This window comes from Triticum aestivum, chromosome 1D, assembly GCF_018294505.1.
Source record: "Triticum aestivum cultivar Chinese Spring chromosome 1D, IWGSC CS RefSeq v2.1, whole genome shotgun sequence".
NCBI classification, from domain to species: Eukaryota; Viridiplantae; Streptophyta; class Magnoliopsida; order Poales; family Poaceae; genus Triticum; species Triticum aestivum.
The window spans coordinates 260663844-260735932 of NC_057796.1; positions in this window are offsets into that span (position 1 = coordinate 260663844).

Genomic DNA, 72089 nt, shown 5'->3' on the forward strand with positions numbered 1-72089 from the left:
GCACAATCTTCAAAAGTAAGAAGCGTCGGATCCACGCAGGATCAATCTCTTCAGTGATGCTCAATCACTTTGGGTTTGTAGGTGTTTGGGTTTGGGTTTTCCTCACTTGATGATTTCGCAGAAAGTCCTCGAAGGATGGGATGCTCTCAAATGACAAGTGTCAGTTTCTCTCGGAGCAGCCAACCAGCTAGTGGTTGTAGGGGGCGGCTATTTATAGCCTAGGGAGCAGCCCGACATGATAAGACATAAATGCCCTTCAATGATATGACCGTTAGGTGGAAGGATATTTGGGACAGCTGGCACGTAGCACATCAACGGTCGGAAATGTGAGGCTCAAATTCCTCAGGGCTATCATGTTCCTCACTTGTGGGCAATCCGCACTGGCGAATTCCTAACTCCTCAATCAGAACAAATTCCTCAGAGACCTGAAGAACTTCGTCTCTGTCACTGAAGAAATTGACTGAGCTGTATGAGATTTCCAATGGCTTCACTCGAAGGGATTGGTAGGTGTAGGATTTTGAGATGAGCATCACATGAAAATTTTTCCTTCGTATTTCCTCGACCCCCTTTAACAGTACGATGTTTCCTATGACTCAAGAAAGAGAAAATGAAACTACGAAAACAAAAGTCTTCACGCTTCATGTTCCTCGTATGAATATCAAGTCTTCATGGTCACACCAATTTCTTCACTTTCAAAGTCTTCAGAAAGTCTTCAGTCGAAGACATTCATTTTTAGGGGTCGACTTTCTCTGTAAATATCAAACTCCTCATAGACTTATAGACATGTGTACACTCACAAATGCATCAGTCCCTTAACCTATAAGTCTTCAATACACCAAAATCACTAAGGGGCACTAGATGCACTTACAATCTCCCCCTTTTTGGTGATTGATGACAATATAGGTTAAGTTTTCAACGGGGATAAAACATATGAAGTGTAAATACTGATATTGAGGAATTTGATTGCAAGATATAGAAGAACTCCCCCTGAAGATGTGCATAGTGAGTAATTTGCTTTTGAAGCAATGCACACTTGAAGAGTAGAATCATGGAGATCTCCCCCTATATCTTGTAATTCATACACGCATTTAACATATAATATGAAGAATTTGAAATGCATGATGAAATATGGTGACTGATGTAATTCAGCATGCTTGCATTAACATATATGAGGAATAAGCATGCAGAAGAACACAACAAAAGTATCAGACCACCATCGGGTTTAAGTTTACAACTCGATCCAACAAAGTCTTCAATAGAATGAGAGTTGTAACTTAGCAAAAAACGCCCATATATAGAGACCCGCTTGAATACTAACTCAAATTTCTCCCCCTTTATCATCGAATGACCAAAAGGGTCGAAAAGTGAGGACTAACGCTCCTGAAGAATGTCATGTTGATGGAGGAGCGCCAACGTTGTTGGGGTCGGTTGTTGTAGTAGGGCCTGCCGCAGTGTCGTCCAAATCTTCATGTTCATTAGTGTCGGGTGATGAAGAATATGAACTGGCCACCAAGGAGGGAACTTTGACTTTCTTCAATTTCTTCACTGGTGGATGAGACCAGTCAAAGTCCTCCTTGAAACCCATTTGCTTCAGATCTTCTTCGCCATAAAGATGAGATAGAACAGCCCAGGTGCGATTGAAAACTTCATGGAGGTAGTAGTGGTTCTTCTTCACTGCATTGTGTGTAGCAGTCATGTTGTGAAGAATTGAACCAAACTGGCGCTTAACCCATTTGTGGTTGTGATCGACCTTCTGGTGAAGACTGAGGAGAAGCTCACGATCAGCCATCACCCTTGGAGCTGTGCCTTGAGGATTTTGCTTTGAGGCATTGGCGGCAGAGTCATCATTGGTGGAATAAGATGCAGCTTTGCGGAACTGACCATCCAATGGACGAATGCCTTCATCAATAACAGCAGTGGCCTTGCCCTTTTCATCAGCTGAGGAAAATTTCCGTTTGAGGACTTCAATGGGGGGCAAGTAGCTGCCATGGTTGAGTGTGTCAGCCTTGTAGTTGAGTGAAGACCTTGATCTGAGGAATCTCATAATCCAGGGAGCGTAAGGCTTCAACTCAAATGGAGATAATGCAACATTGGCCAGAGTCCTCATGAAGAAATCATGGTAGTTGACAGGAACACCATGAATGATGTTGAAAAGCAGATTCTTCATGACGCCAACGACCTCTTCTTCATTAGAGTCGTGGCCTTTGATTGGACTCAATGTCTTCGTCAGAATGCAATAGACAGTCCGTGGCACATACAACAATTCCTTCACGAGGAATTTGGTCCTTGGGGCTTGACCGGGCTTCAGTGGCTTCATCAACACTTGCATGTAGTGATCTGTAAGCTTAGGTTCATGGTATATACATCGAGCACCTTCAAGGGTAGGATTGACAGGCAGGGCATGAAGCAATTCAGAGGCCGGTGCTTTGAAGTGAGTATTTTCTGTCATCCAATCCAATACCCAAGAGTTCACATCTTCAGCATTTCCTGTGATGTGCAGCATTACTGAAGAATTAGCTCTTCATTCCAATCACAAATGTCAGTGCATAAGTTGAGCAGTCCAGCATCGTGAAGAACGCTGAGGACTGGCATGAAGCAAGGCAGTGATTCCATGTCCACATGAGGAATATGCTCATGATCGAAGACTTTGTCCTTATTGAAGAGCAGCGAAGAATAGAAGTTGGCTTGGCTGGCAGTCCAGAAACGCTTCCTTCTAAGACGAGCAGAGTCATATGGGTTGTAATCCGTGAAGAACACATGCTCGTGGAAGAAGTCATCAGCCTTGAAGTTTTGCTTCTTGGAGAAAGGATCCTTCGGCTTGGGCCGAGGAGTGTCAGTCAATTGCATCACAACCTCAGGAATCGCAATCTCAGGAACCACAAGCTGAGGAATTTCAGTTTCTTCTTCAGTTGCAGCCTCGGTCTTCAATTCTTCAGCAGTAATTTCATCAGCACTAGTGGCTGGCATCTCTTTTGGAATGGAAGGAGTGGAGTGAGGTTCGTCAGAGCCCATTTGAACTTCAGTATGCACTGGGGACCGAGGAATTTATTGTAGAGGAGTGAACATGGGAGAGTTGGGGTGCTGACTTTCCCAAAAGTCATCATTCAGCACTGGTGTTGTGCTCCCAATGTCCACATCCTCATCTTCTTCACTTAATTCTTCAACGCCTGCCTCTTCAGCTGTGAACTAAGGCATGGGCAATGAGACAACTTGGGTTGAAGGGATTGTATCCACTTCAATTTCTTCGTCCAACTGCTCCGAAGAAGCAGTAGAAGGAACATCTTCATCGCATCCGCTTGGGATCTCATAGTCTTCACCAAAAGGAACGAGTTCCTTTGATGGCATGCTTGAGACTGGAACAACATCAATAGGATTCTCAAAAGAGCTTGTCAATTTCTTCATCTTCTTCGGAGCTGAAGATTCTGATGAAGTTGATGCTTTCCTTTTCTTCACTACTGCACACTCTGCAGCCTTGATCTTCTTAGCTTCTGATGCAGAAGGAAGAATTGGACTTGGTGTAGGTGCAGGAGGAGCAGAGGAAATTGGTTCATTTTCTTCAGGCACAACTGATGCAGTTGCCCTGGCAGTTTCATCAGCGGCTGGAATGCAGTCATCAGCCCTGGTACTAGCAGTTTCATCAGCAGCCTGATTTTCATCAGCGGTGCTGGCATGTTCTTCAGTAGGCTGAGCAGATGCCTCAGGCTGAGGAGATTCATGTTGCATTGGGGCAGCAACATTGGAGGTGAATCCCTTCGTCATATTGACGAATCTGACTTTGGCTCCAAGCCAGTCAGCATAGTAGCGATCAAAATCATCACTCAGATTATTGATTTCAGACTGAACAGCCTATTGGGGAACATAGTAATTTCAAAAAAATTCCTACGCACACGCAAGATCATGGTGATGCATAGCAACGAGATGGGAGAGTGTTGTCCACGTACCCTCGTAGACCGAAAGCGGAAGCGTTAGCACAACGCGGTTGATGTAGTCGTATGTCTTCACGATCCGACCGATCAAGTACCGAACGCACGGCACCTCCAAGTTCAGCACAAGTTCAGCCCGATGACGTCCCTCGAACTCCGATCCAGCCGAGTGTTGAGGGAGAGTTTCGTCAGCACGGCGGTGTGGTGACGATGATGATGTTCTACCGACGCAGGGCTTCGCCTAAGCACCGCTACAGTATTATCGAGGTGGACTATGGTGGACGGGGGCACCGCACACGGCTAAAAGATCAAATCAATTGTTGTGTCTCTAGGGTACCCTCCTGCCCCCGTATATGAAGAGCAAGGGAGGAGGTGCGGCCGGCCAGGAGGAGGCGCGCCAGGAGGAGTCCTACTCCCGGTCCCTCCCTTCCTTGTTGGAATAGGAGAAGGGGGGGGGAAAGAAGTGGAGGAGAAGAAGGAAAGGGGGGGGGGGGGCGCCGCCCCCCTCTCCTTGTCCTATTCGGACTAGGGGGGAGGGGCGCGCGGCCCTTGCCCTGGCCGCCTCTCCTCTTCTCCACTAAGGCCCACTATGGCCCATTAACCCCCCGGGGGGTTCCGGTAAAATTCCGATTTCACCCAGAACACTTCCGATATCCAAATATAGGCTTCCAATATATCAATCTTCATGTCTCGACCATTTCGAGACTCCTCGTCATGTACGTGATCACATCCGGGACTCCGAACAACCTTCGGTACATCAAAACTCATAAACTCATAATATAACTGTCATCGAAACTTTAAGCGTGCGGACCCTACGGGTTTGAGAACTATGTATACATGACCGAGACACGTCTCCGGTCAATAACCAATAGCGGAACCTGGATGCTCATATTGGCTCCCACATATTCTACGAAGATCTTTATCGGTCAGACCGCATAACAACATACGTTGTTCCCTTTGTCATCGGTATGTTACTTGCCCGAGATTCGATCGTCGGTATCCCAATACCTAGTTCAATCTCGTTACCGGCAAGTCTCTTTACTCGTTCTGTAATACATCATCCCGCAACTAACTCATTAGTTGCAATGCTTGCAAGGCTTAAGTGATGTGCATTACCGAGTGGGCCCAGAGATACCTCTCCGACAATCGGAGTGACAAATCCTAATCTCGAAATACGCCAACCCAACAAGTACATTCGGAGACACCTGTAGAGCACCTTTATAATCACCCAGTTACGTTGTGACGTTTGATAGCACACAAAGTGTTCCTCCGGTAAACGGGAGTTGCATAATCTCATAGTCATAGGAACATGTATAAGTCCTGAAGAAAGCAATAGCAACATACTAAACGATCGAGTGCTAAGCTAACGGAATCGGTCAAGTCAATCACATCATTCTCCTAATGATGTGATCCCATTAATCAAATGACAACTCATGTCAATGGCTAGGAAACATAACCATCTTTGATCAACGAGCTAGTCAAGTAGAGGCATACTAGTGACACTCTATTTGTCTATGTATTCACACAAGTATTATGTTTCCAGTTAATACAATTCTAGCATGAATAATAAACATTTATCATGATATAAGGAAATAAATAATAACTTTATTATTGCCTCTAGGGCATATTTCCTTCAGTCTCCCACTTGTACTAGAGTCAATAATCTAGATTACACAGTAATGATTCTAACACCCATGGAGCCTTGGTGCGGATCATGTTTTGCTCGTGGAAGAGGCTTAGTCAACGGGTCTGCAACATTCAGATCCGTATGTATCTTGCAAATTTCTATGTCTCCCACCTAGACTAGATCCCGGATGGAATTGAAGCGTCTCTTGATGTGCTTGGTTCTCTTGTGAAATCTGGATTCCTTCGCCAAGGCAATTGCACCAGTATTGTCACAAAAGATTTTCATTGGACCCGATGCACTAGGTATGACACCTAGATCGGATATGAACTCCTTCATCCAGACTCCTTCATTGCTGCTTCCGAAGCAGCTATGTACTCCGCTTCACACGTAGATCCCGCCACGACACTTTGTTTAGAACTGCACCAACTGACAGCTCCACCGTTCAATGTAAACACGTATCCGATTTGCGATTTAGAATCGTCTGGATCAGTGTCAAAGCTTGCATCGACGTAACCATTTACGACTAGCTCTTTGTCACCTCCATAAACGAGAAACATATCCTTAGTCCTTTTCAGGTATTTCAGGATGTTCTTGACCGCTGTCCAGTGATCCACTCCTGGATTACTTTGGTACCTCCCTGCTAGACTTATAGCAAGGCACACATCAGGTCTGGTACACAGCATTGCATACATGATAGAGCCTATGGCTGAAGCATAGGGAACATCTTTCATCTTCTCTCTATCTTCTGCAGTGGTCGGGCATTGAGTCTTACTCAACTTCACACCTTGTAACACAGGCAAGAACCCTTTCTTTGCTTGATCCATTTTGAACTTCTTCAAAACTTTGTCAAGGTATGTGCTTTGTGAAAGTCCAATTAAGCGTCTTGATCTATCTCTATAGATCTTGATGCCCAATATATAAGCAGCTTCACCGAGGTCTTTCATTGAAAAACTCTTATTCAAGTATCCCTTTATGCTATCCAGAAATTCTATATCATTTCCAATCAACAATATGTCATCCACATATAATATCAGAAATGCTACAGAGCTCCCACTCACTTTCTTGTAAATACAGGCTTCTCCAAAAGTCTGTACAAAACCAAATGCTTTGATCACACTATCAAAGCGTTTATTCCAACTCCGAGAGGCTTGCACCAGTCCATAAATGGATCGCTGGAGCTTGCACACTTTGTTAGCTCCCTTTGGATCGACAAAACCTTCTGGTTGCATCATATACAACTCTTCTTCCAGAAATCCATTCAGGAATGCAGTTTTGACATCCATTTGCCAAATTTCATAATCATAAAATGCGGCAATTGCTAACATGATTCGGACAGACTTAAGCATCGCTACGGGTGAGAAAGTCTCATCGTAGTCAATCCCTTGAACTTGTCGAAAACCTTTTGCAACAAGTCGAGCTTTATAGACAGTAACATTACCGTCAGCGTCAGTCTTCTTCTTGAAGATCCATTTATTCTCAATGGCTTGCCGATCATCGGGCAAGTCAACCAAAGTCCACACTTTGTTCTCATACATGGATCCCATCTCAGATTTCATGGCCTCAAGCCATTTTGCGGAATCTGGGCTCACCATCGCTTCTTCATAGTTCGTAGGTTCGTCATGGTCTAGTAACATAACCTCCAGAACAGGATTACCGTACCACTCTGGTGCGGATCTTACTCTGGTTGACCTACGAGGTTCAGTAACAACTTGATCTGAAGTTCCATGATCATCATCATTAACTTCCTCACTAATTGGTGTAGGCGTCACAGGAACCGGTTTCTGTGATGAACTACTTTCCAATAAGGGAGCAGGTACAGTTACCTCATCAAGTTCTACTTTCCTCCCACTCACTTCTTTCGAGAGAAACTCCTTCTCTAGAAAGGATCCATTCTTAGCAACGAATGTCTTGCCTTCGGATCTGTGATAGAAGGTGTACCCAACAGTCTCCTTTGGGTATCCTATGAAGACACATTTCTCCGATTTGGGTTCGAGCTTATCAGGTTGAAGCTTTTTCACATAAGCATCGCAGCCCCAAACTTTAAGAAACGACAACTTTGGTTTCTTGCCAAACCACAGTTCATAAGGCGTCGTCTCAACGGATTTCGATGGTGCCCTATTTAACGTGAATGCAGCCGTCTCTAAAGCATAACCCCAAAATGATAGCGGTAAATCAGTAAGAGACATCATAGATCGCACCATATCTAGTAAAGTACGATTACGACGTTCGGACACACCATTACGCTGTGGTGTTCCGGGTGGCATGAGTTGCGAAACTATTCCGCATTGTTTCAAATGTAGACCAAACTCGTAACTCAAATATTCTCCTCCATGATCAGATCGTAGAAACTTTATTTTCTTGTTACGATGATTTTCAACTTCACTCTGAAATTCTTTGAACTTTTCAAATGTTTCAGACTTATGTTTCATTAAGTAGATATACCCATATATGCTTAAATCATCTGTGAAGGTGAGAAAATAACGATACCCGCCGCGAGCCTCAACATTCATCGGACCACATACATCTATGTGTATGATTTCCAACAAATCTGTTGCTCTCTCCATAGTACCGGAGAACGGCGTTTCAGTCATCTTGCCCATGAGGCACGGTTCGCAAGTACAAGTGATTCATAATCAAGTGGTTCCAAAAGTCCATCAGTATGGAGTTTCTTCATGCGTTTTACACCGATATGACCTAAACGGCAGTGCCACAAATAAGTTGCACTACCATTATCAACTCTGCATCTTTTGGCTTCAACATTATGAATATGTGTATCACTACTATCGAGATTCATCAAAAATAGACCACTCTTTAAGGGTGCATGACCATAAAAGATATTACTCATATAAATAGAACAACCATTATTCTCTGATTTAAATGAATAACCGTCTCGCATCAAACAAGATCCAGATATAATGTTCATGCTCAACGCTGGCACCAAATAACAATTATTTAGGTCTAATACTAATCCCGAAGGTAGATGTAGAGGTAGCGTGCCGACGGCGATCACATCGACTTTGGAACCGTTTCCCACGCGCATCGTCACCTCGTCCTTGGCCAGTGTTCGCTTAATCCGTAGTCCCTGTTTCGAGTTGCAAATATTAGCAACAGAACCAGTATCAAATACCCAGGTGCTACTGCGAGCTCTAGTAAGGTACACATCAATAACATGTATATCACATATACCTTTGTTCACCTTGCCATCCTTCTTATCCGCCAAATACTTGGGGCAGTTCCGCTTCCAGTGACCAGTCTGTTTGCAGTAGAAGCACTCAGTCTCAGGCTTAGGTCCAGACTTGGGTTTCTTCTCTTGAGCAGCAACTTGCTTGCTGTTCTTCTTGAAGTTCCCTTTCTTCTTCCCTTTGCCCTTTTTCTTAAAACTGGTGGTCTTATTGACCATCAACACTTGATGCTCCTTCTTGATTTCTATCTCCGCAGCCTTTAGCATTGCGAAGAGCTCGGGAATAGTCTTATCCATCCCTTGCATGTTATAGTTCATCACGAAGCTCTTGTAGCTTGGTGGCAGTGATTGAAGAATTCTGTCAATGACGCTATCATCCGGAAGATTAACTTCCAGTTGAATCAAGTGATTATTATACCCAGACATTTTGAGTATATGCTCACTGACAGAACTATTCTCCTCCATCTTGCAGCTGTAGAACTTATTGGTGACTTCATATCTCTCAATCCGGGCATTTGCTTGAAATATTAACTTCAACTCCTGGAACATCTCATATGCTCCATGACGTTCAAAACATCGTTGAAGTCCCGGTTCTAAGCCGTAAAGCATGGAACACTGAACTATCAAGTAGTCATCTGCCAGACGTTCATAACATCTGGTGTTGCTCCTGCAGCAGGTTTGGCACCTAGCAGTGCTTCCAGGTCGTAATTCTTCTGTGCAGCAATGAGGATAATCCTCAAGTTACGGACCCAGTCCGTGTAATTGCTACCATCATCTTTCAACTTTGCTTTCTCAAGGAACGCATTAAAATTCAACGGAACAACAGCACGGGCCATCTATCTACAATCAACATAGACAAGCAAGATACTATCAGGTACTAAGTTCATGATAAATTTAAGTTCAATTAATCATATTACTTAAGAACTCCCACTTAGATAGACATCCCTCTAATCCTCTAAGTGATCATGTGATCCAAATCAACTAAACCATAACCGATCATCACGTGAAATGGAGTAGCTTTCAATGGTGAACATCACTATGTTGATCATATCTACTATATGATTCACGCTCGACCTTTCGGTCTCAGTGTTCCGAGGCCATATCTGCATATGCTAGGCTCGTCAAGTTTAACCTGAGTATTCTGCGTGTGCAAAACTGGCTTGCACCCGTTGTAGATGGACGTAGAGCTTATCACACCCGATCATCACGTGGTGTCTGGGCACGACGAACTTTGGCAACGGTGCATACTCAGGGAGAACACTTTTATCTTGAAATTTAGTGAGAGATCATCTTATAATGCTACCGTCAATCAAAGCAAGATAAGATGCATAAAAGATAAACATCACATGCAATCAATATAAGTGATATGATATGGCCATCATCATCTTGTGCTTGTGATCTCCATCTCCGAAGCACCGTCATGATCACCATCGTCACCGGCGCGACACCTTGATCTCCATCATAGCATCGTTGTCGTCTCGCCAATCTTATGCTTCTACGACTATCGCTACCGCTTAGTGATAAAGTAAAGCATTACAGGGCGATTGCATTGCATACAATAAAGCGACAACCATATGGCTCCTGCCAGTTGCCGATAACTCGGTTACAAAACATGATCATCTCATACAATAAAATTTAGCATCATGTCTTGACCATATCACATCACAACATGCCCTGCAAAAACAAGTTAGACGTCCTCTACTTTGTTGTTGCAAGTTTTACGTGGCTGCTACTGGGCTTAGCAAGAACCGTTCTTACCTATGCATCAAAACCACAATGATAGTTTGTCAAGTTGGTGTTGTTTTAACCTTCGCAAGGACCGGGCGTAGCCACACTCGGTTCAACTAAAGTTGGAGAAACTGACACCCGCCAGCCACCTGTGTGCAAAGCACGTCGGTAGAACCAGTCTGGCGTAAGCGTACGCGTAATGTCGGTCTGGGCCACTTCATCCAACAATACCGCCGAACCAAAGTATGACATGCTGGCAAGCAGTATGACTTATATCGCCCACAACTCACTTGTGTTCTACTCGTGCATATGACATCTACGCATAAAACCAGACTCGGATGCCACTTTTGGGGAACGTAGTAATTTCAAAAAAAATCCTATGCACACGCAAGATCATGGTGATGCATAGTAATGAGAGGGGAGAGTGTTGTCCACGTACCCTCATAGACCGAAAGCGGAAGCGTTAGCACAACACGGTTGATGTAGTCGTACGTCTTCATGATCCGATCGATCAAGTACCGAACGCACGACACCTCCGAGTTCAGCACACGTTCAGCCGGATGACGTCCCTCGAACTCCGATCCAGCCGAGTGTTGAGGGAGAGTTTCGTCAGCACGACGGCGTGGTGATGATGATGATGTTCTACCGACGCAGGGCTTCGCCTATGCACCGCTACAGTATTATCGAGGTGGACTATGGTGGAGGGGGGCACCACACACAGCTAAAAGATCAAATCAATTGTTGTGTCTCTAGGGTGCCCCCCTGCCCCCGTATATAAAGGAGCAAGGGGGGAGGTGCGGCCGGCCAGGAGGATGCGCGCCAGGAGTCCTACTCCCACCAGGAGTAGGACTCCCTCCCTTCCTTGTTGGAATAGGAGAAGGGGGGAAAGAAGTGGAGGAGAAGAAGGAAAGGGGGGTGCCGCCCCCTCTCCTTGTCCTATTCGGACTAGGGGGAGGGGCGCGCGGCCCTTGCCCTGGCCGCCTCTCCTCTTCTCCACTAAGGCCCACTATGGCCCATTAACCCCCCGGGGGGTTCCGGTAAAATTCCGATTTCACCCGGAACACTTCCGATATCCAAATATAGGCTTCCAATATATCAATCTTCATGTCTCGACCATTTCGAGACTCCTCGTCATGTCCGTGATCACATCCGGGACTCCGAACAACCTTCGGTACATCAAAACTCATACACTCATAATATAACTGTCATCGAACCTTTAAGCGTGCGGACCCTACGGGTTCGAGAACTATGTAGACATGACCGAGACACGTCTCCGGTCAATAACCAATAGCGGAACCTGGATGCTCATATTGGCTCCCACATATTCTACGAAGATCTTTATCGGTCAGACCGCATAACAACATACGTTGTTCCCTTTGTCATCGGTATGTTACTTGCCCGAGATTCGATCGTCGGTATCCCAATACCTAGTTCAATCTCGTTACCGGCAAGTCTCTTTACTCGTTCTGTAATACATCATCCCGCAACTAACTCATTAGTTGCAATGCTTGCAAGGCTTAAGTGATGTGCATTACCGAGTGGGCCCAGAGATACCTCTGCGACAATCGGAGTGACAAATACTAATCTCGAAATACGCCAACCCAACAAGTACCTTCGGAGACACCTGTAGAGCACCTTTATAATCACCCAGTTACGTTGTGACGTTTGGTAGCACACAAAGTGTTCCTCCGGTAAATGGGAGTTGCATAATCTCATAGTCATAGGAACATGTATAAGTCATGAAGAAAGCAATAGCAACATACTAAATGATCGAGTGCTAAGCTAACGGAATGGGTCAAGTCAATCACATCATTCTCCTAATGATGTGATCCCGTTAATCAAATGACAACTCATGTCAATGGCTAGGAAACATAACCATCTTTGATCAATGAGCTAGTCAAGTAGAGGCATACTAGTGACACTCTGTTTGTCTATGTATTCACACAAGTATTATGTTTCCGGTTAATACAATTTTAGCATGAATAATAAACATTTATCATGATATAAGGAAATAAATAATAACTTTATTATTGCCTCTAGGGCATATTTCCTTCACATCCACAAGTTCATCAGTGGTCATCTTGACAACATTCTTCTTCAGAAAGCGCTCCTTGTTGTACTGCGCTTTCTTCAACTGCGTGGCCTTCTTGAATTTCCATTTTTCTTCGCCTATGAAGGCGGCCAGCATGTGACTTTGGCCTGGAGTGAGTTTGAAGTCAGACATGGGAGTGTTGGGATCCTTGTGCCAGAGATCAGTGTACTCAAGGATCAACTTTGGATCCAGAAGGAGAGGAACTTCACTTCCTTTGGCTCTAGCAGCCCTGTGCTGCCTGTCTTTGATGATTTCGGCGAGTTCCTCATCATCAGCTTTGTCCTCACTAGACAGAACTTGGAAGGCAACCTGCTTCTTGTGAGGACTTGGTCGTGAACCTCGTCCAGCAGTGGCCTTAGTCTTTAACAGAGTGGGGCCAGTTGAGGAATGCGGAGGTGCTGAAGAACTTGTAGAGGCTCCTGAGGCAATAGAGATGCCTGTTGTCCTTTGGCACGAGATGCACAGGTGTTGAGGATTTGGAAGGAGGAGCTGAGGGTTTTGCAACTTGAGGAGCTGGAGCAGCTTGAGGAATTGGTCATGAGGGCTTTGATGAGCTGGGCCGTGAGGGCATTGCTGAGGAGCTTGGCCGTGAGGGCATTGAAGCAGAAGCACTGGGCTTGTGTGCAGGCTTCTTAGGCATGGCCTTCTTAGGCTTTCTTGCAGAGGCCTCAGCAGTGGCAGCAGCAGCAGCAGAGTCTTCATTGAATTTCCTCACTGCTTCTTAGCCACTTTGGCTAGCTTGGCTTGCTGTTTAGCCCATTCATCAGGATAGTCCTCACCACGCTTGAGGCTGCTAGGATCAGCTTCTTGGCCTTGTGCCAATGGAGGTCTTGGGCATGGAGGGTGAAGAGCGAATTTCTTCATGTACTTACGAGTGACATATCTGTACTCCCTCCATTCTCTGGCCCATCTCCTCTCTATCCTCTGTATGCACACTTTGCGCTCATTCTTGGTCTCCTTGCCATGTTTGGCCTCATCAGGAGTGCAATACCCTGCATAGATTTCATCAGAATCTCAAACGCTGTGTTGACTTCCAGTTTCTTGCCTCCCTTCTGAGGTTTCTTTTCGTCAGCCATTTTCTTCAGCTGAGGAATCTGAATAATAGAATTCTCTAAAGAGGTATGCAACTTTTCTTCAAGGAACGCTGCAAATGAGTTAAGTTGATGAGAACCTAGTGATTCAGCAGCGGACATGTGTACCTGTGAACAGAATATATGTGCGAAGAATTTGGAGAGGTCATATGCGTTCTCAGAAGTTTTTGCAAAAAGAACACGTTTGAGGAATTTGACCAGATGAGTCTTGAGGAATTTCACTAAGCGTTCTTTGACTTAGGTTCTAGAGTTGTATAGATTGAAAATCCACACAATTGAGGGATCTTGAAGAAAAATGTTGCTTAGGGAAACAGATCAAGAACATATGTTATGTGAGGTGTTTAGTGTGTGAAGATTTGAAGAATAAACACCTTTTGAAGATTTTGTAGAAATCATCAGAATCAACGAGGGCAGTAAAAGTAACTTTTAATTACCCTTGATGAAGAACACGACGAACTGTGAAGTGTAGATTCAGAAGTTCGTCAGTTCAGATCTTCCACGCCCTAACTTGGCAGAGGAAGACAGCTAGGGCGGCGGTGGAGTGAAGAAATCCGCGGCCGGCGCGAGTACGACGGCGATGAGGTCGAGGCAGCGAAGCTCTTCCTCACCAGTGATGATGGAAGTAGCGGCGCCGCGAGGTTTTGAGAGCTCGAGCGAGGGAGTGAGATCGAGCGGAATAAAAACGAAGTGAGGAGGGAAGGGGTATTTATAGCCGAGGTGAAAAACTGCTTGCCCGAGGAAACTGGACGAACGTGCCCCTGACCCTTCTCATTCGCGTGACATGTGTCACCCACGTACTGAGAGGTGGCGATCGTGCGAGATCGTGGGTGAATAGATAAATCCATCGTGGAATGTTGAACGATTTGAGCGGCAAAAGCCACAAATTTAGATTAGAATATTTTAAGGTTTTCGTTCGCAAATTCTTCAGCTAACAAGGACACAGTGAAGATTTTGAATGGGTTTCAAATAGAACGCACATGAAGAATTTGTGAACATACTGGGTTGAGTTTAGCATAGAGGGGGAAGGGTCCGATCATATTCACTTAGCAGAAAAAGCAACTTGAAGAAATAGCAATAAGTGAATGCTGTAGAGGACATAAACTCACACACACACACACACACACACACACACACACACACACACACACACACACACACACACACACACACACACATATATATATAGCCAATGAAGAAAATGACAGAAACAGTGAAGACAATGCAAAGTTGAAGAAATTGAACAACCGAGGAATTTCAAAAATGAAGAAAAACTCAAATTGAAGATTTTCAACTTTTGTTGGTGGCGTAACCCACCGTATAAGAATGCTGATTTCAGACACCGCGTACAATTGTCGTAGGGCTCTGAGAATCAAATTCTTTGTTAATTTCTTCACACTTAAGGTGTTAGTATTCATTAATTGAAGAAAAACGTTTCTTAGTGTGTTGCACATCTAAGTCATCAATTTTGCATAAGTGTTAGGATGTGTGTCCTTTTCAAAGGACATTCGAAGATTTTAGGATATTTAGCTCACACCGCAACTTGCTAAATCTCTTTTCATCTAAGGGCTTTGTGAAGATATCGGCTAGCTGTTCTTCAGTCTTCACATGCTCAATAGAGATGTCGCCCTTCAACACATGATCATGAAGAAAATGATGACGAATTTGAATGTGCTTTGTCTTCGAGTGTTGAACTGGGTTATGAGCAATCTTGATGCACTCTCATTGTCACAGTAGAGAGGCACATTCTTCATGTTGACGTCGTAGTCCTTGAGGGTTTGCTTCATCCATAGCAGTTGAGCACAGCAAGAACCAGCAGCAATGTACTCGCTTCAGCAGTAGATAGTGATACGCAGTTCTGTTTCTTCGAGGACCAACAAACCAAGGATCGTCCGAGAAAATGGCATGTGCCTGATGTTGACTTGCGGTCTACGCGATCACCAGCATAGTCAGAGTCTGAATATCCAATGAGATCAAAAGCCGAGCCCTTGGGATACCATAATCCAAGTGTTGGTGTGTGAGCTAGATATCAAAGAATATGCTTCACAGCCTTATGGTGTGATTCCTTCGGTGTAGCTTGAAATCGGGCACACATGCAAACACTAAGCATAATATCTGGCCTAGATGCACATAAATACAATAAAGTACCAATCATGGAGCGGTATACCTTTTAATCAAAGTCAATACCATTTTCATCAGTGCATAGATGGCCATTTGTGGGCATAGGGATTTTGACGCCTTTGCAGTCTTGCATGCCGAATTTCCTCAATACATCCTTGAGGTATTTCTCCTGAGATTTGAAGATGCCATTTCGCCGTTGACGAATTTTAAGACCTAAGAAGAATTTCAGTTCTCCCATCATAGACATTTGATATTGTTCACTCATCATATAGGCAAATTCACCACTGTAACGTTGGTGAGTACAGCCAAAGATAATATCATCAACATATATTTGGCACACGAATAATTCATCATCATAGGTTTTGGTGAAAAGAGTTGGGTCAAGTGAACCAGGTTTGAAGCCTTTCTTCATGAGGAATTCCTTCAAAGTATCATACCACGCCCGAGGGGCCTGCTTGAGGCCATAGAGGGCCTTATTGAGTCTGAAGACTTTGTCAGGATGCTTTGGATCTTCAAAACTTGGGGGTTGAGCAACATATACTTCTTCCTCAAGCTTACCATTGAGGAATGCACTTTTCACATCCATTTGATATAAGATGATATTATGATGGTTAGCATAAGCAAGTAATATGCGAATAGCCTCAAGTCTAGCAACAGGTGCAAAAGTTTCATCGAAATCAATTCCTTCAACCTGTGTATAGCCTTGAGCTACAAGCCGTGCCTTATTCCTCACAACAAGGCCATTTTCATCTTGCTTGTTGCGGTAGATCCACTTTGTGCCGATGATATTGTGCTTGCGAGGATCTGGATGTTTGACTAGTTTCCAGACGTTGTTGAGCTCGAATTGTTGTAATTCCTCTTGCATAGTGTGACGCCCCTGATTCAATCGTACACTAATCATCCACGCAAATGTGTACGATCAAGATCAAGGACTCATGGGAAGATATCACAACACAACTCTAAACACAAACTAAAAAAATACAAGCTTTATATTACAAGCCAGGGGCCTCGAGGGCTCGAATACATAAGCTCGAATACACAAAAGTCAGCGGAAGCAACAATATCTGAGTACAGACATGAGTTAAACAAGTTTGCCTTAAGAAGGCTAGCACAAAAGCAACATCAATTGAAAAGGAAAGGCCTCCTGCCTGGGAGCCTCCTAACTACTCCTGGTCATCGGCAGTCTCCACGTAGTAGTAGGCACCCTCGGGGTAGTAGTAGTCGTCGGTGGTGTCGTCTGGATCCTGGGCTCCACCATCTGGTTGCGACATCTGAGAAGAATGGAAAAAGGGGGAAAAGAGGAAGCAAAGCAACCGTGAGTACTCATCCGAAGTACTCAGCAAGCAAGGATCTACACTACATATGTAACATTATCAAAAGAAGGCTGTATATGTGGACTGGGCTGCAGAAATGCCAGAATAGGAGGGGGAGAAGCTAGTCCTATCGAAGACTAGCATCTTCTGGAAACCACCATCCTGCAGCAATAGGAGGGAGTAGAGTAGTATAACATAAGTCATATTTATGTTGTTGTATGAACGCTTCGGGATCCTTTTTCGACTCCCGAAACATCATATCCAAAACATGCCTCAGCATCTAGTTCTAGTTGCATCGATCGGGATACAGCTCCGAGTGTCTGTTACCATAGGACAGACTATCGATAGATGTTTTCTTTCCTGCAGGGATGCACCAACTTACCCACCACGCTTGATTAACTCCGGCCGGACACACTTTCCTGGGTCATGCCCGGCCTCGGCCAAACAATACGCCGCAACCCGACCTAGGCTTAATAGAGAGCTCAGCACGCCAGACTAAACCTATGCCCCCAGGGGTCATGGGCCATCGCCCCGGGAACTCCTGCATGTTGCGAACGCGGCCGGTGAGCAGACCTAGCTACCTCCTTCAAAAAGGCAGGTGCTTACTAGTCCAACCCGGCGCGCGCTACTCAGTCGCTGACGTCTATTAAGCTTCGGCTGATGCATACGACGCAGAACGCCCATACTATGCCCACGTGATGGTTAGTGCTATCAGGCCAGAGGCCCCTTGGATCAAATATCCAAATAGTAGTGGATTAGGAACGCGCGGTAACAAGCAGAGACTCATGAAAGATGTGACCCCGTCGCCCCGTCTCGAGGACTTGCGGCAAGGGCTAAGAATGCCCGGCCACGCCTCGTAATTATCTCGCGAGCACCCTCGAGGTCAACCCGACTCATCATCACTCGCAAATATGCTCGCGCGGGTACCCCTCAGGGCCGACCTGTCTTTAGTAACAGGGTTCAGTGTAAAGTCATAGTAACCATAGTAACCGTGTGTCTAACACCAAGGGGAAAACCTGAGGAACCACCCTTGACGGATTCCACTCGATGTAATCATCAAGGTGAACGTAAGAGGATCCACCCTCGAGGTTCACACTTGAGGGGTTGCACGACAGAGTCGTATCGGAAGTGGTTAAGGCGGAATCACCCTCGATGACCACGACCGAATAGCTACACTACAGGGTTAACATCAGAAGTGCTGATGAGGTCTCACCCTCGACACTCGATAGTAACCCGGTAGTGTCGAGCAACTAAGGGGAAAGTGACGTGCGGTGCCGGGGCCTGGTCTTCGATCCCGTTGATCGAGTCTTCAATGATGAAGCAGGGGCAACAAGGACAAGGTGGAGGTCACTGATGGATCACTAACCAACCTATACTAAGCAGTTTAGGATAAGCAGGTAGGTAACAATAAGAAGGTTACAAAAGCAGGCTATGCATCAGAATAGGAGCAAACAATTACAGTAGCAAAATCTAATGCAAGCATGAGAGAAAGGAATGGGCGATATCGGGATGATCAAAGGGGGGGCTTGCCTGGAAGCTCTGCTGAAAAGGAAGAAGTGTCGTCGTCAACGTAGTCGATCACAGGGGCAACATCGGTCTCGGGGTCTACCACAGAGAAGAGGGGGAAGAAACAATAAATATAAAGCAAACAAAGCATCATAAAGCATAACATGGTAATGCGCAGTGTTAGGGGTGAACTAACGCAGTGCTAGACATTGCAAACGGAGAGGGAAAACATCCGGAGGGGTTTTTCCGGCGTCTGACGTTTTCCGGACAGATGAAAAGAGAGGGGACGGTTCCATGTTCAGCATGCTAGGGGCATGTGACATATGAACGGACCGCGTATTCGGATTCGTCTCGTTTTTCTGAGCAACTTTCATATAGAAAACATTTTCATCCGAGCTACGGTTTATTTCCTATTAATTTTCAAAGATTTAAAGTTTTACTGAAATTCCTAGATTTATTACTAATTCGAATTTAAAAGGAAAAAGGCTATGGGTACCCAAAAGTGTACCCAGCCAGAAGTACAGAGAAGCTGACATGTGGGGCCAGGGCCCAGTTGACTTAGTCAACAGCCTAGTCAGCAGTCAATCTAGTTGACTGTTGACTGGTCAAATGACAGGTGGGGCCCCACTGTCATAGACACAGGGGCAATTAAATTATCTATTCATTTCACTAATTTAATCAGCTTATTTAGATGATGGGGCCAGTCAGTCAGTGGGCTTGAGGGGTTAAGTCATTAACGCCAATTAACATGGCCCGGCCACACACTGGCAGTCAGCCACAGACACACGGCCACGGCCATAGAGCATTAGCAGCGGCAACTAGCAAGGCCACGTAGCAGCAGAGTATATGAGCAGCAGCGGGCAGCTAGCAAGCAGCGCAATAGTTGCAGCAAGCAACCGCAGCGATGAAGCAGAGCAGCGCAATAGCAGGCACGCAGAGCAGCGGCTAGCGGCAGCAGCAAGCAGCGCCGGAAGTAGCAGCAAAACAACAATGGTGCAAGGAGCAGCACAGCAGTGAAGCAGCACGGGAGCTCGGGCGACGACGCGGTCAGGGGCGGCCGAGCGCACACGGGTGCCGGCGACAGCGGGCGAGCCGAGCGCGGCCAGCGCGGGCGTGGTGCAGGGGAGCACCCGGGGCAAAGGGGAGTGCAGCCAGAGGAGGTGCCGGGGGAGCACGGCTACGGCGCGCGGCGAGCATGCGTGGGAGCGCGGCCGGGCGCAGGGGAGGGCGCGGGTGGAGTGGCCAAGGGCGGCAGGAGCTACGGGAGCAGAGTTCCAGACGCGGCAACGGCGAGCGCACGATTGTCGCCCTTGTGGCCATTTGGTCCTACAGGACGAGCGTGACGCGCCGCGTCCGAATGTGCAAGAAGCATAAGCACCTACGGCCAGTGACGATGGCGGCAGCGAAGCCGAGCAGCGGTCGAAGCATGGCTACGGTGGCTATTCGCTACGAGGCACAAGCAGTAGGAGCGAGATGGGGGAAATACGGTGGTGCTCACATCGAAGCTCGGGAAGACTCGGGGAAGCCGAAGGAACTCGGGGTAGCGCGGATCGAACGGCGGACGGTGGCGGCACCGAGGTTGAAGACGACCTCGATCTCGTCGTTGTAGGGCTGCCAGCATCGACTCGGTGTTGCGGACGGCGTAGGCGACGACGGCAGTCTCCCGGGACACGGTGGTGCGGTGCGGGGTAGCTGGAGGCCGTGGTGACGACGACGACAAGGCGGCGACGGCATCGGGCGACGTGGGGGGAGAGGGAATGGCGTGGGGGGAAGGAAGAGAGGGAGGACTAGGGTTCGTCCAGGGGGTCAAGGGGGTCTTGTAGGCGGGCAAGGCGGCTCGAATGCCGACGCGTAGCCGGCGGCCATGGAGATGGTGCCACGATCCCCTGCCTGCCTCCTGTAGCAGGAGGAAGGGGAAAAGGGGATTGTTGGGCTGGGTTGTGCACTGTAGCAATGGGCTACAAGTGCACAGTAGTAGTTAGGCCCCTTTTTTTGTTATAAATAATTTTTTATTTTTCTTTCGTGGAATCTGTTTGTAATATTTTGAGCTGCCAATTGGTCTTTGTAAAAATGTGGAACTTGGCCAAATAATTACATTACAATATTTGGCACTGCCACAAAAAAGTTTGGGAGGAGTTTGAATTGATTTGGATTTTTCACAAATGGAAAAGCATTTAAAAATGCTGATATGGAACTACTTTAATTTCCAGGGGAAATTAGGTATCTCAAATGATGTTGAATCATTCATGACATTTAGTTAGTGAATATTTGCAACCCAGCGAACATTTTTGTTTTACTGTTTGGAGAAATAATTTATTTGACTATATTTTAAATTTGAATTTGAATCGGTTTTGAATCAAAGTGAGATTGGCAACAGTAACAGTGATGACTTGGCATCGTTAGCAGGGAATTTCTGTAGCTTGATTTTCTGGGCGTTACAAATCTCCTTCATTACAAGAAATTTCGTCCCGAGATTTAAGAGGTGGAGTAAGGGGAAGCTATAAGGACGGATGTCTGAAAAGATCAGCATCCGGTAGTTATCTCAAGGAAGGAGATTTTAGAAGCACCAGGAAAAAATCGAGAGTGCTATAAGGAGCTTCAACAAGTTTCAACCAGGTAGGCATCAAGCTGATGCCTATAACAGGCGATGTAGGGGTTCAGAGCAATGAGGAATAATGTTGCCTCTGATACCAGAATGAATCATGGTGAGGAATTAGCTCGTGATTTATATACAAAGCCAAGTGTAAAGAATATTTCGGAATCAAGGTTGTACAGGAGAGTCAGGTTTCGATATTGTGGAACTGTGGGTTATGGGCCCACCTTGTGTGTTCAGAGTAGGAAGAGCGGTGGCATCTTGCACGGATATGATAGCAAGGCATGTCATAGGATAGCCTGTCAGTTATGCTGGCAATAACGTTGGTACCAAGAGCGAGGGACGAAGAGAACTATTTTCCTGCTCGTTGAAACGGGGCGGACCAATAGGCAAAGTTCTTGTCCATCGGTGGTTACCGGAATGTCATCAACAATAGTAACAGGGTTTTACTAACAAAGTTGTACCTCGAGGTGGTTACCTAAGCAGGAAATTATCTCTGTTGAGATAAGTTAGTTTACCGGAAAGGTTAAACAAAAGAATGGAAAGGAAAATATGATTAGTATATTATAATCAGACCAATAGAAAAGAAAAAGTGTTTAAACCCGAGTATCAAGAGTATATCTTTCCCAAGAACAAGTAGAGGATGATATCCATGACAAGATAGTAAGTAGATTACCATTTGGGTAAGGGGGAAGGAAATTCACGGCGTTACCCCATACAATAGTGTTTGGATAAGGGATCATGAAACATCTAGCATTTTGCCTCAATGTTCTTAATGATGTTCGGAGAACCAAGGTCATGCTTAGGGATAGTATTGACATGGTCATCAGGTAAAGCTCAGTCTTTGGATACACAAAGGATCCATCGGAAACAACTTATAAAATAAGTCATACAATTTCAGCAAGGAAAAGATGAGGATGTGGTCGATGGGTTCAACTGCAATCCATCGACATGTCAAAAAAGGATGTATTTCCAAAATTATATGAACAAGTTTGTGTTGGGGGGAAGGCAAGAATGTGGTCGATGATAACACTAATCATCGAGGGGCGAGGCTGGTATTTCTCATCATGACTTCAATTGATATCCTGGAAGAGCTCAAAATGTTGATGATGATCATGACACATTTGTCGAGAGATTTCATGAAGATGTAATCGATCGGCGATGACATCAAGTCAAGGAATGATGAAGCGAAAGGTTATTGGAACCACGGTTACGGCACAAACTCGAAAACCAAGCTTGCTGCTCAAGGCGAGATGATATGACGAGGAAGAGCGACGTAAGGTTAGCTCATCATCGAATATTGTGCTCCGGGAAGAAGGTCCGGGTAGCACAGTTAAAAATTTAGCACGATAATGTTATAGATGAACGGGCTAGGAATGACTTGAAGGATTATTAAACTCATAAGCAACAAAAATTACTTAGAGTTATTGAATCGGAGTGCGGAATCGATTCACTTATCGGTGTTCTCGGTTGACAAACAACCCAGAACCCATGAAGTGACAATGACAGGGAAAGGTAGTGTTCATCAAAAGTTCATAAGATTTGGTGCAATGGCATGATATCCTTGAGATACTAGGGGTAATACTCGAAGGTAGATCATATTAGAGGTTAGACTAGTGTATTAATCTGTGAAAGACAAGCACTTTAACTTGTCTGAGAAATATGATCAAAGAAGAACAATATGGTCGGAACCACAATTGCAAAAGACCAAATCCCAGATATAAGATGAACTTATACCAAGGGGATAAATAATTTTAAGAGAAGCTTCCATGATAAGATCTACATCGTGTCCATGGGCATGAACACAAAGTTCAAGGTCGACTCCCACTCCTTCAATGCATAACCTCTCATTAGCTTCTCGCTTTTGATGAAGTTGTAGTGTTGAAATTATATCTGGCAAAACACCAGAAGAGTATGACTCGTGAAAACTCTCGGGTTCGCACAGATTAGGGAAAGCATAGGTTCAACCCATAGGGGCATATTAGGAACATATACCACAAACTTAAAGAGTAAGTAACACAAGCTCGAAGGTAGAGCATGGTTGACAAAATGAGAGGATTCAGTTTACCAAAGGCATTGTGTATCAGGGGAAGACTCACTAGGATTTTGAATATGCAGAGCCGCTGGATAATAATCCACCAAAGGATCTAGCGGACCATAAAGAATCTGACGTGAGTATCAATGTTCAACCATAAGAAGTAATTCAAGGGCATCGGGATATAGAAGTACATGGATAATTTCAAAGCTTAAATACAAAGGAATTAAGATTTCCAAATCGAGTGATTAGAAGCAGAGGCTCTGATCAAAAGACAAGTAAGTTGAATAGACATAGATCGACAATCAATCAATGTTTGATTGACCGAGAACCAGCTCATGTCCGGGGTGATGTCTGAGCCGAAGGTAATTTATAAGGATCAACTAATGATTGCGTGCATTCGCGCACCAGTTCAATCAACGGACTCAAAATGATAGTGACAAAGGATGCCAATAAGATTACTAGACTTATGGGATTAACCATAATGCAAGCAAGCAAGAATTTCAAGAGCAATAGGCTGCTGAAGATTTCGGAAGATCGAATAGTATTTTGAAGACTTTTGTGAAACACATGAACAACTCGGGATGAACGAATCCCCGGTAAGGGTGAGTAATTATCTGCAGGGTATTCATAATTGTAACCAGGCGACAAGGAACTGTAAGGCAGTAGGCACAAAGTATTCTCGGAACAACGAAGAGTATTTCGGGGCATCTGGTAATAACAAGAGCAACTGGGGACGAAGGTATGAACAACAAGGATATGTAGTTATCCATAGAGTTGACGGTGGAAGGCAGTTGCGAAAGTGATGAGCACCAGTTCTCGGGAGAACATTGCAAAGTATCTTCGGAATCTTCTGGTGAAGCAGGCGATAATCTGGAATGAGGGGCTCTCCGATAGGGAGTAGTAACGAGAACCTAGAGTTAGGGTTAGCAAAATCATTTAACCCAAATAGAAGAGAGATCAAAATCCCAGAGTATAGACGAGGAATAAAAGATCCTAATACCACCCAATGGCAACATGGGCCCGTAAGCCACACAACATGTTAGTAAAAGTTTTTCAATGACTAGACTCAACTTCGGCCAAGGAGTTGGAAAGGGGGCTACCTACAGGCAGTCAGCTCTGATACCAACTTGTGACGCCCCCGATTCAATCGTACACTAATCATACACACAAATGTGTACGATCAAGATCAAGAACTCACGGGAAGATATCACAACACAACTCTAGACACAAATTAAAAAAATACAAGCTTTATATTACAAGCCAGGGGCCTCGAGGGCTCGAATACACAAAAGTCAGCGGAAGCAACAATATCTGAGTATAGACATGAGTTAAACAAGTTTGCCTTAAGAAGTCTAGCAAAAAAACAACATCGATCGAAAAGGCAAGGCCTCCTGCCTGGGAGCCTCCTAACTACTCCTGGTCGTCGGCGGTCTCTACGTAGTAGTAGGCACCCTCGGGGTAGTAGTAGTCGTTGGTGGTGTCGTCTGGATCCTGGGCTCCACCATCTGGTTGTGACATCCGAGAAGAATGAAAAAGGGGGGAAAGAGGAAGCAAAGCAACCGTGCGTACTCATTCGAAGTACTCAGCAAGCAAGGATCTACACTACATATGCAACATTATAAAAGGAAGGCTGTATATGTGGACTGGGCTGCAGAAATGCCAGAATAGGAGGGGGAGAAGCTAGTCCTATCAAAGACTAGCATCTTCTGGAAACCACCATCGTGCAGCAACAGGAGGGAGTAGATTAGTATAACATAAGTCATATTTATGTTGTTGTATCAACGCTCCGGGATCCTTTCTCGACTCCCGAAGCATCATATCCAAAACATACCTCATCATCCAGTTCTAGATGTATCGACCGGGATACAACTCCGAGTGTCCGTTACCGTAGGACTGGCTATCGATAGATGTTTTGTTCCCTGCAGGGGTGCACCAACTTACCCACCATGCTCGATTAACTCCGGCCGGACACACTTTCCTGGGTCATGTCCGGCCTCGGCCAAACAATACGCCGCAACCCGACCTAGGCTTAATAGAGAGGCCAGCACGCCGGACTAAACCTATGCCCCCAGGGGTCATGGGCCATCGCCCCGGGAACTCCTGCACGTTGCGAACGCGGCCGGTGAGCAGACCTAGCTACCTCCTCCAAAAAGGCAGGTGCTTACCAGTCCAACCAGGCGCGCGCCGCTCAGTTGCTGACTTCTATTAAGCTTCAGCTGATGCATACGACACAGAACGCCCATACTATGCCCACGTGATGGTTAGTGCTATCAGGCCAGAGGCCCCTTAGATCAAATATCCAAATCATAGTGGATTAGGAACGCGCGGTAACAAGCAGAGACTCACGAAAGATGTGACCCCGTCGCCCCGTCTCGAGGACTTGCGGCAAGGGCTAAGAATGCCTGGCCACGCCTCATAATTATCTCGCGGGCACCCTCCAGGTCAACCCGACTCATCATCACTCGCAGATATGCTCACGCGGGTACCCCTCAGGGCCGGGTTCAGTGTAAAGTCATAGTAACCATAGTAACCGTGTGTCTAACACCGAGGGGAAAACCTGAGGAATCACCCTTGACGAATTCCACTCGATGTAATCATCAAGGTGAACGTAAGAGGATCCACCCTCGAGGTTCACACTTGAGGGGTTGCACGACAGAGTCGTATCAGAAGTGGTTAAGGCGGAATCACCCTCGATGACCATGATCGAATAGCTACACTACAGGGTTAACATCAGAAGTGCTGATGAGGTCTCACCCTCGGCACTCGATAGTAACCCAGTAGTGTCGAGCAACTAAGGGGAAAGTGATATGCGGTGCCGGGGCCTGGTCTTTGATCCTGTTGATCGGGTCTTTGATGATGAAGCAGGGGTAACAAGGACAAGGTGGGGTCACTGTTGGATCACTAACCAACCTATACTAAGCAGTTTAGGATAAGCAGGTAGGTAACAATAAGCAGGTTACAAAAGCAAGCTATGCATCAGAATAGGAGCAAACAATTACAGTAGCAAAATCTAATGCAAGCATGAGATAAAGGAATGGGCGGTATCGGGATGATCAAAGGGGGGGCTTGCCTGGAAGCTCTGCTGAAAAGGAAGAAGTGTCATCGTCAACGTAGTCGATCACAGGGGCAGCATCGGTCTCGGGGTCTACTAGAGAGAAGAGGGGGAAGAAACAATAAATATAAAGCAAACAAAGCATCATAAAGCATAACATGGTAATACGTGGTGTTAGGGGTGAACTAACGCAGTGCTAGACATTGCAAACGGAGAGGGAAAACATTCGGAGGGGTTTTTCCGGCGTCTGACTTTTTCGGACAGATGAAAAGGGAGGGGACGGTTCCATGTTGAGCATGCTAGGGGCATGTGACAGATGAACGGACCGCGTATTCGGATTCGTCTTGTTTTTCTGAGCAACTTTCATGTAGAAAACATTTTCATCCGAGCTACGGTTTATTTCCTATTAATTTTCAAAGATTTAAAGTTTTACTAAAATTCCTAGATTTATTACTAATTCGAATTTAAAAGGAAAAAGGGTATGTGTACCCAAAAATCTACCCAGCCAGAAGTACAGAGAAGCTGACATGTGGGGCTAGGGCCCAGTTGACTTAGTCAACAGCCTAGTCAGCAGTCAATCTAGTTGACTGTTGACTGGTCAAATGACACGTGGGGCCCCACTGTCATAGACACAGGGGCAATTAAATTATCTATTTCATTTCACTAATTTAATTAGCTTATTTAGACGATGGGGCCAGTCTGTCAGTGGGCTTGAGGGGTTAAGTCATTAATGCCAATTAACAGGGGCCGGGCACACACTGGCAGTCAGCCACACACACACGGCCACGGCCATAGAGCATTAGCAGCGGCAGCTAGCAAGGCCGCGTAGCAGCAGAGTATATGAGCAGCAGCGGGCAGCTAGCAAGCAGCGCAATAGTTGCAGCAAGCAACTGCAGCGACGAAGCAGAGCAGCGCAGTAGCAGGCACGCAGAGCAGCGGCTAGCGGCAGCAGCAAGCAGCGCTGGAAGTAGCAGCGAAACAGCAAAGGCGCAAGGAGCAGCACAGTAGTGAAGTAGCACGGGAGCTCGGGCGACGGCGCGGTCAGGGGCGGCTGAGCGCACGCGGGCGCCGGTGGCAGCGGGCGAGCCGAGCATGGCCAGCACGGGCGTGGTGCAGGGGAGCACCCGGGGCAAAGGGGAGTGCGGCCAGAGGAGGTGCCGGGGGAGCACGGCTACGGCACGCGCACTACAAAAAAAAGACACATCCGTGACATTTTGGGCCGAACGAATTTTTTTCCTGTCATACTTATGACACTTCTATGACGATAATTGTGACAAAACCCGGTATCATCATAGATGTGGTGGGGTCCTACTTCTATGACAAAAAATATGACAGAAAATGGGCTTTTCGTCCTGGGCGGGCCGGAGACGCAGCTGCATGACATTCTTTGGGCCGTCCATGACGGAAAAAACCGTGGTAGAAGTGAGGGCGAGGAAAATATCGGGGTGTTCCTAGTTACGGTGGGTGGTCGGGGCCGAGCGATGCGTGTTTCTCTCATATACGCACGCGCGTGGGTGCGAGGTGTTGGGCTCTAACTGAACCCGAGCGACTGCACTACAGGCTACGCGTTACTGAACCCGAGCGATCGATCAATGGCTGTTAACTGAACCCGATCGAGCGATTCCTTCACTACTGCTGCTAACTGAAGTAGATAGATGCTGCCTCTGGATGAACAGTGAGCGTTGCTGGGGGTTTGGACGAGCAGTTCCCGGTGGGGGTGGATGAACAGGACCCCGTGGTGTTGCCTCTGGATGAACAGGACCCCGATCGATCGAGCCGGTTGGGGCTGGATGAACAGGACCCCGCGGAGGGCAGGATGAATAGGACCACCCCGTGGAGGGCAGGATGAACAGTAGATGGTGGAGGGCTGGATGAACAGGAGCCCGTGGAGAGGGCTGGTTGAACAGTAGCCGGTGGAGTAGCGCGCGGTGGAGGCTGGATGAACAGGAGCCCGTGGATGAACAGTCGCAGGTGGAGGCTGGAGGAGGTCGACGGTGGATGAACAGTAGCCCGTGGAGGCTGCATGGGGTCGACGGTGGAGATGAACAGTATCCCGTGGAGTCCCGTTTTGCAGTATGCACACCCCTCCCGATGAACAAGACCCCCGTTTCGACCGTAGCGCTCCAACACAAGTCTGTTTCCACCATTTTGCGGTACGCCAGACCCCTCCCGATCAACAGGACCCCCATTTCGACTGTAGGAGGTCCGTTTCCTCTGTTTTGCGGTACGCCAGACCCCTCACGATGAACAGGATCCCGTTTCGAATGTGGCCGGTCGAACACAAGGCCGTTTCCTCCGTTCTGCGGTATGCCAGGCCTCGTTTCCATCGGCTGTTCCGTCCAAGCCGGTTGGCTCCCACGCGTTCCGTTGCCTCCCGATGAACGCGACGCATTCCGTTGCCTCCCCATGAACACGATGACGACGTTGTTTCTCCGTTCTGACCCAGCCATGTACACGAGCCCTGACCGTACGTACGCGCGATTAGGCGTTCGAGACCCCGCCCGTATGTACGTACGTGGCCGTATTTACTTTCTTGCACCCTGGCCGCTGTACGTACGTGTACATGCTACGTGCGCGCCTCTACTACGACACGTGTGCGCCTCTACATCGACCAGTATGTACGTACATGTTCGCGACCAGAATGACAACGCTACGTACGCTTCGACCAGGTGGGTCCCGACTGTCAGGCACTTCCTTGCCTGCGAAGATGTAGCTGGTGGGTCCCAGCAGTCAGGGGGCGAATTGTTTTTTTTGCCTGGACGCACTTCCTTGCATGCGAAGATGTAGCTGGTGGGTCCTAGCAGTCAGGGGGAAACGTTTTTTTTTCACGAAATACGGTGGCCCGTCCGGTGGGTCTCCGCTGTCAGGTGGAGGAATAATTATTTTGCGCGTAATAAGGAGGCACTTCCTTGCTGCGGCCGTGGACCCAGCTGTCAGCCTCTCCACGTATAGTCCACGTCCGATGGAAGCCGTTCCTTGACCACGTTGACCACGCCGCGTCGAGAGCACCAGGGCAGTGGACGACGGTGAGGCCTAGGAAGGGGACAACGCGGAGCCGGGGAAGACGCGGCAGTGGATGCCCACGCGTAGAGGAGTATGAGGGTTCACTGGTTCGCTGCGGTGTGAGGCTGTCGTCGCCGCAGAATAACAGGGGGTGTGGGTGAGTAGAGGGATGGCCTGGCCAGCGGTGGGAGTAGTAGGGGGCGATGAGGCCTCCGCCGCATCGCAGCCGGCCACGAGAGGCAGGAGCACGAGGCACGACCGGCGCTGGTTTGGGCGGTTGGAGCAAGAAGACCAGAGGTTGAAGAAGCACTACGGCCGTTGGATGGACATCGTACGATCACTAGAGCTAGAATCATGCATATTGACTAAGTTGACAAAGCCCTCCGTCCCCATCAACTTAGTAGGCCCACAAGTCAGCCTGCCACTATACTGGGTCCCAGGTAACAGGGGGAGTATTCATTTTTTTGTGCGTAATAAGGAGGCACTTCCTTGCGTGCGAAGATATAGCTGGTGGGTCCGAGCTGTCAGCGACGGTAACGTTTTTTTCACGAAATACAGAGGCCCTTTCGGTGGGTCCCTGATGTCAAATGGAGGAATCATTATTTTGCGCGTAATAAGGAGGCATTTCCTTCCGTGCGGCCGCGGACCCAGCTGTCAGCCTTTCCACGTACAGTCCACTTCAGATGCATGTCGGTCGTTGACCACGTTGACCAGGCCACGCCGAGAGCACCAGGGCGGTGGACGACGGCGAGGCCTAGGAAGGGAATGACACGGAGGCAGGAAAGACTCGGCAGTTGTTTCCCACGCGGAGGGGAGTACGACTGTACGAGGGTTTACTGGTTCGTCTACCGTCGCCAGAGAATAACAGCAGGAGTGGGTGAGTAGAGGGATGGCTAGGCCAGCGATGGGAGTACGGCGGGGCGGTGAGGCATGCGCGACAGCACAGCCGTCCGCGGGGAGGAGGGAGCAGGCAGTCCCGCCGGCTCTTGTTTGAGCGGCTGGAGCAGGAAGAGCAGAGATTGAAGAAGCACGACGGCCGTTGGATGGACATCCAACAGTCACTGCTTGTGCGTCAACCTTTTTTTAGGAAAGCCTCAAATCTATGGAAAACAGCATACAGCCCATCTGCCATTATTTCTAATAATTTACAGCCCATTTGCTAATTCTTAAGGTTTTTTTGAAGTCCATATTCTTTTTGTTAGCATTACAGCCCATATTGTGGCCACGGTTAAAAAATTATACGAAATTTTGCATATTTCGGTGCGGTCCGGACTATTTTTAATCCCGAAATTTCGAGTCACATTCAAACTGATTTTAAAAATAAATGTATATCAATATAAAATCCAACAAATTGTCCACGCATAAAAATTAATGTAATTTAAAATCTCGAAATGAAAAAAAGAAATTTGAAACTAATTGCCGGTTTGATGTGTTTTAAAAATGTACATCCCATTCGTCATTACTGATATGCCATTTTCTCGGCCAGCCGAATGAAAGCTCTCGTCGTCTTGAAAGATTTGCAGCCCAACAGGCCTGACAAAGTGACTTACTTGGCAAATCACAAAAAAACTGGGCTGTGGCCGTGGACCCAGCTGTCAGCCTCTCCACGTACAGTACTCTTCTGATGGAAGTCGGTCGTTGACCACATCGACCACGCCGCGCCGAGAGCACCAAGGCGGTGGACGACAGCAAGGCCTAGGAAGGGGACGACGCGGAACCGGGGAAGACGCGGCAGTGGATGCCAACGCGGAGAGGAGTACAAGGGTTCACTGGTTCGGCTGTGGTGTGAGGCTGCCGTCGCCGCAGGGCCTGGCTAGCGGTGGGAGTAGTAGGGGGCGATGAGGCCTCAACGCCAGCACAGTCGGCCACTGGAGGCAGGAGCAGGCGGTCTCACCGGCGCTGGTTTGGGCGGCTGGTGCAAGAAGAGCAGCGATTGAAGAAGCAGCAGGACCGTTCGATTCAAATCCAACGGTTACTGCTGCTAGAATCGTTTGTTGACTAAGTTGACAAGCCCTGCGTACGCGTCAACTTAGTAGGCCCACAGGTCAGCCTCCCAACCGGTGCACCCCAGATGTCAGTGGGAGGAATCATTTTTTTCGCGCAATAAGGAGGCAGTTGATTGCGTGCGGCCGGGCCAGCGGAGGGAGTAGGGTGGGCCGGGGAAGCCTGCACGGCATCACAGCGGGCCACAAGAGGAGGGAGCAGGCAGTCCCGCCGGCGCTAGTTTAGGCGGCTGGAGCAGGAAGATCAGAGATTGAAGAAGCACTACGGCCGTTGGATGGACATCCAATAGTCACTGCTGCTAGAATCGTGTGTTGACTGACAAAACCTTGCGTAAACAAGTCAGCCTTGAAATCTGTGGCGTGTACAGCCCATTTGCTATTATTTTTATAATTTTTACTCATTTTCCAATTCATATGGAATTTATTGCAGCCCGTTTTCCATTTTTAGAATTGCTGCCCATTTTCTGGTCAGTACCAGGGTTAGAAAATTAACTAAATATGTGGGAAATTTTGAAAATTCACAAATTTTTGCTGGGGAACAAAATATTCTTAATCCAAAAATTAGTAGCCATACTAAAACAAATTTAAAAATAAATTAGTACTATGTCATGTTAAATCCAATGAAATACGTATAAGATATCACTAAAGAACAAAAAAAACTAATATCCCATTTGCTATAATTTTTTTGGAATTTTCAACCCCTTTTGATATTACAGACACTCACCATACTCTTTGGCCAGGCCGAAATGCATCCCTCCCCATCTTGAAAGATTTGTAGCCCAGTAAGTCGGAGAAAACAAATAGGCCTAGCTTGGGTATTCTTCAAAAAGAAATATTGGGCTACCTATTTTCCCATAGAAAAAACTGATGGGCTCGTCATGTTGTTAGACGGGCCACAGAGACCGCACAACCCAGTTTATAGCCTGCTCCTCCGAATTACTACTAAAAAAAGTTGTGCAATTCTGTCGTTAATTGACTATACGTTGAAAATGATGTGGGTCCTAGATATCAGCAGGGTGGATTAGAGTAAAAACGAGGGGTTCATCTGAGTAGTAAAAGGGGCGCTTGCTTGTGTTCGGGAGTGGACCTGGTGGGTCCGTACTGTCATACTCACAACTACAGTCCTCTCCCGACTCACTATGTTGACAGGGACCGTTTAAAAAAAACTATGTTGACAGGGCCGGACGGCGGCGCCGCGGCGAGCGCACCAAGGCGGAGGATAAAGTGCTGTCGCCAATGTGCTGGGCTAGGTTGGACATTCTTATTGAAAATAAAAATGGACCGGATCTATTTACGACGTTGACTACGATTTGCATGGGTCCGCTGGTTGCAGGAAGAAAATGCTGGGAGAAAGAAGACTGGTCGCTATCTTTGCCGAAGAATAATATCGACTGAATGTAACGACACTATCATAGGAAATAATATCCTTGTTAAATCGTGAATTTAAAGAACTGGTGCATGAGCATTTAGCTTTATTTATTTATTTACTTATTTATCTTTAGGGGACCATAAGCATGTACCTGGGCCGGATTCATGTGAGAGCCTCCCTTCCAGTTAATTATGGGCTTCTCTATTGGGCCTTCATCAGTGGGCTGCATGTTATCAACAAGTGGAAAATGTGTTCCGTATGAAAAATAGTATGCGCTACGTACGGTACGAGGCACTAAAGGATCGAACTGTGCAACGACTTCCAAAACATTGTGTTTGTCGTTCTAACAACACATTTATTCAACCAACAGACAAAATATACTACTGATTGTACATTGAAAACAGCAGCAGCAGCAACCAGGGCCGGCGTTCAACAGAAGCAGTAAGCAGGCCAAAAGAGTGAAGACGCAACTCTCTCTTCCAAACCAAACATCAGCCATCATTACAAAAGGGCTACCAAAAAAGAACAAGTGTATGCATCAAACTAAATAAAGATCCTACGACACCAAGTGTACGCATCTAACTAACTGGCTCAGTTAGACGTTACTATTTATTAAGCTGTGGAGATTGGCTGACGGCTTGAACCAGATGGGTGCCTGACGGGGGAAACTCCAGCCAGCAGGTCGAAGTCTGATACTTGCGACCCTCTCTCCTACTTTGGGCTGCAGAGCGTGGCGGCATATATCAAGGTATGGTGCATGCAGAGACGCATGGTACGTTGTGTACACACAGTTTTGCCTGATGAACGAAACCGCGCTGCCATCATGATCCTTGCCGTCGGTTATCTCCTGGTTAATCGGATAATTCAGTCCGACAAACAGATAGCGTGTACCAAGGCTACTTACCAACCTCCAGTCAAAAATTCCTGAAGGCCCAGAGAAGCTGGGATCCTGCTCAAAGACCTTGCAGTGACTGTGATTGTATTCCGCGAAACAACACGTCCAATACGTGCGAACGATCAACAATCGTTCGCCGTTGTCTGATCGAGCCAGGAACCACCTGCAACTGCCATGCCGCTTTTCTTTGAAAGGCTCTGGGATTAGGAAGGGTAGGGACACCAGGCGGCCTACAACATCATATCAAGTTGGAGTCAAATAACCCTAAAAAAAGTTGGAGTCAAATAAAAAAGGGCTCTTGATGTAGTCAATCATAAGAACAACATGTTATGAGCATGAATATTTTTTCAGTAAATGTTGACAGTAATATAAGCAAGCCATCATGATATCATAGGAAAGTAACATACTGCTGTAACAGCCGTTTGTAGCGATGACTGGAGTAGGCCAGCAATACGTCCAGCCATAGGAGTCGACAACGTAAATGAAGCCCTTGTGTTCAATGGCATCAGAGAACCATGGAGGATGTATGATCCTGTGATGGACATGCAGATTTATCCACTTACCGCAGTGACTTGTCAGATAGGCGAGACCACGGTTGAAGAATGCAATTAGCCTGAAGTCTTTATAATTTGTAGATCTTGTGGGCACTTGGCAGATTACAACCTTGAGCAAATCAAACTTGGTATCATGTTGGCTACTGTAAGATTCCGAGTATTCTGGGCCGCGGTGCCAAAGCAGTGCAGTGTTAATCGAAGGAAGGGGGATCAATCGCCGGTTGTAGACCTCCACGAGCATCCAGCTGCCGCGACCGTCGACGAGCACCATCCAAGACGTGTTCATGCCGACCCAGTACATACCGTTAATGTAGTTGAGGGTGACGGGGATCGGATCGCAGTCAAGGGGGTTGATGCTCGCCACCCTACGATCGTTATGCTGCGTGACACGCCGTTTCTGAAGATCAGGCGGCATCAGCAAGCAAGGAGCTGGCTTGAAAAGCTCCGGCCTGAGGGCTTTGAGTAAACGGTACAGCCCTGACGAGCACGCGGCGAGCGGCATGGTACTGAGATTGTCCACACGTGAAACAATGAGCTTGATTACCTATGTGGGGAGCGAATTCCAGCCACTCTTTCGGCGGACGCTGCTCAGTTCTGCCATTGTTAGTGCTTGGGTTTCGGACGAGGGGGGAGGCGCCTTAGCGGGGATGGAAGAGCGGACGAAGATGGATAAGCGAATATGTGCTACGGGAAGTGGACAGGTGATGATGACTACAACACGCCGCTTGACTTACGAGACACATACCAGCAGCGTAGGGTCATATCAAAGTCAGACAACTTGCTTGAGTGATCACAGTACTGGTACTCCCTACAGTACCTGATACAATGCCCTAACTTGCTTGAGTAGAGTAGTAGTGGAGTAGGACTCTGCTCTACTACTAGCACCGGAGGAGTAGTATGTTCTAATCTAAAATAGTTACTAACTTCAATGCCCGAGCGTGGAACGACTACGAACCGCCATCGGTGCTAACTCCAATCCTGCAAGTCATGGATTTGTTTCTTTTTAACTTTCTGTACGAATCTGTAGCCAGCCTGCAAGTCATGTACACTGTACTGACAGTGGAACCCACAGAGTACTTAGAATACAAGATTAAGGATGCAATTAACTTTTTATAGAGGGAGAATCATACACGCAATTAACTCAAATGGATTGGATGTGACTCTATTATTCTCCAACGACAACCGGCAAATTTCCTCCCGCGGGCTGGAGTAGGTTTCTCGGTTTGCATGCGGGTTTCACGGAGGGGTTTGATGGAGGCGAGGAGGCGTGTTCAGCCGGGCGTGCAGTGGACGGCACAGTACTATTGGATTTGACAACTACAACTAGTATATTATAAAAAACAAAGAAGAGTAGTAGAGATAGAGATAAGAATAGAGACTAGGGAGGAGCACCATCTACTGCTTCGCGGGCTACTCCTGCGCTCCATTCGGCGGCCGCAACGTCTCCTACAGCCACTCCCTCCTGCGCTCCATTCGGCGGGCGCTGTTGAAATTTGGGGAGCGCACTCTCGCGACTGTTAGCAGCGACGACTTCATCGACGACGACTTCTTCCCCGACCTCGGCAACTTCTTCCTCAACGACATGGGCGACAACCTCAACGCCAGTGCTGCTGCTCCCGTTGCACCGTATGTGTTTTTGTCCTTCCTGTTTGAAATCGTGGTAGAATTCATGTTTCTAGTCTGTGTCCTAGATTCGATCTGTTCATCTACTATGCTAGTCCTCATGATTAGTTTAATCTCTGTTATAGCCATCATGATTCATTTTGTGCTTATTCGGACTAAATCTCGTAGTCACTTGCTCATATATTCAACTGGCGGAACGTCCCCTACAGCCACTCCCGCTTCATGGACGGCCTGGTCAATGCCTCCAAGGAGCCCTTCGTCTACTGCTATGAGTGCCCAGTGTCGTTTTGGGGCTCGCCGGCGGACATTGTGCATCACCTGACACAGGCGTGCGGCAATCACTACTGGCCCTTGGCGAAGAACATCAAGTACGAGACGTGCTACCCGTTCACCGTGCCGGAGTCGCTGGAGGATAAGCGCCGCCTGCTAGTCTCGGAGGATGGAAGACGTTCGCTCGCATCCACAGCCTGACGGCGGGGCTTGTCCTCTACTTCAAATTAATGGAGGACGGCCTGCTCTCTGTCAAGGTCTTCGGAGATCTTGGAACTCACCTGAAGTGTTGCATGGAGAGCTCCTCCGACGGAGATTCCGACGATGGAAGCTCTTCCTCGAGCGAACGAGGAGGACAGCGGGGCAGATAACGGGGACGAGTCCTACTAGGCGTTGGACACCCCGCGCCTGGGCGGGCGCGACAGCAGCAGCATCTGCACCTGGCCGCTCCTCCGGCGGAGTTTTGCCGGGGGAGGGGCCAGCTCCTTGAACTTCTCGGGGCCGTCTCCTTGGGCGGCTGGCATCGGGGGGCCGCGGAAGAGGAAGAGGGCGGGCGGCAAGGCTGTCAACTCGGAGTACGCGGACACCGACGCCTTCGTCGCGTGTTTGGCGACCTGCCGCCTCGTCTTCCAGCTCCTTTCCCGGCACCGTCATCACCGGCCCACCCGTGGGCAGCCACCGAGGTGTTCTCTTGGTGCTTTCTGCTGCTCGTAGTTCGCCTAGGCGCCCCTTTTGCCCTTTCGCCACCTTGACCTACCTCCTGAGGAGAGGGACAAGAAAGGGATTACGGGCATCTCATCTCTTTTTTAGTCTGTAAGCCTTCGGGCCTTGTTAGATTTAAAGCTTGTAATCCCCCTTGTTCATGTTTTTCTTTCCGTACGAACTGTACCTGTATGGGACGTTTTTAATGAAAAAGGGTGCTTGCTGGGTTCTTCGTGCGTGAGCGAGGCCCATGCCAAGGATGAATCCTTGTTATTTTTATAATAAACGTTATTGCCCGGCAACAGGCCTTGCTGTTTCTCTTCTTCAGCCGACCGTTCTCGCGCTTTCGGCAGAGGCAGGGGTGAAGTAGAGTTAGGCTCCTCGTTCATCTCTTCGCCACCGCAACTACTACCAAATTCCGACCCAGGAAGTAACTCTCGGGTACAGGAAAAAGGGAGCACGGTGGTTTTAAGACATAAATGAGGCTTCACATTTCCCAGTTCCATACGAAAACGCATAGCAGGGGGATGAAAGACTTATCTGAATCCACAGCCCCCAGCAACCTTGCCTCGCCGTGGTTGGACCCTTACATCTTCAGCCCCCGGCAGCCTTGCGTTGTCGGGGCCGGAGCGCCGGTTCGTTCTCCTTTTCCCAAGTGGCTCAGCAGAAGTGCCATGCGAACCAAAGAAAACAGAAAAGACACACACTCGACCTCTAGGCTAGGGGTTAGTCACCGCTAAGCACTATCAACCCTAACCGAGGAAGAGACTCAACCTAGCATGCATGCTATAACTTAGGGCGCCAACGCTTTGCTTATTTATGCTCAGGGTCTACGCTTGGCTTTGTACAGAGGGTTACATGCCTTGCCGGCAAAGCTTGTACAAAAGGTGGCTTGCCGGGGGGCTCGGCAAGCCGCGCCTTATGGGTAAAACTTGCGAAGATGCTCGATGTTCCAGGAATTGCTCACTGGGACAGCATCTTCAGTCTCCAAGCGGACTGCGCCGGGCCTGGTGACTCGTATTACCCGATAAGGGCCTTCCCACTTCGGTGTCAACTTGTTGGTATTCTTGGCCCACTGAACACGCCGAAGAACAAGGTCACCTTCCTCAAAGCTTCGAGCAGTGGTATTGTTGGTAGTGGCGTAAGGCTTGCTGGTAGCGTGCTGCTCTCACAGCCGCCCGAAGACGATCTTCCTCAAGGAACATTGCGTCATCTTGCCGCAACTGCTCTTGCTGAACCTCATCATAAGCGAGCACTCGAGGTGACCCGTATATGAGTTCCGTGGGGAGAACTGCCTCCGCCCCATATACTAGGGCAAAGGGTGTCCAGCCAGTGGCTCGATTTGGCGTCGTCCTGATCGACCAAAGAACCGCCGGCAACTCATCAATCCAGCGCCTTCCGCTATTGTGAAGCCTGTCAAAGGTCTTCGTTCTCAGGCCTCGCAACACTTCAGCATTCGCCCTCTCCGCTTGGCCGTTGCTCCGGGGGTGTGCCATGGAAGCAAAACAGACCTTGCTGCCGAGGTCTTGAACGTACTGGATGAAGGTGTGGCTCGTGAACTGCGTGCCATTGTCGGTGATAATTCTGCTTGGCACACCAAAGCGGCAGACCAGTCCCTTGAAGAACTTGACGGCTGACTGTGCTGTCACCTTTCTCACTGCTTCCACTTCCAGCCACTTTGTGAACTTGTCGATTGCAACATACAAGTACTCAAAGCCCCCGACGGCACGGGGGAAGGGGCCTAGTATATCGAGCCCCCAGACCGAGAATGGCCAGGAGAGAGGGATTGTCTGAAGGGCTTGAGCTGGTTGATGAAGCTTCTTTGAATGGAACTGACACGCTTCACACTTGGTTACTAGTGTCGTCGCATCCTGGAGGGCGGTGGGCCAGAAGAAACCTTGCCGGAATGCCTTGCCGGCAAGGGGCCTCGACCCTATGTGGGAGCCACATATGCCTCCATGTATCTCTGTCAACAGCTCCAGTCCTTCCTCCCGGGGGATGCACTTCAATTTCACACTGTTCGGCCTTCTCCTGTACAGGACGTCATCGACGAACTGGTACAGGGCAGACCGACGGGCTACCTTTTCCACTTCTTCCTGCTCCTCGGGAAGCTCCCCTATTTGGAGGAATCGGACGGTATGCTGCGCCCATACCGGAGCCTGGGCTCGACGGCAAGGACCAAAGGCATCTCTTCTACCACGGGAGCGGCTATCTCCACGACCAGGGCTTGACGCCCTGCCGGAGCCGGTTGCTCTTTGGCAGGCTCAGTGCGCACGGCAACATCCTTGCCGGCAGCCCCAGGGGGCTCGGCAGGAAAGTACTTGCCGGGACCTGATTTCCTCTGCTTGTTCTGCCCCGTTGACGGTTCGACGGATGGCTGAGTTAACTGGAGAAAAAAGGTACCTGGTTCCACAGGTAGCTTGAATGCAGCATGCTTCGACAGGTAATCGGCGATGTCGTTCTCCGCTCGGGGAACGTGCTCCGCTTGGATACCGTCAAAGCGCTCCTCCAGCTTCCTCACTTCATCTACGTAGGCCTCCATCAATGGGCTCTTGTAATCCTTGTTGACTTGTCTGACGACGAGCTGCGAGCACCCTAGTACGTCTCCAACGTATCTATAATTTATGAAGTATTCATGCTATTATATTATCCATCTTGGATGTTTAATGGGCTTTACTATGCACTTTTATATTATTTTTGGGACTAACTTATTAACCCAGAGCCCAGTGCCAATTTTGGTTTTTCTCCTTGTTTCAATGTTTCGCAGAAAAGGATTATCAAACGGAGTCCAAATGAAATGAAACCTTCGGGAGAGTTATTTTTGGAACAGAAGCAATCCAGAAGACTTGGAGTGTGCGTAAGGGAAGCAACGAGGAAGGCACGAGGCAGGGGGGCGCGCCCACCCCCCTGGGCGCGCCCTCCACCCTCGTGGGCCCCTTGTGGCTCCCGTGACTGAATTCTTTCACCTATATATATCAATATACCCTAAAACCATCAGGGAACACAATAGACCAGGAGTTCCGTCGCCGCAAGCCTCTGTAGCCACCAAAAACCACCAATCGGGACCCTGTTCTGGCACCCTGCCGGAGGGGGATCCATCACCGGTGGCCATCTTCATCATCCCGGCGCTCTCCATGATGAGGAGGGAGTAGTTCACCCTCGGGGCTGAGGGTATGTACCAGTAGCTATGTGTTTGATCTCTCTCTCTCGTGTTCCCGAGGTGATACGATCTTGATGTATCGCGAGATTTGCTATTATAGTTGGATCTTATGATGTTTCTCCCCCTCTACTCTCTTGTAATGGATTGAGTTTTCCCTTTGAAGTTATCTTATCGGATTGAGTCTTTAAGGATTTGAGAACACTTGATGTATGTCTTGCCGTGCTTATCTGTGGTGACAATGGGATATCATGTGATCCACTTGATGTATGTTTTGGTGATCAACTTGCGGGTTCCGCCCATGAACCTATGCATAGGGGTTGGCACACGTTTTCGTCTTGACTCTCCGGTAGAAACTTTGGGGCACTCTTTGAAGTACTTTGTGTTGGTTTGAATAGATGAATCTGAGATTGTGTGATGCATATCGTATAATCATACCCACGGATACTTGAGGTGACATTGGAGTATCTAGGTGAGATTAGGGTTTTAGTTGATTTGTGTCTTAAGGTGTTATTCTAGTACGAACTCTATGATAGATTGAACGGAAAGAATAGCTTTGTGTTATTTTACTACGGACTCTTGAATAGATCGATCAGAAAGGATAACTTTGAGGTGGTTTCGTACCCTACCATAATCTCTTCGTTTGTTCTCTGCTATTAGTGACTTTGGAGTGACTCTTTGTTGCATGTTGAGGGATAGTTATATGATCCAATTATGTTATTACTGTTGAGAGAACTTGCACTAGTGAAAGTATGAACCCTAGGCCTTGTTTCCTAGCATTGCAATACCATTTACGCTCACTTTTATCGCTTACTACCTTGCTGTTTTTATATTTTCAGATTACAAATACTCATATCTATCATCCATATTGCACTTGTATCACCATCTCTTCGCCGAACTAGTGCACCTATACAATTTACCATTGTATTGGGTGTGTTGGGGACACAAGAGACTCTTTGTTATTTGGTTGCAGGGTTGTTTGAGAGAGACCATCTTCATCCTACGCCTCCCACGGATTGATAAACCTTAGGTCATCCACTTGAGGGAAATTTGCTACCGTCCTACAAACCTCTGCCCTTGGAGGCCCAACAACGTCTACAAGAAGAAGGTTGTGGTCGGGGTAAACGACCACGGGTAGCCTAACCGACTACCCCTGGTTCTTCAGAAGATTTATCAGGCCTTTGGGCCTTCAAGCACTCCAAGCATTTGGGCCGCCTTCCCCGGCCGGCTACCACTAAAGCCGACTCCCGGAAGGCGACCCAGCCTCACCGACTCCAAGAAGCCGGCCAAGACCAACGCCGACTCCTAGAAGCCGGCCGAGACCACAACCGCCCCTACATAACGACGACCTGACGGGGCATGGCCACAGTGCGGCCCACGACCCCCGAAGCCCGAGGCAGGCATGGTTACAGGAGGCCGTACGGGAGGGATGTCTCCCGTACGGCCGGGCACTGTAGCCACGCCAGCTACGACGTCATCCACGACCCACTCCTGCACGGCCCAAGGACTGCGGGCCCCTTCAGCCAAAGGGAGGCGTGAAGGCGGCCCGGCCTTTCCTAGTCGGCCAGGAGCATAGCCGGCCTCCAGAAGCCGGCGACTCCCTTCCTCGAAGCAGGAGCCCATTTAAGGAGACAAGACGAGGCGAGGCTACAGTGATAGCCCCCGACGCGGATCACTGTAGCCACGCTTACCTTGACAAAGCCCTCATCATCAGAGGCGCGGCTACAGTAAGCAGCCGCCGACAAGACCCTAGGCAGTGGGGCCGGCCTGCCACCGAGTAGCCGGCAGCCGGCGGGACCCAGCAGCCGGCGGGACCCAGCAGCCGGCGGAGGAGCCGGCAGGCGTAGACACTGACGGCTGGGGCCAGTTCCTAGTCGGATTACCATTGTACCCCCGGGGGGTAGGCCTATATAAACCCCCCGGAGCACCCATGCAAAGGGTGGGCACCTCTGCATGTTTGGCTTCCAAGCATAGCACACGCACACACACCATAGGTAGAGAGAAGCAAGAGCTAGCCTTGTTCTTCTTCTCCCTTGATCCCAACAGCTCTAGGAGCGATTGTAGCTACTCTTTATCGAGCTAGTGATCATGCGGAGACCCCGCAGAGCAGGACTAGGGGTGTTATCTCCTCGGAGAGCCCCGAACCTGGGTAAGATTCGCCGGCGTGCATGTCTTCGCCTCATCCCGTTTCCAGGCACCGGCGACGTTTTATTGGCTCCCACAATGATAAGCCATCCTTTGGCATATGTCGCACCAACCACCCGACATTTGGCGCCCACCGTGGGGCCAGGTGCACCGTCGTCCGGAGACCTGTTCTGGACGGGAACCTTCTTCCTTCCCCGCGAGCGCAACCAGCCTGCTGCGCCCGATGGCGCTTGCCCCGACGCGCTGCAAGGCGTCGGCGACGCCTGCGCAGCGAGCCGCCTCGCCGATCTGCTCGGCGAGACTCGCATCTCCGACGAGCTTGCGTCCGACGCAGGCACCGACTACCCCGAGAGCCGCCTCGTCAGCCTCCTCGACCAACTTCACGTTTCCAGCGAGCCTGCTGCGGACATGGAGTCTGTCGGCTCCACCGACCCGATGCTCATCGACTCCGACACCGCGTCGCTCGACGCCTACCACTCCGACGTGGTGGTCTTCGACGACCCACTCCCTCGAGCTGACAGCGGCAGCAGCGCTGTCACCGAAGTGCTGGTCATCAGCCACGTCTCCAACTCGGGCGGGAGCGCCCGCGACGCTCAGCAAGCAGCGATGCACGACCTCTCCATCCCCCTCCCGGCCGACGCCGACGCGGAGACCCTGGAGGCACGCCGTCTTGCCCTCATCACGGAGAGCAAGAAGATAGCCTCGATGAGACGCCTCACCGAGGCCCACCAGCGCGAAGTCGACCGCGCCGCCTTCGGGACGCCGCCGCCGAGCGGCCCGAGCCGAGCCGGCTTCGTCCAGAAGCGCGGCGCAGCCGTTGCTAGCATGCTGGGCGCAGATCGCCCCGTCTACGCCACCCCGCTCGAGAATCTGCGAGCCGCTCAGGCGGCAGCAGAGGAGCTCAATGGGCTGGGAGCCGATGAGCTCCCCCACATGACAAGACGGATCCAGCAGCTGATCGATGCGGCTGCAGAACGGCACGAAGCCGGCGCCCGAGCTGATAGCCATCCCCCGCGCCGGGAGCACGCCGCGACGTCCCGCTCGCCGACTGCGAGCGGCACGCGCCAGAAGAAAGACAAGGAGCCGGCTGCCAGCCGCAGCCGGACTCGCATCACTATCGAGCGCGGCGCGGATGGCCGCCCTCGGGCGGTCGAACACCAAGGAAACCTGCCGCCTCCCCCACCTCGAAGAGAAAGACGCCTCACTCCGCCGCCCATCACACATCCGACTCTTGGCGACCGACTCGGCCGCCGAGAAGGAGTCGGCGAGAGTGACGCCCGCCACAGGATCGACCGCCTTGCTCGGTCCCTGGCGTTAGAAGAAGAAGACGATGTCGGCCCGCCATGCTTTGGCCCCCGCATCCGCGACGAGCCCTTCCCCAAAGGGTTCTCGCTCCCTAGAGACACGCCCAAGTACAACGGCTCGGTGAAGCCGGAAGATTGGCTCATCGACTACTCCACGGCCGTCAGCATCGCCAACGGCAATCGGCGCGTCGCCGTGAAGTACGTCCCCTTGATGCTGCAAGGGACGGCGCGCACGTGGCTCAACAGCCTCAAGCCATACAGCATCAACAGCTGGCTGGACTTCACTGAGGTTTTCGTCCGCAACTTCACTAGCACCTACAAGCGGCCTCCCAAGCCTCGCCAGCTCTCCCTCTGCGTCCAAGGGCCCAACGAGTCGACCCGCGACTACCTCACGCGATGGGCCGAGCTCCACAACTCCTGCGAGGGAGTGCATGAGGTCCAGGCCATCGAATACTTCACTACCGGGTGCCGAGAGGGCACCCTCCTCAAGCACCGACTCCTCTGCGACGAGCCCGCCACCCTCGACGAGCTACTCGTCATCGCCGACAAATACGCTACTGCCGACTCCTCCATGAAGACCGAGCTCCGAGTGGACGCCTCGGGGAAGGTAGTCGCTCCGGCTCCCAAGACGCCGGCTGGCGACCCAAACCGGCGCCCCTACCAGAACGACCACAAGCGCAAGGGCCCCATGCCGACTTCCTCCAGTCGGCAGGTGGCCACCATTGAAGACGAGCAGCCCGAAGAGCGGCCTGCTCCCAAGAAGAAGGGAGGCCGGCCGCCCTGGCAGCCGTCCTTCTCCTACGAACAAGCACTCGATGCCCCCTGCAAGTTCCACAGCGGCGCGAAGCCGTCCAACCATACAACACGGAAATGCCACTGGCTCACCCGCATCACCAAGGGCGAAGGGATAGTGCCGCCTCCGCCTCCCGGCCCGCCGCCTCCAGCTCCCCAGCAGCCGGCGGCCCGGCCGGCAGTCGGCGCCATCCAAGGCGAGTTCCCCGAGGCGCACGACGCCTACGTCGTCTTCACGAGTCAAGTCGACGACAAGCGCAGCCGACGCCGGCAACACCAAGAAGTAAACGCAGTCGCCTCTAGCACCGCCGAGTTCATGCATTGGTCGGAAAAGCCCATCAGCTGGAGCCAGGCCGACCACCCAGAGGTGATGCCTTCGCCTGGCTCCTATGCTATGGTCTTGGACGTCACCCTTGCGACGGAGAGGCGAGCTGCCAGATTTTCCCGCGTCCTGATAGACGGCGGAAGCAGTATCAACATACTGTACCGCGATACCATGGACAAGCTGAACATCAAAGCAAAGCAGCTCATGCCGAGCCGCACAGTCTTCCATGGTATCGTACCCGGCCTATCTTGCTCTCCAATCGGCAAGATCAAGATGGATGTTCTCTTCGGAGACAAAGATCATTTTCACCGGGAAGCAATATGGTTCGAGGTGGTGGATTTGGAAAGCCCCTATCATGCACTGCTTGGCCGACCTGCTTTGGCCAAGTTCATGGCTGTGCCCCACTATGCCTACCTGAAGATGAAGATGCCGAGCTCGAAAGGGATCATCACGATAGCCGGCGACTACAAGAAGTCCATCGAGTGTGCCATGGCCAGCAGCCGGCTGGCAGAGTCCCTCGTGGTGGCGGAAGAGAAGAAGATGCTGGAACGGGTTGTGGCCATGGCCGGCAAGTAGCCGACCTTGTCCCCCAACCCCAAGGACTGTGATGCGCAGGGCTCCTTCCAGCCTGCCAAAGAGACGAAGAAGATACCTCTAGACCCGGAGCACCCGGAGAGGTTCGCCGTGATTGGGGCGAACTTGGACAACAAATAGGAAGGCGAGCTCGCCGACTTCCTCCGTGAGAATCGAGACATCTTTGCATGGTCCCCAAAGGACAAGCCGGGTGTCCCGAAGGATTTCGCCGAGCACAAATTACATGTCCGAGCTGATGCGAAGCCGGTCAAGCAACCCCTCCGCCGACTATCAGAAGAGAAGCGAAGAATCGTGGGAGAAGAGATAGCCCGGCTCCTTGCAGCCGGCTTCATCATGGAAGTGTTCTTTCCAGAATGGCTTGCCAATCCAGTTCTGGTTTTGAAGAAGAATAACAAGTGGCGCATGTGTATAGACTACACAAGCTTGAACAAGGCCTGCCCAAAGGATCCGTTTGCTTTGCCACGGATTGACCAAGTGATAGACTCTACAGCCGGATGCGAGCTGTTGTGTTTTTTGGATGCATACTCAGGGTATCATCAGATCAAGTTGGACCCAGCTGACCGCCTGAAGACTGCCTTCATCACACCCTTTGGAGCTTTCTGCTACCTGACAATGACATTCGGCTTGAGAAACGCCGGTGCCACTTTTCAGCGTTGCATGCAGAAATGTCTCTTGAAACAACTCAGCAGAAATGCCCACGTCTACGTAGACGACATTGTGGTGAAGACAGAGAAGCGCGGTACCTTGCTGGAAGACCTGAAGGAAACATTTGCCAACTTGCGCCGATTCCAGATCAAGCTCAACCCCGAGAAGTGCGTGTTCGGAGTACCAGCCGGCCAGCTGCTAGGCTTCCTGGTCTCCGAACGCAGCATTGAGTGCAACCCTGTCAAGATCAAGGCCATCGAGAGGATGGAGATACCCACCAAGCTGCGAGATGTGCAGAAGTTCACTGGCTGCTTAGCCTCCCTGAACCGTTTTATCAGCCGACTAGGAGAGAAGGCCCTCCCCCTGTACCGACTCATGAAGAAGTCCACTCACTTTGAGTGGAATGATCAAGCCGACCAAGCCTTCCATGAGTTGAAGAAAATGTTGACCACTCCGCCCGTCCTGGCTGCGCCGACTGAGAAGGAGCCCATGCTCCTCTACATCGCCGCGACAAGCCGAGTCGTCAGCACTGTTGTTGTGGTCCAGCGCCCGGAGGAAGGCCGAGCCCAGCTGGTCCAGAGGCCGGTCTACTATCTCAGCGAAGTACTATCCAGCTCAAAGCAAAACTACCCGCACTACCAGAAGATGTGCTATGGGGTGTACTTCGCTGCCAAGAAATTGAAGCCCTACTTCCAAGAGCACCCCATCACGGTCGTGTGCACTGCCCCGCTCGCCGAGATCGTAGGCAGCCGGGATGCATCCGGCCGGGTGGCCAAATGGGCCATTGCCTTGGCGCCTTACACGATTTTCTATCAACCCCGCACCGCCATCAAGTCGCAAGCATTGGCCGACTTCCTCGTCGACTGGGCCGAGACCCAGTACTTACCGCCGGCTCCCGACTCTACCCATTGGCGGATGCACTTTGACGGGTCCAAGATGCGCACCGGCTTGGGAGCCGGCATCATCCTCACCTCTCCCAAAGGCGACAAGCTCAAGTACACGCTGCAGATCCACTTCGCCGCCTCCAACAACATGGCCGAGTACGAGGCGCTCGTACATGGGCTCCGGCTAGCCAAAGAGCTCGGCATACGCCGGATCCTGTGCTACGGCGACTCCGACTTAGTGGTCCAGCAATCATCTGGCGATTGGGACGCCAAGGACGCGAACATGGCGAGCTACCGCTTCCTCGTCCAGCAGATGAGCGGATACTTCGAAGGGTGCGAGTTCCTTCATGTGCCAAGGGCCGACAACGACCAAGCAGATGCCCTAGCATGGATCGGCTCCACCCGACAAGCCATACCGACTGGCGTCTCCCTCCAGCGCCTCCTCAAGCCGTCCATCAAGCCGTCTCCAGAGTCGGATTCCATCTTCGTACCGCCTGCGCCAGAAACAGCCGGATCCGGCTCAAGAAATCCCGCAGGCGGCACGGGGACTTCGACGACTGCCCCGGGAACTGACGTAGTCGCACCCGGCCCAGGGACCTCAGAGCCCGGCCCGGGGACTGTAGCAGTCGGCCCGGGGACTGCAACGACGCAAGAAGCAGTGGTCGACTCCAATACAACACCCAACCCACCCACCCGAGTCATGGTGGCCACGATAACAGCAGAAGAAGTCACAGCTCCCTCATGGGCCCAGCCCATCCTCAAGTTCCTAGTCAGCAGAGAGCTGCCGACTGATGAGATCGCAGCAAGACTAGTGCAACGACGAGCCACAGCATACACAATAATCAACAGGGAGCTGGTGAAGCGCAGCGTTACTGGAGTCTTCCAGCGTTGCGTCGAGCCAGAAAAAGGAGCGGCAATCCTCAAAGACATCCACCAAGGCGAATGCGGCCACCACGCCGCCTCAAGATCCCTCGTGGCCAAGGCTTTCCGCCATGGGTTCTTCTGGCCGACTGCCTTGGAGGATGCTAAAGAAATAGTAAAGAGCTGCAGAGGGTGTCAAGTCTTCAGTTCCAAACAACACCTGCCGGCTTCCACCCTCAAGACCATTCCCCTCACCTGGCCTTTTGCCGTCTGGGGACTGGACATGGTAGGCCCTTTCAAGACAGCCCGCGGTGGCATGACACACCTGCTCGTTGCGGTGGACAAGTTCACAAAGTGGATCGAAGCCAAGCCCATCAAGAAGCTGAACGGGCCAACTGCCGTGACATTCATCACCGACATCACCACTCGGTACGGCGTGCCGCACAACATCATCACCGACAACGACACAAACTTCGCCAAAGGCGCGCTGGCACGTTTCTGCGCGACACAGGGCATCCGACTGGACTTAGCGTCCGTTGCCCACCCGCAGTCAAACGGCCAGGTCGAGCGAGCAAATGGACTTATCCTCTCCGGCATCAAACCCCGACTGGTTGTACCACTGGAGCGATCGGCCGGCTGCTGGCTCGAAGAGCTGCCGGCTGTCCTCTGGAGTCTGCGCACTACACCCAACAAGTCAACCGGCTTCACTCCATTCTTCCTCGTGTACGGTGCCGAGGCTGTCATCCCAACAGACATCGAGTTCGACTCGCCTCGGATCACCATGTACACGGAGGAGGAAGCCAAAGAAGCAAGAGAAGACGGCGTCGACCTACTGGAAGAAGGCCGGCTGTTAGCCCTCAGCCGGTCCGCCATCTACCAGCAAGGCCTGCGCCGCTACTACAACCGCAAGGTCAAGCCAAGATCCTTCCAAGAGGGCGACCTTGTGCTCAGGCTGATCCAGCGAACAGCCGGCCAGCACAAGCTCTCGGCCCCTTGGGAAGGCCCCTTCGTCATCAGCAAGGCACTCGGCAACGACTCCTACTACTTGATCAACGCGCAAAAGCCAAGAGCACGCAAGAGAGACGACTCCGGCAAGGAGTCGGAGCGACCATGGAACGCAAACCTCCTAAGACGATTTTACAGCTGAAAAGCAGTATGTATCGCGCTACCCCTTTTGTATTAAGTTACAAACCAACAGGCCCCCCGAACAGTACTCGGGGACTGCCTTTTATTTATCTATGGATGACGAGTGTCATATCCATGAATGTCTTATTACATTTTGAATTCTTGTCCGGCACCGGGTCCGACTAGTCGGCCCGGGGACTGGCCGCCTTAAGCTATATTATAAGTTCTTCCCGAAGTCAGCAAAGTAGTGCGCCGGCTCCCCAGTCCTCTCCTGTTGAAAGTCGCAGCTCAAAGAACTGACTGTCCGACTAGCAAGAGAGAAGACAGAAAGGACGCCCACACGAAAACGGCTAAGGAACAACTAACCTATATAGCAAAAAGACGGCCTCTATATACGCTTGCCGACTGTCACAACAGCCAGCTGGCCGGCTTCCTAAAAAACTTAGCTTAAGTCTGGCAGAGCTAAAAGTACTTCCCCCTCCCCAGCCGCCCAGGCACTCCCCGGCTGCAGTTTGTAGAACAACTATTTGACTAGGGAGACGGCAACCAAGGGAGGGCGGCAAAGGAAAAAAGCAGAAGGACAAAAAGCAAAAGTACAAGGAAAAGCCGATTGCATAACTTATATACATAAAGCCGCCTAAAGGCTGGCAACAGAATTAAGTTTGAATACACCCAGTGGGTGGAATTGCGCAGACTTAACCGAACATTGTTCAAAGTAACAAGACAGGAAAACAAAGAAAGAAGACTAAGGCATGACTTGGAGGCCGAGCTGGTCGGTGAAGGCAGCTCGCCGGCTGAGGGAGTGGCCGCCTAGCTGGTCCCGGCTTGACCGCCTCCCGCGGCAGGAGACGCACTCGCACGCGACGTAGTGCTGGAGGCGCGGTCAGGCTGGCCGGCTTCTCCACCAGCCGGCTCGGCGCCTTCACCCTCCTCCTCCTCCTCCTCACCCTCGTCGCTGGAGTCGATCTCCTCCGCCGAGTCCTCGCCGTACGCCGGGTCCAGCCCGAACCAACCTTCCGGCTGGGCGACTCCGTTGTCGTCCACCTCGGGGGCGAAGACGTTGGTGTCGGTGTAGTCGGCGATCGCCGAAGCTCGCCGAATGATGGCCGGCCGCGCCGGCTCGAGCTCCGTGTCGGCTTGCTGCCGCCAGGTCGCCAGCTGGTCCAAGTTCAGGCCAGGATACCAGGCCTTGACGAACTCCAGCGCCCGCCTGGCGCCGGAGCGAGCCGCTGACGCCTTCCAAGCCTCGAAGCGGCCGACGGCCACCTCCAGCCAGTCGGCGGTCCGGCTGGGAGTGCGCGGGACCACTTGGCCGGGCCAGAGGGCGGCCAAGACCTGCGACCCGGCACGCTGAAGCCGGCGGAGCAGCCTGTGAGCCGGCTAGATACGAGCCTGGATCGCCAGGAGCTGCTCCTCCAGCGAGCGGCCGGCGGTCGGCGAGATCTCGAAGCCGGCTTGCCTCTTCGCCTGGCGACGAGCTTCGATGGCCTGGTTGGCAGCAGTTGAGTAGCCAGGGAAGTACTCTACGCGAAGAAGAAAAGAAAAGAAGAACCCCAAATCAGAAAAACAAGTCGAAGTAGCAGATGGCAAGAGAGGATGAAGGGGCAGACGACTTACCGTCAACCAGATCCTCAATCTGGCCATAGCCGGAGACCAGAGTCTGCCTGGCCTCTCCCCAGCTGGCCGCCTCCGTCTCGAACTCGGCCTGGAGGGTGGCTTCGCGATCCTGCGCAGCCTTCAGCGTAGCCTTGTAGCCTTCCTCCTGGTCGGCCAGCTTCTTGACCAGGCGGTCGCGCTCCTGCACCAAGGCGGCGAGCTCCGCGTCCCTGGCACGAAGAGCAGTCTGGGACTCCCCCAGCTGTGCCCTCAGACTGGCGTTGGCCGCTGCAGAGATAGAAGAACGAGAAGAACGATGAGAAATCATCAAGGAAGATCCGAGCCGACTGCTCAGCAGTCGGCCCGAATCTCGGGGACTACACCCGGTGGGTGCGCTGACGCGCCCCCACATGAGATAAAGATCAAGTTACATACCTCGGCTTTCAGTGAGATCGGCGGTCTTCTGCGTCAGCTCCCGAGCCTGGGAGTTGAAGGCGGCCGCTCGGAGGTTGTGATAGTCCTGCAAGATGGACAGAAGATCGACGTGAGAACGAAAGCAACGATGAGAAATCATCAAGGAGATCCGAGCCGACTGCTCAGCAGTCGGCCCGAATCTCGGGGACTACACCCAGTGGGTGCCCTGACGTGCCCCCACGAGAGAAATCAAGAAGAAGATGAGAATACTAACCCGGATGGCAGCCCGCGTGGCGAGGAATTCGTCGGTGAACTGCCTCAGCGCCGCGGCTTGGCCCTGGAGCCGGGTCCGGACGTCTTGCGCAACGATGTTCACCACGGCTGTCCCTCCGCCTGGCGTCCACCCTGAGGTAGCGCTAGCCGCCTCCGCGTCTCGGGCCGCCGAGCTAGAGCCCACGGCCGGCCATGGCTCCGACGCCGCTTTCTGCGGCTCCGACGCGGCCTTCCCTGCGCGCCGGCTTGGCGGAACCCGGACCGCCACCGCAGCTCCCGCGGCCGGCTCGCCTTCCGCCGACTGTGCGGGCGCAGGCTCAGTCTGGCCGCCTTGGGCCGCCCCAGTCGGAGGAGTCGGCCCCGGCGCCTCCCTCAATAAGATGACGTCGTCGCCGCCCCCTCCTAGATCCGGCTGGGAACCACTGGCTCCCCCTGGCAAGGGATCCGCGCCCCCGGGCGCCATGGTGCGCAGGGGGGTGACCATCAAGGCCTCCCCTACCGCCGCTTCGGCCTCGGCCTCTGCCTGGGCCTTGGCTGTGGCCTCGGCAAGCGCCTTCGCCGCCTCCTCCTCCCGAGCTGCCTGGGCGGCGGCTGCCCTCCGTGCCTCCGCCTCCCGCGCTTCCTGCTCCTCCCGCACCTCCCGCGCGTTCCTTTCCGTCGCCTCCAGGAGGGCAGCGCGGGGATCTACGCGGCGGGTGGTGCTCCCAGAGCCCCCTGGCGACTCGACAACGGAGCCGGCAGCCGCCCGCTCGAGTGACAGTGGAGCTCTGATCAAAGAAAAGAAGACAAAGGTTCAGAAAACCACCCAAGAAAAGAAAGAAGGAGAATACACAGAAAGAGAGAAAGCTTACGCTGACACAGCCTGCGGCTACTTCACCACTCTGCGGAAGCGAGCCGCCTTCGCGGCCGCCTCTTCCCGCCTGGTGGCCGCCGCCCCACCCCTGGGCTTCTTCGACCGGATACCGAATATGCCCTGGGTGGCGCGACGTTTCTGGCCTCTACCCCGAGCAGGCTGCGCGCCAGAGGAGCCCGCGCCGCGTCCGGAGGCCGGCTGACGGGGCGGGACGGCTTCGGCTTCATCCTCGTCCGGCCAGTCGTCGAAGGTCGCGGAGAACCCGGCGCCGCCTGCTTCGCCGCCGGCTTGGCCGCCGGCCGGCTCGGTGGCATCCTCCATATGGACCGCCCCCAGATCGGGGTCCTCCTGGTCGTGCTCAGTCCTGTCGGGGACGAAGCGGCGCTCCACGTCCGCTCCGCCGGCCGGCCGAAGCAGAGGATTCTGTCAAAAAGCGAGCCGACTGAGTTAGAGTCGGCCCAGAGGAACTCGGCGACAAAGCTGAGAGAGAAAGAGAGAAAAAGAGAAGGGGAGCGTACCGTAGGCGGAGGATTGGCGCGGCTATATGGCTCCTTGCCGAATTGCCAGTCGTCGGGAAGCTGGCAGTTGGCGAGGTAGTTCACCATGTCGGCCGCGTCGGCCTGCGGCATCTCCTTGGTGCACATCCGGCTCGGATCGAGCTGGCCGCTCATCTGACAGATCAGATGAGGCCGGCTCTGGAGCGGGAGGACCCGGCGCGTGACGAACGCGGCCAGAAGGTCGGGCCCCGTCAGGCCCTCCGACTGGACCATCACCCGCAGGCGGGCGATGGCGGCGTTCCCTCCCTACGATAGCGTCACCGCCCGGAAGGACCACTGGGGCAGCCTCCCCGCTAGTGGGCTGGCTACGTAAGCCGACAGGTTGATGTAGTCGCCCCGGGGAGCGATGTTCCGCACGTAGAAGTATGATTTCTGCCACTTCTTCACCGATTGGATCAGCGTGATGACGGGGAAGGGGTTGTCGGCGCCCGATCTCCGCGACGCGATGAAGGCGCCAGTGTGGGCCGGCACGCCCTTGCTGCGCATACCCAGCTTCGACTGGAAGAATTCCCCCCAGAGCTCGAGGGTGGGGAGGACACCGAGATATCCCTCGCACAGGGTGACGAAGGCCGAGAGCAGCACCACCGCGTTGGGGGTGAGGTGGTGCGGCTGGAGCTGATAGTAGTCCAGCCAGGAGCGGAAGAAGGCGCTCACTGGCAGTCCAAAGCCGCGCAGGAAGTGCGAGCGGAAGACCACCCGCTCGCCCTCCTGCGGCGCCAGCCTGACCTCCTTCTCCGGCGCGAGGCGGACCTCCACTTTGTCCGCGCTGGGCAGACGCCGGGTGTCGCGGAGGAAGTCGATGTGGTCGTTGTGGACGATGGAGCCATCCCAATCCCCGCCGAGCTGCTCTACGTGGGGAGGCATAGCGGAGGCTGGCACAGCGGCGGAGGAGCGTGCGAAGGAAGAGCGCGGCGGCGAGGCGCTGTCGCAGGAACGAGCAAGGCGAGAAGACGAAGGGAGTAGGAGGAGCGTGCGAGGGTCTGCCGCCCTCCACCTCCCCCTACTTATAGCCTCACGCGGCCGAAGAGGCCGGACGTGGGGGGAGACGTGGGATTAACTACGCTCACTCCCCACGACTCGCGTTTATTACGCATAAAGTGCGAGCCGAAACTGCCGCACGGAACATGCGGGCGGTTTCGGGATACAAAGGATCCGCGCCTGGGCCGGGGCGCGGACGTGGCGGGCCCCCTCCCTGCGGCGACGTCCCGTCACGCGCGTGGGGTGGCAGGCTTTCCGGCCACGTGGCACGCCACGGCCCGAGGCCGGCCCGCGGCCCGGTGCACAAGCCCGCGGGTTCCCGCCTCCCGACTCCAGAAGAATTCGACTAAGGGCGGCGCGCCTACACCAAGGCCGGCTCCCAGCTGCCGGCTTGTCACGATAGGAAGCTGACCGAGCTTCTCGAACCCCACTCCACCTCGAAGCCCAATCAGCTTCAGGGACTACTATCGGGGTAAACGACCACGGGTAGCCTAACCGACTACCCCTGGTTCTTCAGAAGATTTATCAGGCCTTTGGGCCTTCAAGCACTCCAAGCATTTGGGCCGCCTTCCCCGGCCGGCTACCACTAAAGCCGACTCCCGGAAGGCGACCCAGCCTCACCGACTCCAAGAAGCCGGCCAAGACCAACGCCGACTCCTAGAAGCCGGCCGAGACCACAACCGCCCCTACATAACGACGACCTGACGGGGCATGGCCACAGTGCGGCCCACGACCCCCGAAGCCCGAGGCAGGCATGGTTACAGGAGGCCGTACGGGAGGGATGTCTCCCGTACGGCCGGGCACTGTAGCCACGCCAGCTACGACGTCATCCACGACCCACTCCTGCACGCCCCAAGGACTGCGGGCCCCTTCAGCCAAAGGGAGGCGTGAAGGCGGCCCGGCCTTTCCTAGTCGGCCAGGAGCATAGCCGGCCTCCAGAAGCCGGCGACTCCCTTCCTCGAAGCAGGAGCCCATTTAAGGAGACAAGACGAGGCGAGGCTACAGTGATAGCCCCCGACGCGGATCACTGTAGCCACGCTTACCTCGACAAAGCCCTCATCATCAGAGGCGCGGCTACAGTAAGCAGCCGCCGACAAGACCCTAGGCAGTGGGGCCGGCCTGCCGACCGAGTAGCCGGCAACCGGCGGGACCCACCAGCCGGCGGAGGAGCCGGCAGGCGTAGACACTGACGGCTGGGGCCAGTTCCCAGTCGGATTACCATTGTACCCCCGGGGGGTAGGCCTATATAAACCCCCCGGAGCATCCATGCAAAGGGTGGGCACCTCTGCATGTTTGGCTTCCAAGCATAGCACACGCACACACACCATAGGTAGAGAGAAGCAAGAGCTAGCCTTGTTCTTCTTCTCCCTTGATCCCAACAGCTCTAGGAGCGATTGTAGCTACTCTTTATCGAGCTAGTGATCATGCGGAGACCCCGCAGAGCAGGACTAGGGGTGTTATCTCCTCGGAGAGCCCCGAACCTGGGTAAGATTCGCCGGCGTGCATGTCTTCGCCTCATCCCGTTTCCAGGCACCGGCGACGTTTTATTGGCTCCCACAATGATAAGCCATCCTTTGGCATATGTCGCACCAACCACCCGACAGTTGTTTAGTAGACATCAAGCTCTTTTCTGGCGCCATTGCCGGGGAGACTAGGTAAGCGGCACTCACACCCCGTCAACTAAGCTCTTTTCTGGCGCCATTGCCGGGGAGACTAGGTAAGTGGCACTCACACCCCGTCAACTAAGCTCTTTTCTGGCGCCGTTGCCGTGGAGGTGAATGCTTGAAGGTATATCTTTAGATCTTGCAATCGAATCTTTTAGTTTCTTGTTTTATCACTAGTTTAATTTATAAAAGAAAACTACAAAAAATGGAATTGAGTTTGTCTCATACGCTTCATCTTTTTAATATCTTTCGTGAGTATGATGGAAAGGAAAATTGTGCCAAAGTGTTAGAAGAAGAATGCATTAAAATGTTTGGCACTAAACCTTTGAATGATGAGCATGGTTGCAATGTTGTTAGTATGAACTCCTTGAATATCCATAGTACTAATGATGATTGCACTAGTCATGATGAAAATATCTCTTATAAGCATGTCGATTTTTGTGGAGTGCATAGAGTTTGCAAATACATACCAAAAAGGGAAGATATATTTTGTAAGAGTCACAAGTACTTAGAAACTAAATGGTTGCAAGAGAGGCTAAATGTTAGTGCTGAAAATTTAAAATATCTTAGCCATACTTGTGAACTTTGCAATGAACATGGTCATTTAAATATCAAATGCAAATTGTTTCATGATCGAATCATGTCCAAAAATTGTGATGACTTGATTTCCCTTGCACATCATAATGAACTTAGTCTGCTTTTGGGTTATGAAGAATTGAAACGTCAAACTAAGTTTATTCCAGAATATAACCTCGAGAAATTCCTCGATATTAATCTAGAAGAAATTTATATGTATTGTGCAGTGAATTGCATTGAAAATCCTTATATTGCCAATTACATAAAGAAAAGAAAAAAAATAGAAGATGAAGAGAATACTAATGAAAGGGAAGAGACTTCCCAATATCCTCCTATTATTTCTTAGGGATCCCTATTTCTTATGATGAATCAGATCCCTATTTCTATTCAACCAATCTCATTAATAAGGAGCTCCAAAAAGAGGATTGAACCCACACATGATGTGAAGAATAAAAAGAAAAGATAGAGAAGCAAAGGTAGAAAGGTATCTCCCCCAAATGATGTTGCTCCTATTACTCATCGTGATGATGATAATTGCTATACTATTGGTGCTATCCATACTATTAATAATGAGAGTGATTATGCTTATGATATGAAAAGGCCCAAGCTTGGGGATGCTATGTTTGATGAGGATGACACATTTGATAATATATTTGCTGAAATTAATGTTTGTTCCAAGCTTGGGGATGCTACGTTTAATGAAGATGATATTTCTAGCCTCCCAAGTTTTGATATGCAAAGTTGTTATGATGATAGCATGCCTTCTACCTATGATGATTATATTGATGAAAGTGGGTTTGGAAGAGTGTCAACTTTAGGAAGTAATGATCCCACTATTTCGGAGGATGTTGAATCTTATAATATTTATGAAAGTGGATTTGGAGAGGTCATGACTTCATTTAGTGATGAGTCCACTATCTTGGAAGAGGTTTCAATCGATTATGATGAGAACAAAGTTGCTACTTATGATGATTATTGTGATGGAACTTATGCTATAAAGAGTAGTGATGATTATATTTATAAAACTTTTCATGATTATGATTATCCTTTTTCTGAACATTACTCATTCAACGTGGAAACAATTTATAGTATTCAAGTCTCTTATGATACTCCTACTATTCCGAATGAGAAGAATTTTGCTTATGTGGAGAGTAGTAAAATTTCTATGCAAGTAGATCATGAAAATAATGCTTTAGGTGCTGGTTATATTGTTGAATTCATTCATGATGCTACTGAAAATTATTATGAGGGAGGAACATATGCTTGTAAGAATTGCAATAATATCAAGTTTCCTCTCTATGTGCTTAAAGTTTTAAAGTTATGCTTGTTTTGCCTTCCTATGCTAGTTGATTATTGTTCCCATAAGTTGTTTGCTCACAAAATCCCTATGCATAGGAAGTGGGTTAGACTTAAATTTGCTAGTCATATTCTTCATGATGCTCTCTTTATGTCTCAATTCTTATCTTTTATGTGAGCATCATTGAAATCATCATGCCTAGCCAGGGGCGTTAAACGTTAGCGCTTGTTGGGAGGCAACCCAATTTTTATTTTTGTTCCTTGCTTTTTGGTTCTGTTTAGGAATAAATAATCCATCTAGCTTCTGTTTAGATGTGGTTTTGTGTTTTAATTAGTGTTTTTTCCAAGTAGAACCTTTGGGAAGACTTGGGTGAAGTCTTTATGATCATGCTGTAAAAAACAGAAACTTTAGCGCTCATGAGATTAGCTAATTTTTTTACTGGAGAGTGCTATTTAGTTGATTATTTTTGCATATGATTACTAGACAAATTACTCAGGTCCCAAAATTTATTTTAGAATTTTTGGAGTTCCAGAAGTATACGTTTGATACAGATTACTACAGACTGTTCTGTTTTTGACAGATTCTGTTTTCTATGTGTTGTTTGCTTATTTTGATGAATCTATGAGTAATATCGGAGGGTATGAACCATAGAGAAGTTGGAATACAGTAGATATTACACCAACATGAATTTAGAATGAGTTCACAACAGTACCTAAGTGGTGATTTATTTTCTTATACTAACGGAGCTTACGAGTTTTCTGTTAAGTTTTGTGTTGTGAAGTTTTCAAGTTTTGGGTAAAGATTCGATGGACTATGGAATAAGGAGTGGAAAGAGCCTAAGCTTGGGGATGCCCAAGGCACCCCAAGGTAATATTCAAGGATAACCAAGCGTCTAATCTTGGGGATTCCCCGGATGGCATCCCCTCTTTCGTCTTCGTTCATCGGTAACTTTACTTGGAGCTATATTTTTATTCACCACATGATATGTGTTTTGCTTGGAGCGTCATTTTATTTTCTTTAGCTTTTCTTGCTGTTTGAATAAAATACCAAGATCTGAAATTCTTAAATGAGAGAGAGTCTTCACATAGCTACATAATTATTTAACTACTCATTGATCTTCACTTATATATCTTTTTGGAGTAGTTTGTCATTTACTCGTGTGCTTCATTTATATCCTATGAGTAAATGGTTGAATGATTTGAATGTCATAAATCTGAAATTATATATGTTTCATATGTCTTTCCCATGGGGAGTAATGACTTCACATATAAGAAGTAGAGGTGGTAAATTTATTGAAGGTTAGCAAACATTGTATTGGTCACTTGAACAATTCATGAAAGAATATTGAAGGAAGAGAGATTTCACATATAAATATACTATCTTGGACATCTTCGAGCCCCATTAATTATTTTCAAACCTGAGCAAATTAGTTGAAGTTGGACAAGGAAGACAACATAATGAGTTATGCTTGGGTATATTTGTATAGAAGTTATATTGTTATGGATCCTCTAACATGTGGTGCTTGCTATTTAGAATCCTTTGCTAGCCAAAATATCTGTACTAAGCGGGAATACTGCTTGTGCATCCAAATTCCTTGAACCAAGTTTCTTCCATGAGTGTCCACCATATCTACCTATATGCGGTATTTACTTGTCGTTCCAAGTAAATTTGCATGTGCCAAACTCTAAACCTTCAAATAATAATCTGTTTTGTATGCCCGAATCGCTCATGTAGCGACTAGGGGCTGTCAGTATCTTCCATGCTAGGTGGGTTATTCTCACGATGAGTGGACTCCGCTCATCATTCACGAGAAAATGGCTGGTAATTGGGATGCCTAGTCCTATGATCAAAAGATCAAAAACAAATTCGCAAATAATTTAAACAAACTCCCCCAAGAATGTTGATAGCTGGACGGCACCCGTTGTTTCGGACAAGCCGTGGAGTGTGCATGTTGGTGGAGGGGGAGTAAAAACTTTACCTTTCTGCGTGGGAACCGCCTATAATGTATCTAGTATGGAAGATATTGGGAACTCTTGGTCGTTATGTTGACAATGAAAGCATACCTCTCAAAATTATTTTCATCTCTGTTTTAGCTTCGAGCTCTGGCACCTCTGCAAATCCCTGTTTCCCTCTGCGAAGGGCCTATCTTTTACTTTTATGCAAGAGTCAGTAGTATTCCTTCTCATTCCAACCTACTCTATAGTTGGCAAGCATCATGTGATGGAAAGATCTAAGCATATATGGCCATTCAAATATATTTGAGCATGAATTATTACTGTTGACATTACCCTTGAGGTAAAAGGTTGGGAGGCGAAACATTAAGCCACTATCTTTCTCTGTGTTCGATGAATACTATTTGTTCTAAAAATATGCTTTGAGTGGTAGCAATCATGGAAGACTAAATGATAGTTGAGTATGTGAAGTTTGCTGAATCAAAGCTCTGACATAGACTCTTCCTGAAAATAAGATGAATTGCAATTGTTTGATGACTGAGAACATAGTTTGTTAGTTTTCAAGAAAGTTTATGATCTATACTTTAACATGAAAATAGTTTGTTACTTGATCATGCAAAGTTTTATGATATGAGCTACTGCTATGACATATAATGATGCTAGAAAAGGTGATTGAAATTATCATTGATCAAACTTGTGCACCTGCTAGCATTCACACTTCATAAATTCTTTCTTTTATCATTTACCTACTCGAGGACGAGCAGGAATTAAGCTTGGGGATGCTGATACGTCTCCAACGTATCTATAATTTATGAAGTATTCATGCTATTATATTATCCATCTTGGATGTTTAATGGGCTTTACTATGCACTTTTATATTATTTTTGGGACTAACTTATTAACCCAGAGCCCAGTGCCAGTTTCTGTTTTTCTCCTTGTTTCAGTGTTTCGCAGAAAAGGAATATCAAACGGAGTCCAAACGGAATGAAACCTTCGGGAGAGTTATTTTTGGAACGGAAGCAATCCAGAAGACTTGGAGTGTACATAAGGGAAGCAACGAGGAAGGCACGAGGCAGGGGGGCGCGCCCACCCCCCTGGGTGTGCCCTCCACCCTCGTGGGCCCCTCGTGGCTCCTGTGACCGACTTCTTTCGCCTATATATATCAATATACCCTAAAACCATCGGGGAACACAATAGATCGGGAGTTCCGCCACCGCAAGCCTCTATAGCCACCAAAAACCAATCGGGACCCTGTTCCGGCACCCTACCGGAGGGGGGATCCATCACCGGTGGCCATCTTCATCATCCCGGCGCTCTCCATGATGAGGAGGGAGTAGTTCACCCTCGGGGCTGAGGGTATGTACCAGTAGCTATGTGTTTGATCTCTCTCTCTCTCTCTCGTGTTCTTGAGGTGATACGATCTTGATGTATCGCGAGCTTTGCTATTATAGTTGGATCTTATGATGTTTCTCCCCCTCTACTCTCTTGTAATGGATTGAGTTTTTCCCTTTGAAGTTATCTTATCGGACTGAGTCTTTAAGGATTTGAGAACACTTGATGTATGTCTTGCCGTGCTTATCTGTGGTGACAATGGGATCATGTGATCCACTTGATGTATGTTTTGGTGATCAACTTGCGGGTTCCGCCCATGAACCTATGCATAGGGGTTGGCACACGTTTTCGTCTTGACTCTCCGGTAGAAACTTTGGGGCACTCTTTGAAGTACTTTGTGTTGGTTTGAATAGATGAATCTGAGATTGTGTGATGCATATCGTATAATCATACCCACGGATACTTGAGGTGACATTGGAGTATCTAGGTGAGATTAGGGTTTTGGTTGATTTGTGTCTTAAGGTGTTATTCTAGTACGAACTCTATGATAGATTGAACGGAAAGAATAGCTTCGTGTTATTTTACTACGGACTCTTGAATAGATCGATCAGAAAGGATAACTTTGAGGTGGTTTCGTACCCTACCATAATCTCTTCGTTTGTTCTCCGCTATTAGTGACTTTGGAGTGACTCTTTGTTGCATGTTGAGGGATAGTTATATGATCCAATTATGTTATTACTGTTGAGAGAACTTGCACTAGTGAAAGTATGAACCCTAGGCCTTGTTTCCTAGCATTGCAATACCATTTACGCTCACTTTTATCGCTTACTACCTTGCTGTTTTTATATTTTCATATTACAAATACTCATATCTATCATCCATATTGCACTTGTATCACCATCTCTTCACCGAACTAGTGCACCTATACAATTTACCATTGTATTGGGTGTGTTGGGGACACAAGAGACTCTTTGTTATTTGGTTGCAGGGTTGTTTGAGAGAGACCATCTTCATCCTACGCCTCCCACGGATTGATAAACCTAAGGTCATCCACTTGAGGGAAATTTGCTACCGTCCTACAAACCTCTGCACTTGGAGGCCCAACAACGTCTACAAGAATAAGGTTGCATAGTAGACATCACACCCCTGACGATGAGCTTCTTCACCCCGAGGTCTGCCGCGATCCTGAGACCGGCAAGAAGCCCCTCGTACTCAGCAGTGTTGTTTGTGGACATCTCCCTGGGAAAGTGCATCTGGATCACATACTTGAGGTGCTCTCCGGTGGGCGCGATAAGCAGCACACCGGCACCGGCGCCTTGCAGCGAGAAAGCCCCATCAAAGTACATGATCCAGTCGCGGTCTTCTTCCTTGCCGGGGAGAGCGGTCTCCTGGATTTCTTCGTCGGGCGTTGAGGTCCATTCTGCAATGATCTCCGCCAAGACTCTGCTCTGGATTGTCGAGGTACTTTCAAATTTCAACCCAAAGCTCGACAACTCCAGGGCCCATTCCACAATCCTTCCGGTCGCATCTGGGTTATGCAGTATCCGTTGCAATGGGAGGCGGGTGACGACAGTGATCTCGTGGGCTTGGAAGTAACGACGCGGCTTCCTCGAGGCCATAAGGACGCCAAAGAGCAATTTTTGCACACCGGAGTACCTCGACCTAGCCCCCTGCAAGAGGGAGCTGACAAAGTAAACCGGGTGCTGCATCATCTTCTTCTTCTGCACCACCTCACTCGACTGCGCGGGCACTGCCTTGGTTGCATCAGACTCTGCCGAGGGCCTCGCCTTGCCGGCGCCAGGCCCTGCCGGGGGAATCTTTGGCTTGCCATCCGCTGGTTCTGCCGTCGCCACTGCCTCCTCGTCGACCTCCCTCTGTGCCACCAGTGCGGCGCTGACCACTTGATTTGTCGCCGCCAGATACAGCAGCAACGACTCTTGTGGTTTAGGCGCAACCAGTATTGGCATGGAGGAAAGGTATTTCTTTAGACCCTGCAACGCTGCCTCAGCTTCTGGGGTCCACTCCATTGGGCCTACCTTCTTCAAGATTTTGAAAAAATGAAGGGCACGCTCGGTGGACTTGGAGATAAATCGACTCATGGCGGCGACGCAGCCGGTGAGCCGACGCACATCCTTGATCCGCTTGGGTGCCTCAATCTGTTCGATAGCCTTGATTTTGTCTGGGTTTGCCTCGATCCCGCGCTGCGACACAAAGAATCCGAGAAGCTTGCCGGACGGAACGCCGAAGACACACTTCTCAGGGTTCAGCTTAAGGTTGATCTTGCGCAGGTTGGCAAATGTCTCTTCCAGATCTTGTACAAGAGTTGCCCCGTCCTTGGTTTTGACCACTATGTCATCCATGTATGCTTCCATATTTCTATGGAGCTGGGGTTCAAAACCAATTTGGACTGCTCTTGCAAACGTCGAGCCAGCACTCTTCAACCCGAAAGGCATCCGTAAAAAGCAATACGTACCACATGGGGTGATGTATGCTGTCTTCTCTTCATCTTCTCTTGTCATGAAGATTTGGTGGTAGCCCGAGTAGGCGTCGAGGAACGACAGCAGATCACACCCGGCCGTGGAGTCGACAATCAAGTCGATGCGTGGCAACGGGAAGGGGTCCTTAGGACAAGCCCTATTGATATCTGTGTAGTCAATACACAGCCTCCACTTCCCATTTGCTTTGCGCACCACTACCAGATTGGCCAACCACGTCGGATGGAGCACTTCTCTCACCAAACCTGCCGCTTCTAACTTCCTGATCTCCTCTGTGATGAACTCCTGCCTCTCCAGAGCCTGCTTTCTGACCTTCTGCTTGACTGGCCGCGCATGAGGACATATAGCTAGGTGGTGCACAATCACCTCCCTGGGAACACCGGGGATGTCGGATGCTTGCCACGCAAACACGTCGACATTCGCCCACAGGAAGGTGAAGAGCGCGCCTTCCTATTTGCTGTCGAGGGTGGAGCCTATGGTGAAGGCCCCTCCCATGCCATCCTCCCTGACGGACACCTTCTTGGTCTACGGTGGCTCAGCTCTGGATTTCTTGCTCTTGCCGGTAGAGCTCTCTGGCATGCCCTCGACGGTAGCACAACACTCCGAGGAGGTGCGCTTGCCAGAGTGGGTGCGAGATGTCTTGTCGGGCTTCTTCTTCCCTCCCGGGCCTTCAGCGTCAGGAGCAAGCGCCTTGACAACAGCTGCTACAACTGCTTCCCGGTAGAGTTGGTCGGCGCAAATCAGCGCGTCCTTCTTGTCGGAGGGGACGGAGATGATGGTCAACGGCCCGGGAATCTTTAGCATGTTGTAGGCGTAGTGTGACGCCGCCATGAACTTGGCTAGTGCCGGGCGGCCAAGGATCCCGTTGTAGGGCAAGGGGATCTCGACCACGTCGAAGACGATCCTCTCCGTCCTGTAGTTCAACTCTCCTCCAAACGTCACAGGCAGTGTGACCTTCCCCTTCGGCTGGCTCCTCCCCGGATTGACCCCTTGAAACGTGCCCATTTCCTCGAGGTCTCCGTCAGGAATTTGCAGCCTTTTGATCACGACGGGCGAGATCAAGTTCAGGCCGGCCCCGCCGTTGACCAACATCTTGTTCACCTTGAGGTTGCGTATCATTGGTGAGACCAACAACGGCAAACACCCGACTGCGGTTGTGCGGTCAGGGTGGTCCTCGGCGTCAAAGATGAGGGGCATGCTGGACCACTTCAGCGGCTTCTGAGTGTCGAACGACGGCTCCGCTGCTGTAATCTCATGCACCCACGGCTTGAGCTGGCGGTGAGAAGTATGCAGCAAGGCGCCACCATCGACGCACATGGCCTCCGTAGCCTTCTGGAACTCTTGCTCACCAGACTCGTCGTCCTCGTCATGATCATCGTCTTCTTGCTTCTTGTCACGGCCCTGGGCGGGCCTCTCTTGCTGGTTGTCCTTGCCGGGGCGGCCTCCTTGGCCGCCACGCTTCTTGCTGGATCCCTCGGCACCGTCCTGGCCCTTCTCCTTCTCCCGCCTCTCATACTCGGCCTTTTGCTTCTCAGCAAGCAGCTCGACTTGCCGGCAGTTCTGGAGGTCGTGGCCCTTGGTGCGGTGGATCTTGCAGTACTGCTTGCCGGAGCCCCGTGGCTTGTCGGCAGCTGCTAAGGCCCGGCAGGCGGCGCACCCGGCGATCTCCTTGCCGGGGTCGTCTGCCTTGACCTTCTTGGCAGCGCCGGTATCGTCAGATCCTTCAATGGCAAGCACAGCCTTGCCCTTGCGTTTCCTGTTGCGACGCCAGCCCTTCTTCGTCAGGGCGGCGGCGTCTTCATCACTAAAGTCCGTTTCCGCGTCGGCGTCTTCGCCGGGGTACTTCCTTCCCTCTTTAGCCCAGGCGCACCTATCGGCCAGAACATAGAGTTCGGCCACATCCTTAACCTTGGTCATCGCCAGCTCTTCGCGCATCTTGCGGTTGCGCACGTTCTGATGGAACGCGCTGATCACGGCGGCAGGATGAACGTCGGGGATGTTGTACTGCACCCGGCTGAATCTCTGGATGTACTTGTGCAGGGTTTCCCCTTCCTTCTGGGGAATGATATGTAGATCACTGGCCTGGCCATAAGCTTGGTGGCCTCCTGTGAAGGCGCCAACAAACTCATGGCACAGATCCGACCAAGAAGAAATGGAATCCGCCGGCAAGTGCATCAACCAAGATATAACATTGGGCTTTAGTGCCAGCGGTAAATAATTGGCAAGCACCTTGTCGTCGTGAGCTCCGGCAGCCTGCATCACGATGGTGTAGATGTTGAGGAACTTGGATGGATGGGTCTTGCCAGTGTACTTCTCGCTGACGTCGGGCTTGAACATGCGGTGGGACAGCCACTGGAACTGCCGCAGCTCGCGGGTAAAGGCCGGGCAGCCCACCTCGTAAGGTAGGCCGCCGGAGCCCCCCGATGCTGGTGGCGTGTATCACGCCGGCGCTCGATAGTGGTTCGAGCATCTTCGTGAGCTCGTTCTCGAAGAACTTGGCGCTGGTCGCGGTGAGTCCACGGGTCGGACGACGCTATAGAGATGTTATCACAAGCGTCGTCACGATGAGCCGACGCCCGCGGCGGCTGACGAGGAGGAGGAGAGTGCACCGTGACCGCAGCGCCCCCGGTCCTCCCAGCGCTGGCATGTGGTGGCTCGGTGGAGCGCCGGCCCGAGGGTCCCACCGGTCGTGGATCATCTTTGTTGGCAGCGGCGATGATGCTCCGGATGGTGGCCCTCCACTCATCGAGCTTCTCCGCAGCAGGAGGGAAGTCGAGGAGCAGCTGCGCACGCGCCAAAGCTTCTGCTGGCGTGGGTGGCGGCGACAGCTGCGTGGACCGTCGCGCGCTTCGACTTCTAACCACGTTAGAAGGAGCTCTATCACGACCCAGCGGCTGCGCGCCATTTTCGCCAGCACTTCGGCGGGCATGCTGAGCTCCTTCATCCCGCGGACGACGCACAGGGCTCTTCTCACGGCGGTGTCCAGGGTCACCGGCGTGGTGACGCTACTCGTCGCGCACACCATGGGAAGAGCGCGCAGTGGTCGCCGGCGTGGGCATCTTGGAGGTTGCTGCGCCGCCCGTGGGTGGCACAACGACACTCCTGGAGGGCCCCACTGAGGGAGTCCTGGATTAGGGGGTCCTCGGATAGCCGGACTATATCCTTTGGCCGGACTGTTGGACTATGAAGATACAAGATTGAAGACTTCGTCCCATGTCCGGATGGGACTCTCCTTTGCGTGGAAGGCAAGCTTGGTAATTCGGATATGTAGATCTCCTCCCTTGTAACCGACTCTGTGTAACCCTAATCCCCTCCGGTGTCTATATAAACATGAGGGTTTAGTCCGTAGGACAACAACAATCATAATCATAGGCTAGCTTCTAGGGTTTAGCCTCTACGATCTCGTGGTAGATCAATTCTTGTAATACTCATATCATCAAGATCAATCAAGCAGGAAGTAGGGTATTACCTCCATCGAGAGGGCCCGAACCTGGGTAAACATTGTGTCCCCCGCCTCCTGTTACCATCCGCCTTAGATGCACAGTTCGGGACCCCCTACCCGAGATCCGCCTGTTTTGACACCGACATTGGTGCTTTCATTGAGAGTTCCACTATGCCGTCACCATAAGGCTTGATGGCTCCTTCGATCATCGGCAACGATGCGATCCAGGGTGAGGTTTTTCTCCCCGGACAGATCTTCATATTCGGCGGCTTCGCACTGCGGGCCAACTCGCTTGGCCATCTGGAGCAGATCGAGAGCTACGCCCCTGGCCGTCAGGTCAGGTTTGGAAGCTTAAACTATACTGCAGACACCCGCGGAGACTTGATCTTCGACGGATTCGAGCCTACGTCAGGTGCGCCGCACAGTCACGACGAGCATGACTTAGCTCTGCCGTCGGACGGTGTTCGGGAGATCACACCTGTGGCTACTCCGGCCCTCAATCCGGAGCAGATTGCGCCGTCCGAAGACGGGTGGATGGACCCCGCCATGGAGGCCGCACACTCAGCAACGATAGAGCCGAATACTGGCTTCACCTCCTATGAGACCTGTGTTGTCGGACTCTTGGATTCGTCCCCGGCCACGGGCTCCGAACCGCCTGCGTCAGTGCCTATTGAATCTGATTGGGCACCGATCATGGAGTTCTCCTCCGTGGATATCTTTTAGTACTCGCCCCTGGGCGATGTGCTAACTTCACTAAGGTCACTCTCCTTGTCAGGAGGCCCTTGGCCAAACTGTGTCCGGCTTGAGTGGGAAGCGGACGACGACGAAATTCGTTCCCCACCCACCACCCACTTAATAGCCACTGTCGACGACTTATCCGACATGCTCGATTTCGGCTCCGAAGACATCGACGGTATGGACGACGATGCAGGAGAAGAACAGGAACCACTGCCCACAGGGCGCTGGACTGCCACCTCATCATATGATATATACATAGTGGACACCCCCAAAGAAAGCGATGGCAATAAGGCAACGGAGGATAATCCCCTCGATAAGAAATCTAAGCACTGGCGTCATCGGCGCCACTCTAAGCCTCGCCATAGCAAAAGCAGCAATACCTGCACAAGAGACAATAACGCTACGGATAGTGTCGAAGACAAAGACAATCCCCTCCAGCCAGGCTTCAAGCAGGAGGATGGGCAAGCTAGCCCTAAGAAATAGGCGACAGACGGAGAATCAGAAGATGACACTTACATGTCCCTCTCCCAAGACGAGGCGAGCCTCGGCGACGAAGAATTTATCGTGCCTGAGGATCCCGTCGAGCAGGAGCGCTTCAAGCGCCGGCTTATAGCCACAGCAAAAAGCCTGAAAAAAAAGCAGCAGTAGCTTCAGGCTGATCAAGATCTGCTAACGGATAGATGGACCGAGGTCCTGGCAGCCGAGGAATACGAACTCGAGCGCCCAACCAAAAGTTACCCAAAGCGCAGGTTGCTACCCCAACTCGAGGAAGAAGCGTTAAAGCCTACGCTCCCAGCGTATGATGCGGCTGACCGGACACCTCGTGGCCGAGACAAAGCGGCATATCAGGCTGAAGTCCAGCCCGCACCCCGTCGCCAGTTAAACAAAAATACCAAGGCCTAGGGTAACATGCAGGACCTGCGAGACGTATGGGAAAACAAATCAGGACATAAAAGATCGGTCTACGGATCACGGGGGCGCGCCCCAACGTGTGACGACAACCGACACACCGGATATACTAAAAGCAAATCCGGCCGAGCCAAACACAGCAGACAAGACTCGTATGAACTGCGTCGTGACATAGCCCGGCACAGAGGCGCCGCACACCCCCTATGCTTCACTGATGAAGTAATGGATCATGAATTCCCAGAAGGGTTTAAACCCGTGAACATTGAATCATATGACGGCACTACAGACCCCGCGGTATGGATAGAGGATTTCTTCCTCCACATTCACATGGCCCGCGGGGATGATCTACACGCCACCAAAATATCTCCCGCTAAAACTCAAAGGGCCGGCTCGGCATTGGCTGAATAGCTTGCCGGCAAACTCCATTGGAAGTTGGGAGAACCTGGCAGACGCATTCCTAGACAATTTCCAGGGCAGTTATGTGCGGCCACCGGATGCTGACGATTTAAGTCACATAACACAACAGCCCGGAGAGTCAGCCAAGAAATTCTGGACTCGGTTCCTAACTAAAAAGAACCAAATTGTCGACTGTCCGGATGCCGAAGCCCTAGCGGCCTTTAAACATAACATCCATGAAGAGTGGCTCGCCCGACATCTCGGCCAAGAGAAGCCAAAATCCATGGCAGCCCTCACGACACTCATGACCCGCTTTTGCACGGGCGAAGACAGCTGGTTGGCCCGTAGCAACAACACATCAAGCAACCCTGGCACATCAGAGGCCAGAGATAGCAACGGCAAGCCCCGACACAACAAACACAAGCGCCACAAAAATGGTGAAAACACCGAAGATACGACAGTCAATGCCGGATTTAGTGACTCTAAGTCCAGTCAGTGGAATGGGCCACTCAAAAATGACAATTCGGGTCCGTCCAGTCTGGACCGCATACTCGACCGCCCATGCCAAATTCATGGCACCCCAGGAACACCAGCCAATCATACCAACAGGGAATGCTGGGTCTTCAAACAAGCCGGCAGGTCAGGCGCCAAAACAAAGATAAGGGGTCTTAAAGCGACGATGGCGGCGAGGGGCCCAGATCATCGAGTACAGGAGGGCAAAAGAAATTTCCCCCGCAAATCCAAACGATGAACATGGTAAACGGCACCCACACTCTCAACCCGGACCGGATGCGCACCCTTAGGGATGTCGACTTAACGGAACCAGTCGTCCCACAATATAAACTAGGGCCGGTCACCTTTAACCGCACACATCGTCCGGTTAACACCAATGAGGGCAATCCAGCCGCACTAGTCCTCGACCCAATAATTGACGGGTTCCACCTCACACGAGTCCTTATGGACGGAGGCAGCAGTGTAAACCTGCTTTACCAGGACACGGTGCGCAAGATGGGCATCGATCATTCGGTGATCAAGCCCACTAAAGCCACCTTCAGAGGTATTATACCAGGTGTGGAGGCCAGCTGTACAGGCTCCATCGCCCTTGAGGTAGTCTTCGAATCACCAGATAATTACCGGGCCGAAGAGTTAATCTTCGACATCGCCCCCTTCCACAGTGATTATCAGGCACTGCTCGGACGAACCGCGTTCGCTCGATTCAACGCGGTGCCACATTACACCTACCGTAAGCTCAAGATGCCTGGTCCGCGCGGCGTCATCACGGTTAACGGCAAGGCCGAACTTTACCTCGGCACCAAGGAGTATACCGCTGCTTCAACAGCAGAAGTTACAAGTGGCACCTTCCAACCGAACCTCGAGTCGACGGCCAGACTCCCGGACACCGCTAAAGGACTCCGAACTACTTCACGGCAGGATAGCCCGGCTCGTCCAGAGCTCAATTAAACACTCCGGCGAAGGCCAGGACAGGCCGCATACCGCGGGTCAACCGCTCTCCGGCACACGAACATTTCTTACATTTCCTTTGCAGGTCTACCTTTGCGCCGACCAGGACTGACGATATGGAAGCAGCCCGCGCAAGGGAATCCTTAGATATTCCCTGCAATGACCATCCGACTATACTCCGGATCCGCATACAACTTCTTCCCCACCTGGTCTCAGTAGGTTTCACAGTCATATCTCTTTTTTATCACATTACCTGTACTCATACGCATCGACGTACCATTCAAATACAACATGCGGATGTATATGACGCTTATCTGCTGTTATTTCTTATTGAAATTCTTTTGTCAAGTGGCATCTGTATGCCACGATATGCCTTAAATATGCCAGGGGCTTCGTTTTACCCATAATACGGCAATAAAGTCCGAACACCTTCATGGAAGTTCGGCACCCCGAACTTATAGCATTATATGCATCAGCTCCGAATCATGTCTTAGGTCAAATGTTGGGTTTGCCCGGCTCCCATGTTTTGCTGCCTTACGTTCCACTATATCGGCTAAGGCGGCACAGGGAGAACTACTGCGATTGTGTCCCGGTTCTCCCGGACGAGCACCTCAGTAGAGAAAGCCGAAAACTGACTGTCATGATACGGCGAGAGCTGGTCAGCTGTTCAAGAGGTTCTAAAATCTTTAAGGATTTCTCCCGTATAATGCCATAACCAATGCAGCGTGTGATGGATCGGTTTTTCTTCCGATCAGGTGCTTATAGAGCCCCTCGTGCGGTCTTCCGAACACCAGGGGCTGCGCCTACCTTCCTTTCCTAAAGCTCCTACGGCTAAGTGAGAGTGATAAAGCCCTATAGTCCGATTGTCTGGTTCGTTGTGCTGAACACCTCCTTCGAAGGACCCAAAACTGGGATAAAGAGTGATCAGGTTTATCCCGAACACCACCGTACTTCCTACGTGGGGGCAAAACCCGACGACTGGCCAACTCTTAGTATTAATATATAAAACGGCCGCGCAGGAGGATAAACTTTTATACAACAGGCAATAAATAATGACCTTGTTCAAACATTACAACATGATTTGCATTCATGGAAATATAACGTCCTTGGTGCATAGCTCCACCGCAAGGTAGGATCCCTTCAGGACACTTTCATAATATAATTCGGGCTTGCTGTGCTCCTTCCCCTCTGGCGGTCCCTCGGTCGTCAGCTTTTCAGCATCCATCTTCCCCCAGTGCACCTTCGCGCGGGCGAAGGCCATTCGCGCACCCTCTATCCAGACCGACCGCTTGATGACGTCAAGTCGAGGGCAGGCACTTACAAGCTGCTTCACGAGCCCGAAGTAGCTGCTTGGAATCGGCTCGGCGGGCCATAGCCGGATAATCAAATCCTTCATGGCTAGTCCCGCCGCCTTATGCAGTTCAATCAGCTCTTTCAGTTGATCGGCAAAAGGCACAGGATAATTCGCTGCCAGATACTGCGACCAGAAGAGCTTATCCGCAGTGTTCCTTTCTTCGGCTCGGTAGAATTGGGCGGCATCCGATATGTTGCGGGGCAGTTCCGCAAACATCCCTGGAGAAATCCAAACTCAAAATTAGAAACATGATTTTCTCCTCAAATACTTGATTTACATGGAAAAGAGCCTTACCTGCCGCGATCTTCCTCGCCTCTTGGATCTCTTGCAGGGCGCCTTGGGTTTCCCCCTGGGCATCGCGCGCGGCCTGATGAGCCCTGGTGAGTTCGGATTCTTCCTCCGTTAAACTCTGCTCCAAGGTCTCGCATTTTAACGGCCTCTTGAAGCTCCTGCTCAGCTTCAATAACCCTGGCCTCGTGCTTCTCACGAAGAGCCTGCTCTGCGGCTGCCTTTTTCTTGGCCTCGGCCACAGCCTCCTTAAGAGCCTCGACTTCGGTCATCGTCCCTAGCGAAAAGCATGGAACATATTTTATCATACTAGAAATTCGTTCGCACTGAATGCGAACAAGGCTTGCGCATACCTTGTTTATCTTCCAACTACCTTTTCACATGGCCAAGTTCTTCTTTGGTCCGCTCCAGACTTTGATTCAGTCCGGAGACCTCCGCAGTATGCGAAGCAGCAGCCGCTGCAGATGCCTGCTTATAAAAGAGAGATAGATGTCATCAAATGAGTCTTCCTGCGAAAATAAATTTGATCCTCTGTCCGGTTCTTTCACCGAACAGTGTATCAGGGGCTACTATCCATACTATGACACTCTCCAAAACCTCATAAAACATACCTCAAAGCCTCTTATAAGGCTGATACAAGCTTCATTCTGTCCACTCTCAGCAGACTGAATCTTCTTAATCACCGCACCCATAAGGGCACGGTGTTCATCGACGATGGAGGCGCTCTTCAGCGCCGCCAACAAAGCATCGGCACCTTTGGTTGGACAGAGATTGCTGGTGGAACAGCCACGCCCCCTCCAGCCGAGGGAGGTCGCCTGCTGGATTCTGGAGCCGTATTGGTCTCCAGAATTGCGTCAGGCTGGGAGCCGAATTCAAGATGGCTCCCGCCGTCGACTTCCATGGGAATCTTCTCTCCCATGTCTCCGGCCCCTGAAGTTTGACCTCCAGGCGCCGCTTTCACGATCTCTTCCCCCCCCTCCTTGGCCGGGGTCCTTCTGGGA